Source organism: Malus domestica, chromosome 14 (genome assembly GCF_042453785.1).
Source record: "Malus domestica chromosome 14, GDT2T_hap1".
NCBI classification, from domain to species: domain Eukaryota; kingdom Viridiplantae; phylum Streptophyta; class Magnoliopsida; order Rosales; family Rosaceae; genus Malus; species Malus domestica.
The window spans coordinates 8,176,794-8,248,882 of NC_091674.1; the positions used below are offsets into that span (position 1 = coordinate 8,176,794).

The window sequence follows — 72,089 nt, forward strand, 5'->3', positions numbered from 1 at the left end:
CATTTGGATAAAAATAAATGTTCTTGCCGGAAACGAATTCCACACAATCATATAATCCTAGCAACCAAGAAATGAATATACATGTTAGACCTTGTATGGTTCAAGTCGATGCCCATGGAAAGACATTTCGAGTGGTTCTCATCAGTTTCTTAGAAGTTGCACGTTTGAGGTGGGCAACGGAGAGAGGGTGAGGTTTTGGGAGGATGGGTGGTTAACAGGGGGACCGATGAAGGAGCAATTCCCCAGACTATTCCTACTTTCGAGGAAGCACAATCAAAACATCTCGAGCTTCGTGGAAGTTTCATCAAATCCTTTGAGTTGGAACTTTGATTTTAGGAGAAACTTGAATGAGATGGAGATAGTAGAGGTGGCCACATTATTACAGAAACTGGAAGAGGTTCGTTTGTCTCCATTAAAGATGGATAACAGAAGGTGGAATCTGGAAGCTTCAGGTTTGTTCTCATGCAAATCTTATCGGTCACTACTGACAAACAATGGGAGTGTGCACTATTTTCCACCCTACCCTCAGATTTGGAAATCAAAAGTTCCTCCGAAGGTTAAAATACTTGTATGGCTTGTGGCCAATGGGAATCTAAACACATGCGACAGAATTCAAAGGAGAAACCCGCTTATGTGCTTATCACCACATTGGTGTAGCCTGTGCAAAGCCGAGGAGGAGAGTGTAGATCACATCTTTCTTCATTGCTTCTACTCGATTCAACTGTGGTGGAAATTGTTTCAGGAGGTTAAAGCGAGATGGGTCATTCCTAAAGGGTGTTTCGAACTACTAAGCACAAATTTTAAGGCACTTGGAAAAAGGAAAAAATCCAAAGTTTTGTGGGGTTGCCTGGTATCGGCAATTTTCTGGAATATATGGCTGGAACGCAACAAGAGGATTTTTGAAGACTATACTGGAGTGGGGGCAGAAGAACTTTGGGGGAGAGTAAAATATTGGGCAGCTTTTTGGGCTTCGGTCACTAAAGAGTTTAATAATGTTTCTCTATCTCAAATACTTTGGGATTTGTTAGCAGCAGTTAAGTGAGCTAGGTCTAAAAATGGCTGCTGTAGCCAAATCCTAATGGGTTTTTCCCTGTTATACAGTTAGTGGATTTCTTATCCACTTCTGTGTTGTTCTCTTTTCTTTAATAAAATTGTTTCTTCTCAAAAAAAAAAAATGTTAGACCTTGTATGGTTGAAAGTGAGTGAAAAGCTCTCTCGTGCCTAAGTGACTAGTGGACAGAATGAATACGAAAGCCCTAGTTCTTTTGGAGGACAAATTACCTTTTCATGGTTGAGGAGGGCCATATCTATATAGTGGCAAGTCTAAGTTTGAAGGTGATCCATTAGGCCAATTGTGGCATCCTATAATTGGCTTGTTTAAGACTTGTTATCACTCTTATTAAACCATTTAATCGTTTGACTTTAGAAAACGTGAAAGTCACCTATTAAGAGTCTCGTTTAAGGAGACCTCTTAACCGCATCAAATTTCATGACCTATGACCGAGCCATGATTGTAGGGATTTTTATCCACAGGCCACAATTGTAGGGATTTTTATCCCGTTGTTGGCACTGCAAGTTAATTCCTTGTCTAGCGAGAGTGACACACATGGACACGTTAAGAGCCACCTTACACCCGATTGTGGTGAGGATATGCGTTGACTCCAAAGGTTAACGCTTAGTGAAGTAAGGAAAGAATGGTATTGTATTTATTTTGTTTATTTATTTTTTTGGTACAATGATAGCATTAGTGAGTTAAATAACTAGAGAATCGGTGATAATGGAGACTATACCACAATAATTATTTTCTGCCACTGCGATAAAGCGTCATCTGCATATATATTTTAATATTAATAGGCCAATTGCGTGTAGCAAGAGGCTACTAGATATATAAAGTCGCCACCCTAAAATGGAGAAACTTTCATATGCCAATAATCCCCTTCCTTTCAACTCTTGAAAATGATGATAATTTAATTAAGAAGAGAAAATAGTAAAAATGCCCCATCCCACGTTTTTTTTTCTCCATTTATGGAAGTAGTTTTGCTGACCTTTTCTTTTGAATTTTTTGAATCACACATTTTAAATTTTAAAAAAAAATTAAAAAAAAATGAAAGGGCAAATTGCATGGCAATAGGCTAGTATATATTTAAAAAGGAAGTATCCCCGAGACTTATTCCGCTTAAACAGAAACAGCAAAACCCTAGGCGGTAGAAGCCTATTGGAGTTGCTCTCATGGATCCTCAGCCAAAGCCAGTCTACTACATTTGTGGAAGTATTGATTTTCCTTTTTCTTTCTTCCTCTTCTTCTTCTTGAGGAAATACAAAAGAATTTCCGATATTGAGTTATTGACTGTGTTGTTGTTGCAGAATGTGGGTTGGAGGTTCAGTTGAAGCCCAACGACTCGATGCAGTGCCGCGACTGCGGTTACCATATTTTATACAAGAAGCGTGCTCGTCGTAGTAAGTCCCTATACTTGTTCTCTACATATTTTACCAAATCCCATCCACTAATTGTTATAATATTTGATTTCCCAGTAACTTATTTTTATTAGGGTTTGCGTCTTCGTAGTATGACATTAGTTCTAGTTTGTTGCTAAAAGTGGACATGGTTTTGCGTCTGGAATCCGTGTTTGTTCACTGTCAGCATTTAGTTTGAAACTTGCTTTGTGATCGAACGTTAGCTTTAATATTGGCAGCTGAGCGAATTTATAAGTTAAGTGGTTACAAAGAACTTAGAACTCGAGGAGTATTTATCAATAATTGCTAAAATTTAACACCTAATTTCATAAATGTTATTTTTTTTATTATAAAATCTTTCAAATATATAAAAAAAACTCACTTAAATAGACGGAAATATTCTCAAAATGAAAAACAAATAAATATAGGTGGCAAAACCATCACTCCCATTGTTGAGTTTTGATTGGTTTGTGAGGTTTGGAATAATTCAGAACTTGCTAATTATAATTATAGATTAATTAGATTTGCGGGTAATAGAAGCAAGAATTAAATTGGAACGATCCTCTTGTGAAAACTATTATTGTTTTAAATCTTTGTTCTCCAGCAAATTTAAGAGAAATTCGTAAGCATAATTAAATTGAAATTTGATTTCAATGAGTTAAAAACCTCAACTAATATCATGTTTGCTAAGATTATTGTACAAAGCATATTCTACTGAGACAATATTGTGGTTTCAGACATGAGCGGCAAATTTTCAAGTATGTACTCAATTAGTTGATTGTTGAACAACACACGCAACTGCTCCACGATATTTACCAACTTCCCTCGCCGCCTCACACTTTTTACAACGGTCTAGAGTAGCTCTATTCAAGTGTTTTGGATTTCATGGGTATTTAGGTCTATTCACATGAATTTATTGCTATATTTGAAAGTTTTTATTAAATGTGACATTTATGAAATTGGGTGTTAAATTTTAGTTACTCAAACTCGAGTAGCTATATTGGTGAATCCTTCCAGTTATGTGCTTGACTACTCTGATCCAATATGCCCAATTTAGGTTCAATCAGGGGTCGTTGTCTTATCGTTATTTTCTCAATTTTCACTAGGTTTTTATTAAAACTTAAAAACTTGGTCCAATTCATTCTGTGTTCGTCTGTAGCTATCCTTTCGTTATAGGATGGTGAAATGCTTTACGTTTCATACGTCCTTTATCTTTAGTAATTAGTAGCTATTATCTTTGCAGTACTAATCAAAGGGCCTATTACACCACAGGAACGGAAATTACTTGTATGTAAAGTGATAGGCGGCACTGTAGGAAATATTTATACTGATGCCAGATGGTGATATTGACCATAGTGAAGAAAGCTTTCAGTTAGTTTTTAGAGTTCTGGCTTAATATGGGTTTATGTGCACTTAACAGATGGTGCTTAGCCCACACCAAGATGAACCAATATTACTATTTGATCACCGAACTTAATCAGCGAGAATACCAAATCAAAGTCCGGTAAAGCGTTGCACATTATTTGAATTTTGTTGAACTATCTGCTGTTCTCGGTAGCCTTTTGATAGCATGTAACTTGTGAGTCGGTCCAACGTTCCTACTGTTGGTGTTGTGTGTGTGCCGTTTGCCGTTTGCCTTCTCTCTTAATCTTACCTAATCTTTGGATCGTAGCCTTCTATTTGAATCCTGTGGTTGCAAAATAATTTTATTTATTTTTAATATTTTAAGCTAAACAAAATGATAAGAATTATGCCTTTATTGTGCTAAACTTTTTTGCCTCAATTTTCTATGATGACTTCTCCTTCTCCCTCTTATCCTTCTTCTCTCTTTTCATTCTCCTCGAACCCTACAAGGAAGAACAAGCCAAATGATATGTTGAGAAACCTTTGAATCTTGGCATATAAAGATAAGCTGTTGTTTGTATTAAATGGAAACACAAAATTGGTGGTTGAGGTCGCCCAATCATCTATTGTTCTCTCTATGGCAATATTCTGAGATTGATAACGAATCATGGTTGTTTCTGTAGTTATTCAGCTTGAGGCGCGCTGAAGAAACGCACACGGAGCTCTCGGCATGGCAGCAGATGACGTGAAACGAAGATGTCGCTTAATTAGGCCCCCTTTCTTCAATAACGAGACTTTACTCCGGCAGTGTAATCTGGTTTAACAAACGCAGCCTTAGTGGCATAACAAGCGCACATATTGATAGGTAAATATAACGTTTGACAACGATTTGAACATTGAGACGTCTCTTTGGAGCATTTAACTGAGATATGGTTTGACAAATATTCAATTTCTTTCAAAGATTCTCAATTTTGGTTTCTAATTCATTTTTTTCCGCCCCCATTTTCTCCCCCTATACATTCTCTTTAGGTTGAATAATTCAAAGTAGAATCGACCGTAGTGTACAAAAGATGAAAATGGGCTTGTGAAAATCATTTTCCGAATTCAATTTTGTTGGCCTTCACCAATCAAATGTATTCGGTGGTATGTTCAGCCGAAACCTTAGAGGGTCACTGAAAAACTGTCAAAAATTATTAGTCGCTCCACTATAAACACTGGAGTTTGGTATCAGACGCAAACTCAAGATGTGAAGCACCCTACACCATGCTACATCCTCGACGGTTGGGGAGTTGTGAGGTTGGGGATGGAAAGTTAAAAAGGTAACAGGCTTGTTTAAACCATCAACTATAAACAGACTTAAAACTACCAATAGCAGAGACTACTATATAAGTACAAACTCGCATAATCATGTTGATGGACTGGCCCTCTACCGGTTTTCACTTGTGTTCGTCATGATTTGATTGTTCTTGTTTGTATTCCTTTTAGACATGGATCGGAAGAGAAGGTGGAAGATTGTGATAACTCTAATTGCAATAGAGTTAGAAAGAAACTACATTTCTGTGCGTCAATGATATTGTTAGCTGTCATATATGCTATGACGACGTAGTACTGTGAAAATTTCTATCTTAAAAATCGTACTCTTTCTAGACAGATACTCGTTTGAGAGTGATAGATTGATTTATAAATCATAGTGATATGATGTGTGTGAACGAGCCTTGAATGTATAGAAGAACCTTCGGTATATTGTGTGAGTTGCTTCGCACTCGCGGAAGGTTGAGGATGTATGGTTCAGTATCTATAGAAGAGTAAGTTTGTATTTTTCTACACATTCTTCCCATCATGTAAATAATTATTGAGATTGCATTTTTAGGAGACTGTTATAATCTCTAGTTGGAATTTTAAGAATTTTAACTTTGTTAAGGTTGGCATTTTAATTTGGACTCATACTTTCCTGGATGACTTTGTGGATGCATCTTCATATGACTTTCTTATTATCAAATTTGTGGTTCTTTTATTTGTTTGGATTAATTACATGCAGTGTTGAATAAATGGAACTTTAAAAACATAAATAAATATTTTAAGTCCAAACCAGTCTTGTACTAAGCAATGGACTGGATTTAAGTCCAATTCAGCTCAGAGTTTCACCAAACAATGGACTCGAACTCAAAGCCTAACCAATCCTTTCCAAACTAATCTTATTCCTAAGATCCAATCTCATCTAGTCCACCAAACTGGCCTTTAATGTTTGTCCTAACTTGGGAGCCTGGTGGTTTTGCCTCGTCAAATCCTACATCCTTTGTGCACATTTGGTATGAGATGTGGATGTGAAGATTAAATTGAATTGGAGTTGGATTTTTAAGTTAGAGCCTATTCAACCCCCCTACTTTTTTCCCTCTCTCTCTATTCTCTTTTCCAGGTTGGATTGATACCATCCTAGAACTTTCACAGGTATTCAAGTAATCCGGTAAGAGATCATTGGAATGCTTGAATAAGGGTATTAAGATATCTTACTGGATTAGAAGGATATAGTGGTGCAAATTGGAATTTAGTGAGCACATATAGTAAGTCCACAAGTGGATATGTATTTACACTTGGTGGAGCAGCTATGTCATGGAAATCATCTAAGCAAACATGTATAACATGTTCAACAATGCAATTTGAGTTGATAGCCTTAGATACAGCTGCAAATGAAGCAGAATAACTTAAAACATTTTTTGGAAGACGAAGTATGGCCTAAGCCTGTAATTGCAGTACATATACATTGTGACAGCATGGCTGCACAAGGTCGAGCCAAAAATGTTGAATACAATAGCAAGTTGAGACATATAAGGTGACGACACATAATTATTAGACAGTTAATAAGAAGAGAAACTATTTCCATTAATTGACTGTATTAAATCTAAAGAGAACATTTTCGATCATTGGACTAAACGCCTACCAAAGGATCAAGTGACATTTACATCAAAGGGACTAGGTTTGAAGCCAATTCAATGAGTTAACACATGAGGGAAACCTAACCTAGCTAATTGGAGATCCCATGGTCTAGGTTCAATAGGCAAACTAGTTGGAGAAAAACAATATGTTGCATGTATGTCGAAGAGGGTGAATAATTATTCTTAATAATGTTAATATCTTATGGTTAAGATAAATAAAACAGGATATTCTTAATTACCATTATCTATATGAGAATGATGTGGGGTCGTATATTTGAGAATTGTTGTGGCTACAATCTTCAAATGTCTCATGAAATCATGATTTGCTCAAGATTCAAAAGAACACAACCATATGAATTTGAAGTGTGTTAAGATGTGATATGTGTGATACTTATTTTTCAAATTACTACTGAGAATGATTAGTTCAAGATGTTAAAATTCACTGCCTCATTTAAAAAATCAGATGAGTACTAAATAGAGAAGGTTCAAGTTTAAAAAACACATATTACGATGCATATCAAATTTAAGTTCTCTGAAGTGATGTTACGTTTGTAATTTATTTCGTATCTTATAATTTATTCAGATGTGGGGTATTACTAAGGTTTGAATAGGAAATTGGGGTTATTGTTGAAACTTATGGGGAACCCATGGACCTTGGGCTAAAAACCCGAATCCATTTCAGCCCATCGTTTACACTTCCAAATAAAAGGATTTATGTTTAAAGGAATCCCTTAACAAGAGATAAAAAGGATCTTCATTTTTCTAAAAAACATAGGAACATCATTTTAACTGTTAGATTGGTTTTTAATGAAATTATGTGGTTAAAATTGTGTGATGGTCTAATTTAATTTTAAGGAAAACTAATGAAAAGAGCTTAAAAACTTTGAAGTTTAATGATAAGGACAAAATAAAGGGTAAAGTGAATAGTACAAAAATTGACTTTTTAGTATAAAAATGTGATTTTTCGTTAAAGTAAACAGTACCGGAAACTTTTCGTTAAAGTTCCCTTAATTTTAACCATACAATTTTATTAAAACCAATCCAGAATATTCTATTTTTTTAGAAAAATGGAGATCTCTCTGACACAAGGGTCTGTAGATTTAAAAGGACGAATCCCCGCTATTATTTCCCTGAAATTGAAACAGCAAAACCCTTGAAATTAACAGCCCTATTCGAGCTGCTCCCATGGATCCGCCGCCGCCAGAGGCCGTCTACTACATCTGTGGAGGTATTGGTTTTCCATTTCTTCGTTCTTCTTCTTCTTGAGGAATTACGTACAGAAGAATTTCAATTTTTAAGATTAAATTAGGGTTTTTATGTTGTTGTAGATTGTGGGATGGAGGTTCAGTTGAAGTCCAATGACGTGATTCAGTGCCGCGAGTGCGGTTACCGTATCTTATACAAGAAGCGTACTCGCCGCAGTAAGTCCCTATATCCGTATATGCTTTAATTGTTGCGATATTGATTGATTTCTCCAAAAGGTGATTCTTTGAATTTATTTGGGGACTGGATAAACAATTCTCAGTAATCGATTTCGGATTGACAATTGTGGATACGGTAGAAGGAGTCGAATTTTTTAGCTTACTGATTTTTGTTTCTAGGGTTTGTGTCACTTTTCCAATTTCGGAGTGTGGCGTTAGTTCTAGTTTGTTGCAAATGGAGGACTTGGTTTTGGGTAGGGAATTTGTGTTTTCTGCACTGTCATTATTTAGTTTGTTTCGATTAAGATTATGTGACGGAATGTTTGGCAGTTGAGCAAATCCATAAGTCAAGTGTTACAGCTGAACTGAATCCTTACCATCCTTAAGAAGGGTTAATCATTGCATTTCCACCCAATTATTTGCTTGACTACTACTCTGATCCCATAGTCCCAATTTAGGTTTGATCAGGTGTCACGGGGGTCTGTGTGTCCTATCCTTTGGTTATTTTCTCAGTTCATATGATATCACTAGGTTCTTATTAGAACTTAAAATTGGGGTCCACTCTTTGTTCGTTCGGTTGCCAAGCTTTTAGTATAGGGTGTAGAAATGCGTTCTTCATCTTTTAATAATTAGTAGCTGTTACTTTGTAGTACTAATCAAAAGACTTATTACACCATAGCAACAGAAATTACTTGTAAGTAAAGGGGATAGGCAGCACCGGCACTGTAGAAAATAGTTATATTGATGCCAAATGGTGATGTTGACCGGAGTGAAATAAGCTTTCGGTTAGCTTTTTGGGTTATGGCTCTGAGGATTTAACAGATTGTGATTAGCCTACACCAAGATGCACCAATACTACTATTTGACTCAATCACTGAACTTAATCAGTGAGAATGCCAGACCAAAGTTTGGTAAAGAGTTGCAGCCAGTTATTTGACTTTTTTCAATTCCAAAACCGAAATCCAAAGAAATATGAAAAAAATTGGATGGGAATTGGAACGTATTTAATATTCCGAATCCGATAATTCTGAAACGTGCATAACTCTATTACATACACGTAATTATGTATTTCCGAAACTTTTTGGAATGGAATTGGAAGCATGTAGCAGTGTTGAATGCGTTCTTGCTAGCCTTACGATGGTGTATGACTTGTCGGTCCAAAGTTCCTTCTGCTGGTCTTGTGTGCGTGTATTTTTGTTTTTGTTGGTTAGGTAAATCATCTCTCTCTCTCTCTCTATGACGATATTCAAAGATTGATAATGACTAATGGTTGTTTCTGCAGTTGTTCAGTACGAGGCGCGCTGAAGAACCCAGGCGGGGCTCTCAGCATGGCTACAGATGACGTGAATGATAGATGGCGCTTGTTAAATAGCGCCATGTTTTATACAACTTGTACTGTACTAACGCGAAATAGCCCAATCGGGCAAGGTGTGTAATAAACGCAGCCTTTAGCGGCATTGAGATTCGGGTTGGCAAATATTCATTTCTTTCAAGATTTCTCAATTTTTGTTTCTTAATTCAGTATGTTAGCAACATATCCGTCGATTATGTATCGAGCATTATATTTGAAGGGAAATGAATGATTTGCACACCCCCTTCTCTTCACCTGTGCATCTCTACTCATGTATAGCCTTTTGATTGACCAAATTAAAGGACATGAATTAATGCGGGTGTGCAAAATGTGAAAATGAGTTTTTGGAAATTGTTTTCTTATTTCAGTTGAAGGTTTGAACCCAGAGTTCCTTTCGGTAGATAGTCATCCGAAAACCTCTGAAAAACCTCAATATTTATTTATCTTTGTATCATTTAGGATTAGTTTGGGGTTGCTGTGCAATGGAAAAAGAAGAAAAAACTTTGTTTTTAGAAGCATGGTAGAGCTGCTTTTGCTTCCTATTGATTTTGACTCATAATTTTGAGAAAAGTTTTTTTTTTTTTTTTTTTTTTTTTTTTTTTTTTTTTTACTTCACCAAACACAATTTTAGTCACTATCATTTTTTAAAAAGCTGCTTTTAAAAAAAAATTCAGCATAACCGATTTGTGGCTTGTAAAATCCTCATTTCAGTCAATTTTCCAATTATTTATCCCTTAACTAGAAACAGATGGCCTCGATGCCCTCAACAAGCTTAAGTGGATGGAGAACTCCCACATACCAGAGCTTGGATCTGATGCATTCGCAATTTACTAATTTAGGGTTTAAAAATGATGGTGATCTGCGTGATTTGAATCAGATTTGGGTTAGTTTTTCTTGCAAAAAGGTGTGAACTTGATTAAAGGAGAAGCCATAGACATGAACCTTCACATTTAAATCTCAAAAACCAGGAACTAGAGCATTATGATTTGGATCTAATATGCAACAGAAACTTAGACTAATCCTTTCCAATGGGAGGACTTTCCCTGCATTCATCCACCCCCTCTTCCTGTTTCAACTCAAATCAATTACTACCGCCTTTTCGCTTCATTTCTCGGACACCCGAGCAAGAATATGGATGATCTGATTGATGGGTTCGGGGCATAGAAGACTCAATGACTCACTATCCATCAGTGTTTCTTTATTTCTTGCAGCATTTCCACTACCTTCTTCATTTTTGGACGTTTGGCGGGTATGCTGTCAGTGCAGAGCAATGCAATCTTCAGTGCTGCAAGCATTTCTTTCCTCCAACCGAAGGACACTGTGCTGAGCCTTTCATCGAGAATCTGCTCTGGGGTTTCGCCTCTTGCGGGAGCATTATGCACCCACTTCACCAAATCTACCCCCTCATCAAAGGCTTCATCTACTGGTAATTTGGTTGTAAGGATCTCAAGCAAAACAACACCGTAGCTATAGACGTTCCCAGGAGCTGTAACTTGCATTGTATATGCATATTCTGATGACAGAAGAGAGGAAAAGCACTAAACTAGATTAGAACACTAACAAAACTACCAAGTGAAAGGAATGAAGAATGAACTGTACCAAAAAATATACCCGGAGGAATGTAGCCAAAGGAGCCTGCAACTGCACTGATACTGGCTGTGCCTCTGGTTGGATCCAAGAGCTTCGAGATCTCAATCTCTCCGACCAAAGGCTTGAAGTTAGCATCCAAAAGAACATTACCAGTAGAAATATCGAGGTGGATAATAGCCACATGGTGAAGGAAAGTCAATCCTTCTGCTACTCCAATGGCAATAGAGAGTCTTTTGGGCCAGTCAGGTTCATATTCGGGCAGCTTGGTGGATTCATGAAGAAGCTGACATAATGTCCCATAGGGTAAGTAATGATGCAGCAAAAGAGCAACATCCTCGTAAATAACAAATCCGATAGGACGCACTAGGTTGTCATGACAGAGTTTGCTCAACCTTTCGAGCTCTCGAATCATCTTGTTCTGGTGATGAATGATTGTCCTGTCCATAGATTTCAGTCTCTTCACTGATATAATCAGCCCCGATGGCATAACAGCCTTGTAAACTGTGCTAAAAGTCCCAGTACTGATCTTGTTTGAATCCTTCATGGTTGCTTTAACAGCACAATCAAGATCTATTGCTTGTTTGAGATTCTCAACAAAGATATTGCCTGCTGCTATCGCCGGTAGGTTGTTGGCTGCCTCGTCTTCAGTCCCTGCAGCTTTTTCTGCCTTCTCCTGTCTCTCTCTGAGCATAAACAGCAGGACAACAATGGTTACCGATATAAAAACTGCCAAACCAGAACCGATAACTGCCAGTACAATCCTGTAAGAAACCCTGTGATGGTAACTTGCACGGTCACCACCATTAGCATTTGCACATAAGGAGCTCAGTGGTTCTCCACAAAGCCCTTTATTCCCAATAAAACTTGTATTCGGACTCTTCTGGAATGGCACGAATGTTGGTATCTGGCCAGTGAACAGATTGTTTGAGAAATTAACCTCTATCAAGCTTAACATGCCCTTGAGTGCAGTTGGAATGACATCAGACAGCTGATTGTTGGAGACATCAAGAGAAACCAGCTTATCAAGTTTCCCTAAATCTGCAGGAATAGGTCCATGGAGATGATTGAAGCTTAAGTTTAAGGCAATCTGTAAGTTTTTGATATGACCAATTTCCGGAGGGATACTGCCAGTGAAATAGTTTCTTCCCATCTGCAACTCAAGCAGTTTAACACAGTTTGCAATCTCATGAGGTATTTCACCCCGTATCGAATTCTGACCCAACAGCAAGTATTGCAATCTCGACATGTTGCAGATATCACTTGGTATGGTACCATTGATTCTATTATTGGTCAGATCAAGCTTGTTAAGATTCTTGCAATCGAGAATTGATTTCGGAATATCTCCAAACAGACTGTTGTCGGAGAGAATTAATTCCTGCAGATTCATGAGCTGGCCAAGCTCCGGAGGAATTCTCCCGGTAAATCCATTTGAGGCTAAATTTAAGAGGGTGAGATTGGAACACTTAGAAAACTCTGGAGCAATCTCACCAGAAAGATTGTTATTGTCAGCCTCAAAGTATGTAAGGCTACTAACATTCCCAATTGCATGAGGAATGCTACCTACAAGATCATTGTTACCAATTCGAATACTCGAAAGGCTACTGCAGTTTCCAATTTCTTCAGGAATATCCCCACTTAGTCTGTTCTGGGTCAGAACCAAAAACTCCAGCTTCCCTGAAGCAAAAATGCTTTTGGGAATTGGGCCTTCTAGCTGGTTAGAATGCAGATTCAATGATTCGAGCTCAGAAAGCGACCCTAGATTATCTGGGATTTTACCCTCCAATGCATTCTCATAGGCAGTAAAAACTCTCAAGTTGGTGAAATTCCCCACCCACATAGGGATAACACCACTCAACTTATTACTTGAAATTTGAAAATTCTCTAACTTTTCTAGGCCCTGAATTTCATCAGGTATTTTTCCTACAAGAAAGTTATTGGAGAGGTTCAATGATCTAAGGTTTCTGAGTTTACCCAGCTCCGGCGGAATTGAACCTCCGAACTTATTCAAAGACAAATCAAGAAATTCAAGCTGTGACAAATTTCCAAAAGCTAAAGGAATTGATCCATGGAAATCATTGTAAGAGAGGTCAAGCCTCTTCAGAGCCTTGAGCTGAGAAACAAGAGTCACATTACCTCGGAGGTTGTGGTGCGAAAGATCAAGCTTTTCGACCATAGAGTGGTTTAAACCGCATCCAATGCCGGGCCAAGAGCAGTAATCTGAACTGTTGCCACCCCATCCGAGTACTCCGAGCTCTTCGGTAATGGCGAGCAATGTAGCTTGATCATAAAGCTGAGCAGCCACAAGATGGGACTCGGATAGAAACCCAACAAGAAGAACACAGAACAAGCACAAAAGCACCATTTTTTGGTTGTCTGGAACACTTCCCTGTGGAAAAGAACTCAACTTTCTTCTCCAAACTCCAAAACAGTGACAAGGGCATACATAAAACCCTTCAACCTCCAAAACCCAACTTTTTTTTCTTCAATGATTTAGTTTTCAGCTTCTGAACTTGCAACCAAATGTCAGTTTTTCTTCTTCTTGCTCAGAGAATCAAACCCAGAAAACCATTGAAGGCACTCGCATGAAAAACCATGACCCCAAATCAGCTGTCAACTTTTTTGAGAAAACCCATTTCAGCATTGCATCGGAGAGCAAACCCAATCCCTTAATTTGTAGGGGTATCCCTCAAGTTTAAGATGAACAAGTAAAAAGGAAAGCACACCAATCAAGGGGCCTTTTTTTTTTCAGGGTTGCAACTGATTGAATACCCAAATGAAAGGAAGAGCTACTGCTACAGTAGAGTGCAGAGAAAAAAACAAGAGGAAGCAAACAAAAGAGGTAAGAAGACGATTGAATTATATATGGAACATGGGTTGTGATTTTGTACATGGATAGTGCCCATATCATATCATTTTACTTACAGAAAGAGAAGCCATGATTGCACAACCAAACATGAAATGAGTCCAGACTCCAGAGACAAAGGCTTTTGTGAGAAATGGGAGAAAGAGTAAAGACTAAAGAATACAGAGTAGAGAGAGAGAGAGAGAGAGAGAGAGAGAGAGAGGTTTGAGGGTCTGAGACTCGGAACCGAAGGGAGTAGAGGAATAGGCAAGGAAGGGAGAGAGAGGGATGAAATTCTCTGTCACGTAGGCTTTCACGAGAAATGGGCAGTGATGAGTGAATGACCTGCCTGCATAAGGCTTACCTGGAAAGGGATTCTCTCCTGATCCCTCCTATCAATTCCATCCAATCATTTAATTCGAATTCTTAAAATTTAATCCAACGGTTATAATTATGAGACATTTTCAAAAGTTATAATAATTTTAGTCGGTTAATCAAATTTCAAGAGTCTGAATTGGATGATTTGGTGAATTTAGTAGAAGAGATTCGGAAATGATCTCTTTCCAGCGGATTTGGATTCTCTCCTGAACTTAGATGAAAATCCAACCGTTATAATTATTATAACTTTAAAGGAACCCTCTTGTTTGTAATAGTTGGATTCCAAGGGCAGGAGGATCCTTTTCATAACCTCTGGAGAGGATCCAAATCCCTTTCCGGCTTACCTGGCCACTACTGCGCATGTCATGCATACCATACCATACCATATTAATGAAGAACTTATATACATACATATAGTCACACATATACATATACACGCCTTGTAGCATATTAATATGAAGAAGATTAATATCTTCTAAATATTATGCATATTAAAGTGAGGATTATTATTTTCAATTGAAAAATATTACGAGCTAGAATTAGATTCTCATTTTGTTCCTTTTGTAAATAAGAAATTTTAGTTACAGAAAAATACTACCATGCACACTCACATATTTTATTTTTCTACATAATTGGTATCAATTTTTTATTTATCTTTTGATTATAAAATGCGAAAGAAAATAGAATAAGTGCGCGCATATAACAATCTAGCAAAATCTCGAATACTATATATTAACCTAAAGGTGCATCAATTTATAAATTCTTTTTTTGTCAAAACATCAATTTATAACTAAGCATAAGTCAAGTTGGTCATATATGTGTGGTCTATGATAGGAAAAGGAGATTGTATGTGTGTATCTGAGTGAGTAGTATGTGTATTTAGAATGATTAATTAAATTAATTTAGTACTCAAAACATGTAGGGCCAACTGCTCGACCATATTCTTTGTTTGCCAAATACATAAATTCAGGTTGTTACCTGTGCTTTTGAGAGCACACTAAACTTTCGAACTTTAGTTTGAGAAAACCTCTTACTAGTTACTACTACACTTGGCAGTGGCAGGCATCACTCATTGTCTTGACTCTTTTGTACAGTTTCCTTTCGGCTATTAATTTCATGTGATTGCATTCAAAACGCTTTTCAATTGTTAAAAGAAAAATGACATACAAAATTGTGGTCAATTCGGTAAGAAAAATTGCAAAATAAATAGTTATAAGTGACCCAGTAGAAACGAAGTGAACTGCGGTTCTTTAATAAAATAAAAAAAATGTGAGAGGTTCCGAAGGTAAGTCTGCATGACTGTAGTCACGAGCAGAGTGAAATTTCTCATAACCTCTCTGAAACCAAAAAAAGTAAATAACCGTAGTTTACCACCAATTATTCCCTTTTAGAAAGAAGAAAAAAAATCATAGTGTGATTTTTGCACTTCTATTTTCATCTTCGACACTCGCTCATTGCTTTTCAAAAGCTATTTTGTTGAATATTTTAGAGAAAATCCAACAAACAAAATAAAGAAAAAGAATTCGAAAATCATTTATCCAGAAAATAAAAATAATGTAATATGTTGAATTTAGAAGGAAACAAGTCCAAGCATAACCCACACAAGTAAACCTAGGATTCCTTCCATGTGGGTTATATATCTGTTTCACATGATGTGTATCCCTTCAAATAGACGTTTCAATGTCTATGAGTTTCAACTTTTGACCGTACCCAATGGTCGATCCATCACTAAATTTTCCCACTCTCTTTAGAAACCTCCAAACTAACTTGGTCTAAACAAGATGATTAGGGTGATTAAGAAGCATTTTAGGGAGTGTTTTTCTGCAGAAATTATGGGAAGATGACCCTACACTAATCAAATGGTCGTCATGGAGGAGTGTCTTTCTTCTGAAATAAGGTAGGGTGAAAGACCTAAACATCTTTTTTAATTTTTGGGTAACAACAATCAAGTTAAGTTGATGTTCTCTGAGATAGCATGAATTTTATGTCACCGATTCTCATCAAGTATATGACAAGCAAAATTATAGGGTTCCGGAGTATCGGATATTCTGAATTTTTTAATCCGTTAAATTTTTTATAACAAACTAAGATGGTATTAAGAGACCAGATTGACAATCTGATAGTTTAATTTGTGTGTAGACTAATATATTATTTCAAAGCGTAATTCAATACACTATTTTATCACGCTTTGCACACTTCTTGTTGGATCCTCCTGATCGGTGTTAATGGACTGCTGAATTTTTATTCAACGACTATAAATAGAGAGGCCCTCTAAAGATCCAAATCCCTTCTTGTTAACTTTAATTGTCAATTTTATTTTAATTGTTCAACCTTACAATTACCAAAATAGAAGAATGTGTATAAGGTAAGAATTTGTGTGTGAAAAACATTATTTATTTTGAATTTTATGCATATTTTCCAATGACAATACAATGCCCTTTGCATACTGAAGTGGGCTACAAAAGCACCTTTTGGTAAAAGACAATCTCTTGAAGGGAGAGTGGGAGTGGAGAGGGAAATCAGATGCATGGTCCGTTATGTCATATGGGATGAATGATATATCAAGTAACGTGTCATAGTGACAAAGCTGTCCAAAAGGAGATGGGACAACATGTAAGGACTACGACTGTGGAAGGCAGGCTCCTAGGTCTTGCAGCTTGTTGCAGTTAGTGCACTCTAAATCTTACAGAAATAAGTGTTGCTAATTAGTAGGGCACTATTTTTGCCCTTTAAATTTGGGATTCGGATTCCCTCCTCAGCTCAAAGTGAGGATCCTCTTGACCAAAGAGTGTGGATCATTAGATGAAAATTCAACGGTTATAATTATTATAATTTTAAAAGAACTTACCTATTTATAGCTGTTAAATTTTTATACAACGGCCTACATTTCTTGATCAGGAATATCCTCACCTTGGATTTAGGAGATGATCCAAATCCTTAAATTTAAGCATACTTGCAATTTTATATATTATTTTTTTAAATATTATAATATCATACATAAACTTATATTTTAATTATAATTTTATACATAATTTTCGCATTAGTAAAATTTTGTATAGTCACGATTAACCGTGACCACACAAACAGAAGGACACCGAAAGTAGGAGGGTAGACAATCATTGTCCCATTTCCAAACTTTGGAAAGCACAATTTGTCTTTTTAATTATTTTTAATTATGTTTGTCTTAGGAGAGGAATTTATATAAAATGAGTTTACTATCATGAGACATTCAATTCAATAATGCATCGCTATGTGAAAATAAACTTACAAATGACCTTATATTTTTGAACTAGAACATCAAAGTGACAATAAACACGTTTTATGTAAGTTCTCTTCCTGTATCGGTGTCGTCATCCCTCACTCACATTATCTAATTTAATATAATATGGGTCCTAATTATGTCATATTTCCTTTTGCACCAAGAGTTCTAAAGCAATGGAGGGAAAACAGATGTTGCTGGAAATTTTATTGATTAGGATTCGATTCATTTGGCTATCAAATGAAAGATGGTTGGTCGTTTTTTTTTTATAAGCCAAAGTGGCTAGCAAAAAGTTGGGAGGGAACTCGCCGAACATGATTAGTAGACTCTTTTTGCCTAATTGTTTATATCTAATGGGATCCACAACAAAATCAAAGAGTTATAACACATGCATCATACATCGTTGAATCGGATAAATATAAGAATGAGAACTTAAAATATCAAAAGCTTATCGGTGTTAAAGTACATATTTTTTTTTTAGTATATTTAGACTGTTTTCGGCATTTATGGGATCAAACAAACGTGCGTTTGACACATTAGGCGGTCCATGACATTATTTGTAAGAGTAAATTGTAGCAATGATCTCTTACCTTAACTCAATTGGAGCAATAATCCTTAAACTAAAAATCCATTAACATTGGTTTCTCAACTCATCACAATGTGCAGTTATGGTCCATCAACTAAAAATTCATTACCATTGGTCCCTCAACTTTAATCCAACTAGAGAAATGATCCATGAACTTTAACACAATTGGAGCAATAATCCCTCAACTTTAACCCAATTGTAGCAATGGTCCTTCCAACATAACTCATTTTGACAAAATTGTGACGAAGTTGATGAAAATGACCATAGCTACACGTTTTGATGAGAGGGATCCCAATTGTAGCAATGGTTATTCCAACATAACTTATTTTGACAAAATTTTGACCAAGTTGACAAAAATGACCATAACTACACATTTTGATGAGTAGAGGAACCAATAGTAATGAATTTTTAGTTGAGAGATCATTGCTCTAATTTGATTAAAGTTAAGAAACCATTACTCTAATTTAATTAAAGTTAAGAGACTATTTCTACAATTTACTTTATTTGTAAATGACGTTCTTTTAGTGTGTGTGTATATATATATATATAAATACATAAAGGCCACACAAAAAGTAACTTATATAAAGTGGGGTGTTATGATTTTATATAGATTGCTTTTTTGTTTTTGTTTTTGTTTTTTTGGAGACTCATGATCGAACGGACCGTGTGATTTGCTCAGAAGGTTTAGCCTCCTAAGCTCAGGAGAGGATCCTGATCCCTTTCCTTCGACCTCTCCGACAATAAGTTGCATCCTTCTTGTCCAAATTCAATCATTCTACACAAAACAAAAACTACGACAGGCCAACTTGAATAATGTCATCAATCGAACATAAACATCGGACAAGATTAAATAAGAGTATGTAAGAGGCTAGATGGTGAAATCATATCTTCAGCATCACTTTTTCTCAGCCGTAGAAATTTGTGTGATCTAAGAATTATTGAATTTGTAACTTTTATTCAACCTCTTGGACAATAAGTTGCATGCTCTTGTCCAAATTCAATCGTTCTGCAAAGACAAAAACAAGTAGGTGGCCAACGTGAATAATGTCTTATGGTGCATGGGACCGCCCCACTAATTGCTAAGGGACTCACTCAGGGTGACAAGTAGGGACGGACGTAGCATGTCTTTAATTAGGACTATTGGCTGAACTCAACAACTACATATTATATCATATGAAGGCGATAAGCTAGATGGAAAGGTCAGAAAAGTCGCATTGGAAAACATTTCTTCTAACATTAAGTACTTTCTTTTGGTTTTTTATTCATTCAGTACAACTACCAGCACAAATTAGGGAAAAAAAAATAAAATAAAGCAACAATCATCCCATCTCATGATGAACACTCATGCGACGGGGCCCTAATTACGTTGAATTTTTGGCATAAAGTTTACATTGTTCTCCAAAAAGTTTACATTGTTTTTTAGTTGATTCCGTTTTCTACAAGCTAATAACATGTTAATTATATATTTTGTAAGCCGTTTAAGTCTTTGATCAATGGTAGAAGCGTTCGTCGAGCATGAAATGTTTTTCAACATTATGAAATTTTTTTACAATATCATTTTGATCATTAAATTAAGAATCAAAATCTACAAATTTCTTTTATAAAATGAGATATAATCACTTTATCAGAGTCTGTTGATGCACAAAACCGGAGGTCTTGGAACAACGTAAATTTGACCGTGAATCTGCATGAAATGTAAATAACACAAGCTGTATCGTGGTTCACCCCAAGGTTTGGGCTACGTCCACACTGATTGTATTTCTCTGAGAGTATTTGTGAGGGAGAGAGTGTGAGAGCTTTGCTCTAGATAGGAGAGGCTTCGGGTTTGTGAGGGTGAGGATGCCCTTTTATAGAATAAGGGCTCCTCCCCTTTTTACATATTTGCCCTTTCCTTTATTACATAATTACATTTGAGTTCCCTGAATATTTGTACAAGATCTAAATACGGATGCCCTAAATATGGAATAAACAGTAGTCCCCCAAGTTTTCAGTCAAGAGAGTCTTTTGGCTGGAGACTTGAAATTCAGTCCATGTGTGGGCCGAAGTAACTAGATGTTGTCTTGAACTGATGCTCGGTATGAGGTAGTGCTCGATCTGAAATGATGCTCAACTAGAAGTAGCACACGTTGCTCGGCTGCTCGGCTCGTGGCTTATGTTGCCTTGGTTAACTCGGCTTGTGGCGTTGAAGGTGAGGGAGTCCCTTTTATAGAATAAGGGCTCGCTCATCAATACATGAATGATGGGTTAGAGTTGATGCTCTCTAATTATGGTGAGGGAGTCCCTTTTATAGAATAAGGGCTCGCTCCTCAATACATAAGTGATGGGTTAGGAGTGATGCTCACGGCGAGACGGTTGCTCAGCTGGCGGTGTTGCTCTCTAATGAAGGTGAGAGAGTCCCTTTTATAGAATAAGAGCTCGCTCCTCAATACATAAATAATGGGTGCTCTCTAATGAAAGTAAGGGAGTCCATTTTATAGAATAAGGGCTCGCTCCTTAATACATAAATAATGGGTTAAGTCCCCCAAGTATTTTTCATAAGGCCCAGTTGAGGCCCAATATATGGTACATAATGTAGTCCCTCAAGTCTTCGATCAATAGAGTCAGTTGGCTGTAAACTTCAAATTGAATCCATGTATGGGCCAAAGTGGCGGTTGTTCAGATGCGGTATTTGTATACCCTTCACTGAAGCTTTGTAGGTGAAGCTTTGTAAGTGAAGCTTTGAAGTTAGAGCTCTGTAAATGAAGCTTTCGAAGCTGGAGCTTTTGTAAATAAAGTTTTTGAAGCTAGAGCTCTGTAAATGAAGCTTTTGAAGCTAGAACTCTGTAAACGAAGCTTTTGAAGCTGATTGACATGAGTGATGCTCATGAATGTTTATGTTGATTAACATGAGTAATGCTCATGGATATTGCCATGAGTAATGCTCATGGATATTGCCATGAGTGATGCTCAGGAATGTTAACATAAATGATGCTCATAAATGTTAACATGAGTAATGCTCATGAATGTTGACATGAATGATGGTCATGAATGTTTATGTATGATTGTTATAAGTGATGCACATGAATATTTATGTATGAATGACATGAGTAATGCTCATGTATAATTTGGAGTACTTGGCGTACTTTTGATCACCTGGTTGATGGCATGAAGGAGAGTACGGATTGTACATTTCATCATCTGGTTGGTGGCATGAATGGCTAGTTGCCAAATGATATTAGAGTATGGGTTGTACATTTCATCACCTGGTTAGTGGCATGAATGGCTAGTTTCCAAATGATATTAGAGTACAGGTTGTATATTTCATCACCTAGTTGGTGGTAATAGCGGCAGATTGTCGAATAATTGTGGAGTACTGGGCGTACTTTTGATCACCTGGTTGGTGCCAATAGCGGTAGGTTGCCGAATAATTTTGGAGTACTGGGCGTACTTTTGGTCACCTGATTGGAGCTATTTTGGGCTTATGGGCCTTCGCCCTCTACACAACATTTCATCCCATTTATTTTGGGTTTTGCCTTATTTTTTATTTTTTATTTTTTTTTATTATTTTTATTACCCTCTGATGAGGTTTATATAGATATCTCCGAAAGATACGAAAAATAAATTACATCATTCTGGTGGGGTGTTTTTTCCTTGCTTTTGCAGTGTCCCAATGTGCCTCCCTTTTGTTTTCGCTTTCGTTTTCTCTTTTCTTTTCTGCTTTTGTTTCTGTCTCTCCACCTAGCAGACAAAAGGAATCGTGATAGATAGAAATAATAGGAAGCTTATCTTTTGTTTTTCTTGATCTCCCCGCTCCTTGCTTTTGCTTGCTGTATTTCTTTTCTCTTTTCTCTTTTGGAGATTTCAGACAAGGATTGATAATAGAGTTAATAATGAGAAAAGAATCTTATCTTCTTCCTGTTTTCCACCAGTGCTCGTGGTATTCACAGGAGATGGGATCCTGTATCTGGAACTGAGCCAATGCCTCTTCAGTGACGGACGGTGGAGAACAGAGATGGACAGTGTAGGCAAAGTTTTGGTAGCTTTTTGAAAGATCACTGGTTCCATCGTACGTTCAATAACTTTAGCATGAACCAAATTATCTTGATGGCCTGTGGATCTGCGACCTGCCCTGAAATTGGGTCCACTGCGCTCGCCATTTCCCACTTCATCTGATCGTTTATTCACACCTCGTTTCTGCGGTTAAATGATTTTTCTTAGCCGAACATACAGAGTGAGAATGCCGAGCTGTCAATCATTCCGATCTTGGATGAGACCTTTGAACCACCAACAATGGAAGCAAATGGCTTTTTGGGGCTTGATACTGCCCCAACGAGATAGTCGAGTTCCTTCTGCAAAAGGAAACCGGCTACAGATGGCCTCAAGAATTTTATAACTCCCTCAGTTGAGGCATGAGCTCTATGTGCAGTCCAAATGCATCGTTAACATAAAGATCTGCTAAGGCAGCAAGCTTCTTTGCATGCTCAGGAAGAAGAAGAAAACCACCTTCAGGAAGTGAAGCCACCAGCTTCTCTATTTTTAGACCAATAGAATCATCAGCGTCGCATTCGTCGTCCTCGTCGTTATCGTTGAGAAGCTGTTTCTCTAACTCTTGTAGCTTATTGCTAAACATCTTCTCAGAGTCCACACCTCGAGTCTGAACCAGGTTATTCTGAACCGGATTGTTATGAACCAGATTATGAACATACGACATCACAGGTGGTTCTGGCTGGTTAATGGGCTGAGGGCGAAGCTGCTGAGGCATAGGCAAACCGAATTGTTGATGAGGCAAAATCGAGGTGGACGAAAACAAAGACTCGGAGCCTGAAATTGATGACCCAGATAAGAAGTCTATCGGGGATAACGGCGAAATAAGAGAGGTGTGCTGGAAAGTTTTGGGCTTGAGGGAGCGGAGGGAGAGATTTTGGCTTGGATTCTGGTGGAGGTCATAATGGTTATGCTACTGGGCTTGGAACTCATGACCCACATCCTACCATCCACCATCGGCTCCACCGTCACCATGTAGAGGTTCAACGCTGCCCTCAACAGCCGCGACGTAGAGACCGAAGTTCTATCGCTTTCTTCGATGCTCTGTGAGTACGAACGCACACTTTCTTTTGACTCTAATTTCTCATTGGTCACTGCGGGTGAACTCAGACGGCGAAGAACGAACCAAAGCTCAGAGCTAGGTCGACCCGGTGGAGGCGTAAAGGCCGTGGCCTGAGATCGAGACTGAATCGCCCACAACGTCCAGTTTTTTTATTTTTTATTTCCGATCGATCAAACCTTAGCTGAACCAGATTGAATCATCGGACATCGTAAGGCCACCTCAGACAATTACTCATACCCCTAAATGTCAAGCCTGGGTACAGCAATGGCATTGTTCACCAACGGTCTAATCTTCTCTTGCAACGTCAGCCGTCCGATCAAGTCATGAAGATTCTTCTGATGAGAGAGAAAGTGAGAGCTTTGGTTTGAAGGTTGTGAAACAAACTAGACAGAGAGAGGGATTTTTCAGAGGGGGCCGGTGTCCCTTGGGTTTTGCAGTGACTTTGGTTCCTGGGTTTCTACAGATTCACGGCGGTGAGATGAAAAAATGAAAGATAACCGACATGATTTTTTGTGTCGTTTCCCACAGACAACGCCAAATGTTGATGCACAAAACCAGAGGTCTTGGAACAACGTAAATCCGACCGTGAATCTGCATGAAATGTAAATAACACAAGATGTATCGTGGTTCACCCCAAGGTTTGGGCTACGTCTACACTGATTGTATTTCTCTGAGAGTATTTGTGAGGGAGAGAGTGTGAGAGCTTTGCTCTAGATAGGAGAGGCTTCGGGTTTGTGAGGGTGAGGAGGCCCTTTTATAGAATAAGGGCTCCTCCTCTTTTTACATATTTGCCCCTTCCTTTATTCATAATTACATTTGAGTCCCCTGAGTATTTGTACGAGATCTAAATATGGATGCCCTAAATATGGTATAAACAGAGTCAATAATAGTTTTTATTATAATTTTAAAGCATTTTATGTACTATACTGTAGTCTGTATTAAGACTAAAGACCTTTCTTTAAAGTAGGGGTGGGCACGGTTTGGTTTGGTGCGGTTTTGAGTGAAACCAAAACCAAAACCAAAACCAAAATTTTTTGCGGTTTGATTCGGTGCGGTTTTGAAGCCAAAACCGAAATGAAACCAAACCGTTTGGTTCGGTTCGGTGCGGTTTGAAATGGTTTTGGTTTGGTTTTTAAGAAAAAATGTACAATTTGCAATTAAACGTATTAATAAGCATTTCCCAGTAGCAATAGGAAAAAGACGTTTGTTATATAAACAATTAGCATGTTACATGCAGTTGTGATGTTAAAATATGTTTGTGCAACAAAAGGGTGTCCCATACAAGGTATAACATAAAACAAGTTAAATAACTTTGAATTCATTAAACATGAGTGAAACTTTCATACTAGAATATATGATATCATGCTTCAAATGAGTGGACTTCATTAGATCATTGTTCGACTCTTGATAACAAGATTAGTCCACCCTTGTACATATATGTGTGTGTGTGTGTGATGCTATAAAATAACAAAGGTCATTGAAGTTAATGAATGAAAGAAAGTGATGAACGATGATATTCTAGTGTGGTTGTGTCCATACTAAGTGCATGAATTCTAACAAACAACCAATTAAAACATGAAATTTAATATGGACATTTAATTAAATGTTTATTAATATTTGCGGTGCGGTTCGGTTTCGGTGCAGTTTTCAAAAGCCAAAACCGAAACCAAACCGTTTTCTATTTTGCGGTTCGGTTTCAAAACCAAAACCGTTCTAAAACCACAAAACCAAACCATTCGGTGCGGTTCGATTTGGTTCATGTTTCGGTTTCGGTTTTCAGTTCCAAGTGCCCACCCCTACTTTAAAGCGGCATGATGCTTTGGTGGGAATTTGGTGTATATCAATCGGGTAAATAGTTTCAAGTACCATTACACCCCTCATCAACAGGATATAAAATTGTGCTTTATGTATTTTTTTTCTTCTTTATTTGTTTCTCCTATGTTGTGTGCATAAACGATGACAAACCACAACCAATAAAGAAGAGAAATAACTCGACCTTAAATCAAACAAGAATTCTGCAGGCATTAAAGGACTACATACTAGGATTTGAAATACAAGCATACTGTGGTTGGTTTCTTGCTTTGAATGCAAATATTGGTTTTGTTAAGTTGATTAGTACAATATGCTTCTATCCTATGCATTTAAGTTTGAATCTCTTTCTTCTTAATTTAGAATAATTTAATATAATTATCTTCTTGCTTGTAAGAGAAAAAACAAGGTTCTCGCTTTCACTAAACTTTGTTGTGTAAAACTACTCTACTAAATATTTGGGTACATGCTTATTTATTTATTTACAAAAGAAGATTAGCATAAAGTTCAAATACTATAGGTATTTCAACAAAGTGTTTAATCTTTTGATGATTGGTTAAAAATCTAACCGTTCATAAAATAAAAGTTTGGACTAAGTAAGTAAATGACATGTACAGTCTTACTCAAATTAATTACATACCTATTTGCAGACCTAAGCATCTAGAGTTGGTTAAAGTAATGTGCTATGTCATTTATACTCAAAATTAAATCTTCTTCTACGTTATTTATATTAAATTAGAATATTACTCAAATAAAAATTTCATATTATGTTGTTAACCCTAGCTAGATTCCAAAGTATACCACATTTTGGTATCCCATAGGTGAGACCATATGATAGGTGACGTTTTTTTCATTAAGGAATTCCGTTTCATGGTTGATTAGGCTATTAGGGTGTGAAGGGATAGAAAATAAGAGATTCACACACTTATTTTAATTTTTGACATTTTTTTTAATTGTCGAATTAAATAAATCAACTGAAATAACATACATAATTAAGTAAAAGCGTGTGAGAGATTAGAAAAATGTATGTTTTATCATTTTTCAAAATAGAAAGATTAGCATTAGGCTAAGATATCGATAGCACCTATGGCTGTAGTAATTGGGTATAGCTCATCCAAAATCAAGAGTGATAATGATAACATCATGAGTAGCGCACCCACCACCTCATGGAAATGCTTTTTTATGAAACTTGGATTACATTCCAAATTGCATTTATATTAACATTGCCTTTTGTTTTGGTAAGTAAATGGCACTTAATATTACACTAAAGCAAAAATGCTCCTTATATGAAGGGGACTCTTTTGAAACTAATGATTAAAGTAATAAACCTCTTTATTAATAAAGTTTTTTTTTTTTTATTTAATTTTTTTTTTATGTAAACTGGAAATAGTATTCCAAGGCAAAGGTCAACAAAGTACAAAGAGCAAAATATGCAATGAAAGATTCAACCTCGAGTACAATATATCGAGTATAATGTCTTGACCAATTGGCCTCTACATATATTTGATAAACCTTTTGGACCCAGCGTGATTCACTACCAACAACACCTATATTGTCCTAACTTAACAATTTATTGCTAGGGGTTAAGTTTAGAGAAAATTAGAATTAGATGCCTCATTTTAGACTTTTGTAGACTAAACATTTATGCTTTTTGAGTTTTTGATTAAGCTTTTGAAACATTTGATTAAGATACTCAGACTTGAACTACTTCAGATTAATTGAAATTAATTTACATTTAAATATCTGCTATATATTTTAAATAATTTAAACTATATTTAAGTCTAAAAATTTAAACTTTTCAAATCTAAATGTACATCCACGCCAAATGGAAACATACCAATATTAAATGAAAATGTACCAACATCAAACGAAAACGTACCAACCCCAAATTAAAATGTACCCAATTATAAACTATCTTAAAATGAATATTCATTTTTTGGAATGTTTAAAAATATGTTTGATTCATACACAATCTTGTTTTTTGGTAGATAAGTTTCTGGAACAACTTTTAGTTGATTAGAGATAAATCCTTATTATTGTAGATAATGGTAAATAATAACGATAAATCATATAATTTTGAATTAACAAAAAGGTTATTATCCGTTGATTAATGACTCTTTCTAGAAAAAAAATTAATTAAAGTAATTTAAACTTTTACATTGTTAACGACTATTTCTATAAAAAAAAATAATTAATTAAAGTAATTCCTCATTATTAGGACAAAAAGTAATAAAACTTATGTTTTGAAAACAAACATACCAAAAATTCAAATGTACCAAAAACTAAATGTACCAAAAATTTAAATGTACTAAGAAGCCAAATGGACCAAAAATTCAAATGTACCAACTAACTAAATGTACCATTATAATCAAACGTACCGATGTAATTAAACGTACCTAACAACGAGTTTTGTTACATTATGTTTAATTTACTAAAATAAATATTTTAGTAAAAAATAAAAAAATCTTAAATCATCATAATAAGAGATGCATAAAAATAGGAGGAAAAAAGGGAATGCTAACATGAATAGACTTCTAATGAAATAAAATTAAAGTACCAAAATTGTAGGGAAAATGTTTAATCAAATTTGCAAAAGGAATAGATGTTTAGTCTATGACATTTAAAAACGAGGCGTCTAATTCAAAACGTCTCTTAAGTTTATTACAAAAAAACTCAATGATATTAGAACTAAAACTCTCACATAAATTTCATATTATTTTTTGTATTCTTTAGCAATACTCAGTGTCTTTTATTTGAATGGGTCCTTAAATCGAAGCACAATCAAAACGAAATCGTAGTTGCTTAAAAAATCCTATTTGTGGTACTATGGATGTTGGGAAACAAGTAAAATAGAGGCAAAGAAATGAAGAGTTAGATAGAGGCCGGCCATCCCACCTTGCCCTAATCACCTTTTTTTTTTCACTTTCAAAGGAAATGACTCCACTTCCCCACCTTCTTCCAATGGCATGTGCATGAGTGATGGCGTGGGCAGACCACTTTAGTGTGGTTGTCATCCGTACGAGTGACCTTTAGAAAGAGAAAAATAAGACTGAAAAAGCAAATGGTATTTCACTGTAGAATCTGTATTGATCGAGAATTTGAGATTGGGATCTCTCTTTACCAGACATGCATCATGACCCTTGTATCATGGATTGTCTCACCTATTTAGGGCACAAATGTACTTTTCCTCTCTGTCTCTCTCCCCGCCTGTCTTGCATTCATGTATTTTCCAGTCTCCCTCTTGTCACTCATGTTCTTTGTAACCTAGCTAACAGAGCCGGCGCTGTGGGTAGCCGGAGTAGACGTCCGCCTAAGATCCTCAATTTTTAGGCGGAGCTAGACATGTCTGGACAAAGATTGGGGGGGGGGAGATCTATGCAAGCTTATATGTAAACGCTGAAATTTGAAAATCTTTTGTTGCAGGTTAGCCTCGCGAGGAAGAAGACAATCATATTCCCAATACCATTTTAATTCCAGGATTTTACTTAAGATGGTCCCACCATCTTTTTTTATAGCTTTTTAAATAGTCTCCACCATCTTAGTTTAACTTTTTTGCTTCTTTCTTAAATATCATCTTTATGTTTATTTTTATGAAGTTTTATTACCCTATTTTAATCACACCACATATATCTTTATTATGTACTTAAAAGGCTAAAACTCTCATCTTTTTGAAAAATGACATTATTTAATGTTCAAATTAATTAGTTTATATAATATATAATAAATTATTCAAATCCGCCTTGTCCGCCCAGGCACATATACGAAAATTACTATCCTCTTCACTCTAGTATTTTCCCTACCTGTAAGATGTTGTCTCTGTAATCCAACAATTCATTCATTTATTGAATGTAATAAGTAACATTGTAACAATAGAAAAATGATTGGAATTTGGCGTACTGGGTAGAGACTTCTCTTTTGGTTTGAATTGGTTGAAAAATTAGATTATGTAAACTTAATAAGTGCATTTGCATCTAAAAACGCGAGACATGTAATATTTGAGAAATGTTTGTATATTTTTATTTTTTTATATATTAATTTTTAATGATATTTGATTAGAGATAGACTTTTTATGTATTTAGTGAAATTTTTTTACAAATGTCAATGTACAAAATGTTTGGAGTCAGAGAACTCTAGGGCCCCAAAGCTCGCCTAGGACTCCCAGATTTGGAGGGCCGGCCCTGCTAGCTAATTTCCAATCCATGCACAAATGTATTTTATACCCAAGAATTTCACCTGTTTATAATCAGATGAATCTCATTGTAAGTTTCATGTATATAGGTTTTTTAAAGAAAAATGTTTTCGGCCTAAACTGCAAACCACTATTAATTTTCATTGTGAACTTTTATTTTGCCTACTAGAATTTTAGCCTATTCGGATGCTTAAATTTCACTTCATACTACGATAAAGAAAATTATCTCACCCTTATATAAATTTATGGCTCCACCTTTGATTATAGTTAATAGAACATCGTCCGGACGTTGCCATTAGGATAACAAAGTTAATGTTCTCGTTGTGAACATTTTATTACGTAGTCAAAATATGTTATACGGTTGTGATTACATTATAAAAATATCGTTGAAATTATAAGGCATCGTAAACTAACCTTTTGCAAACCTATTTCGCAAATTTCAGTTTCGAAAATCGTTCTCGGTTAAACTACCATATGCATTCTTATAATCTTAGAAATGCAATTTTATTTGTAGCCTTCGTTTTTACGTTTTCTAAGGGTTTTGTGAAAGTTACTGTCAGGCCCTTATATAATTCATGAGCGAGTTTCTTATGGGCAGCCAATCTAAGGGTTTTGTGACAGTTCGATTAACTATTTCATGTAGACACGGAACTCAGGATCCCATCAGTAGTTTAACTATCAATATGATACTAACTAATGTGAATTTAGTTAAATATGGACGACGCAGATGAAAACGTAGAACTGAATAACATCGTTCTACACACCGGCGAAGACGTAGGGTGGGATAACAACGATCAACAGACCGACCAAAATGGTGGCGTGGCGGTGAGGAGGATAATAATGGTGAGGTGGATAACAACACACAACCACCCCTTCTTGTGATTCTGGTGGTGGATAACAGGTATGTCCCAAAGATTAACATGGAGTTCGACTCCGTTGAGAAAGTTGAAGAATTCTACGAAATGTATGCGAAGAAGGCAGGATTTGGCACGAGGAATGCCAGCACAAATTACAACACAGCATGAGAGTTGTCGAGGAAAGTATTTGTATGCTGTAGATGTGTGACATGAGCTAATAATAATATAGTTAATTAATTAATTTATTTTTTTGGTTGTTGGAAGAATTAGTAAAGAGAAATTTCTTAAATACTATGTTACATTGTGAATGTTACGAGAATAAATATCTAAGATTGAAAATAGAAGATTTAAACCGTTGTGAAAATTAAATCAAATGGTTAAAACACCTATAGAATTAAATGTTTAGTAGCATTGAAGCCACACATGAGCACAAACTAAATAGGCGAAACTGAAGCATGATATAATGTGACAAAAAAAAAAACAAAGCATGATACAATCCAAACTAGGAAAATAAGGAAAATATAAGACAACACTGATAGAGAAGTCACCAACCAGAGATGATGAAATCATCCGAGCATTTCTCCCATTTGAGAAGTGAAGTCATACATACATGTCCACCGGATTTGGACCAAAGAAGAGCTCAATCAATGTAAAAAGAGAAAGAAACATGTGGAACATGAGAAATCTTTTCACAATCTTCACCAATGTCACGCTGGCATCTGCTCTCTAGGTGAGGACAATCTGCAATCTGAACTTCTCTCAAGGCAGTAAGATGATGCATTCCCTCTGGCAGGGATAACAATTTCGGACAACTTTTGAGCACAAGTTTTCTAAGAGATGTGAAACTTGTCAACCACCAAGGTAATGTATCCAAGTTCTCACAATACCAAATACACAAGACTTGAAGGGTGTTAGCAGCTCCTCGAAACCATTCAGGCAATGCCACCATTGTTGAAAAGTAAATTGCTTACTAATTTCAAGTTAGTAAATGATTTACTTATCTATTTTATCTTTGTTCTATTGAGTAGCTGTTTTATGTTGTGATAACTTGTGCTCATATGCCAAGTTTATAATCTTAGATCAGGTATCTTTTCAATGGCTCATATGCTCTGTTCTGCCATGTGTCAAAATCACATTGGCTCATGTAATTGAACGGTTATGATGGCTGATGTAAAAGGAAGGAATTAATATGAATGAAATGTTGCTCTCTGTTGTGGAGTAGAGTTGCAGTTTGTGAAAACTTTGTCTCTCACTCTCTCTGTCTTTTCAGCTTCCTCTAAAAAATCCAATTCACATATACATTAGATTTCTAAGAAAACTTAACATGGTATCAGAGCTCAGGTTCTATCTGGAATCGGGGCGTAAGATCTGTGAGTGCTGTGCTCGGAAATCCAACGTGAAATTTCCAACTCAGTTTGTCGATTCAAGTCTCAAATGGCTGGATCTGGTGGTAGTGATCTTCGGGCTCCAATATTCAATGGTGACAACTATGAATTTTGGAAGATCCGAATGAGAACTATTTTCAAATCACATGGAATCTGGGATTTAGTTGAAAAAGGGTTTGAAATTTCAGAATCGAAGGATAAGAAGATTGGAGATGAAGGCTCATCGGAGTCGGAGAGAGTTTCTCTGAGCGACAAGCTAATGAAGGATGCTAAGGCACTGGGTATAATCCAAGGAGCTGTCTCGGATGACATCTTTCCCAGAATCTCAAACGAAGAGACCTCAAAGGGTGCTTGGGACATACTACATCAGGAATTTCATGGTGATAAGCAAGTGAGATCCATCAAGTTGCAGGGTCTATGCCGTGATTTCGAGTACACAAGGATGAGGGATGATGAAACTCTGTCTGTGTATCTCACTCGTCTTCTCGAGTTGGTAAATCAGATGAAAGGTTATGGGGAAGATTTACCCAGAGAACGATTAGTTCAGAAATTACTCATAAGCTTAACTAAGGAATTTGATCCTGTTTGTTATGTAATTGAACAAACTAAGGATATTGAAACTATAGAGGTACAAGAGGTGATTGCAGCTTTGAGAGGGTTTGCACAACGCCTTGATAGGCATGCTGAAAGTACCATTGAAAGAGCTTTCAGTACTCTGAATCTGAATTCGAAAGGAACCCAACCAAATCTCTCGTTTGGTAATTCTAAACCAAAGAAGGATTGGAAATCAAAGGGAAAGAAATGGGATCCTAAACCTCAGAATCTTGCTAATCGAGGTGGCAAATATGATCAAGGAGGAAAATCTGATCAGTCTAAGGGAAAATGCAAGCATTGTGATAAACTGCACTATGGTGAGTGCTGGTTTAAAGGGAAGCCGAAATGTCATGGATGCAATCGCTTCGGTCATTTCATCAAGGATTGTGATCAACCAAACAAGTCTGGAAAACTTGTAAACTATGCGAATCAGGTAACAGAATCTGCAACCATGTTTTATGCCTGCCCTTCTGCTACTATTGGAAGAAGTATGAATATATGGTATGTAGATAGTGCATGTAGCAATCATATGACCTCTCATGAATCCTTGCTCATTGATGTTGATAAGAATGTGAGGTGTAGAGTTAAAATGGGCACTGGAGATTTAGTGCAGTCAATAGGCAAAGGCACATTGGTGATTGAGATGAAAGGTGTGACTAGGTATATTAAAGAAGTTATGATTGTACCTGGTTTGGATGAAAACTTATTGAGTGTAGGGCAGATGGTAGAACATGGATATTGGCTTGTGTTTGGTGATTACATGGTTGATATTTATGGAGATAGGCAGATGGAAGATCTAATTGCAAGTGTTCCCATGAAAAGAAACAGATGTTTTCCATTAAGTTTGGAATATGTTAATCCTCATATGGCTAATAGAGCAACTGTTGAAGAATCAGCTCAGTTGTGGCATAGAAGATATGGACATCTAAACTACTCTAGTTTGATGCTTCTACAAGAGAAGGAAATGGTGCAGGGCCTACCTAGACTACAAGTCTCTGAGCATGTTTGCTCTGGATGTGCTACAGGGAAGGGTCACAGGGAATCATTTGACAAGGGAAAAGTTTGGAGGGCATCACAACCTCTAGAACTTATTCATTCTGATATATGCGGCCCAATGCAGATAACTACTCTAGGAGGCAACAAATTCTTTCTCACATTTATTGATGACCACACTAGGATGTGTTGGACATTTTTCTTGCAACACAAGTCTCAAGTCTTCAACATTTTCAAAAGGTTTAAATCCATGGTTGAGCTGCAGAGTGGTTATCAAATCAAGAAACTCAGAAGTGATAGGGGTGGAGAATATACCTCTCTAGAGTTTTCAAGGTTCTGTGAAGATATGGGATTAGAAAGGCAATTGACTGTTGCCTACTCTCCGCAACAAAATGCTGTTGCAGAGAGAAAGAATAGGACAATAATTGAAATGACAAGAACTATGATGATTGAAAAGAAGATTCCCTTTAAGTTTTGGGCTGAAGCTGTCAACACAGCTGTGTATCTGCAAAACCGATGTCCAACAAGTGCTCTGAACAACATAACTCCATTTGAGGCATTTAGTGGGAGGAAGCCGGGTGTCAAACATTTGAAGATATTTGGTTCCATGTGTTATATACACATTCCTTCACAGAAAAGACACAAACTGGAGCAAACTGGTGAGAAGGGAGTATTTGTTGGATATGGAAACTGTGAAAAAGGATATAGAATCTTCAACTTGAGAACTCAAAAGATTGAACTATCAAGAAGTGTAATCTTCGATGAGAAAGTAATATGGGACTGGGAAACAAATGAATCAGTTCAAGTTCCTAGTCCTTGGAATGATGAAATAAGTCCAAGGATATCTGAGTGTGATCCAGATTCAAGTGATTCATCTCAGTCAATGCAGTCTCCTCTGAGATCACAATCAACTGGAGACCTGCAAGCATCTCAAGAACCTGGTTCACTTGATTCTCTAGTTCCAATCTCTGAAAGTTATGATCATACTCCACAGAAATGGAAGAGATTGAGTGAAGTATATGCTCAATGCAACATGAGCATCATTGAACCTGAAGATTTCAATGAGGCAGTCAAGGATGATGCTTGGAAAAAGGCTATGACAGAAGAAATATTGATGATTGAAAAGAATTCCACATGGGAATTAGTTGACAGACCTAGTAGTAAACCTGTTGTGGGTGTGAAGTGGATATACAAAACAAAGTTGAATCTTGATGGCTCCATTCAAAAACACAAGGCAAGACTTGTAGCCAAAGGTTACACACAGAAACCAGGGATTGATTTTAATGAAACCTTTGCTCCAGTGGCAAGGTTAGATACTATTAGAACACTCATTGCACTAGCTGCACAGAAAGGTTGGAAACTGTGGCAATTAGATGTTAAATCAGCCTTCCTGAATGGTGTTCTTGAGGAGGAGGTATATGTTGATCAACCTGATGGTTTTGTGATTAAAGGGGCAGAAGACAAGGTTTATAGACTGAGAAAGGCTCTCTATGGTCTAAAACAGGCACCAAGGGCCTGGTACAGTGAAATTGATACATATTTAATTCACTGTGGATTTCACAAAAGCTCAAGTGAAGCAACTTTATATGTGAGAAGAAAGGAAGGTGTTGGCATCTTGATCGTGTCAATCTATGTTGATGACATTGTGTACACAGGGAGCAATGCAGAAATGATGGAAGAATTCAAAGCTGAAATGATGTGCAAATATGAGATGTCAGATTTGGGTTTACTTCATCACTTCCTTGGAATGGGGGTAACTCAAACTGAAGGGAGTATATTTATACATCAGAAAAAATATGCTCTAACACTTTTGGATAAATTTGGGCTCAAAGATTGCAAACCAGTGAGCACTCCATTGGTTGCAACTGATAAACTGAGAAGAGAAGATGGAAGTGAACCTGCAGATGAGTGTGAATATAGGAAAATAGTTGGAAATCTTCTGTATTTAACAGCAACTAGACCAGATATTATGTTCTCTGCTAGTGTACTTGCACGATTTATGCACAAGCCTACCAAGAAACATTATGGAGCTGCTAAACGAGTCCTAAGGTACATTCAAGGAACAATTGACTTTGGAATTGAATATTTGAATGGAAAATCTGTCTTGCTGATTGGATATTGCGATAGTGACTGGAGTGGATCTGAGGAGGATATGAAAAGCACCTCAGGGTATGCTTTTTCATTTGGAAGTGGGGCATTCTCATGGGCTTCAGTCAAGCAGCACAGTGTAGCTCTTTCAACTGCAGAAGCAGAGTATGTTAGTGCAGCTGAAGCAACATCTCAGGCCATTTGGCTTAGGTTTGTGCTCAAGGACTTTGGAGAAGAGCAAGCTGCAGCAACATCACTATTCTGTGATAACACTTCAGCTATAGCTATGTCCAAGAATCCTGTGTTTCATCAAAGAACCAAGCACATTGGCAGGAAGTTTCACTTTATTCGAGATGCAATTCAAGAAGGTACCATTGATCTGATTTACTGCAAGAGTGAAGAGCAAATTGCAGACATCTTTACCAAGGCTCTTCCCAAAGACAGATTCAACAACTTGAGAAGTTTACTGGGTGTGAAATCAGTTAACAATTTAGAAGGGAGTGTTGAAAAGTAAATTGCTTACTAATTTCAAGTTAGTAAATGATTTACTTATCTATTTTATCTTTGTTCTATTGAGTAGTTGTTTTATGTTGTGATAACTTGTGCTCATATGCCAAGTTTATAATCTTAGATCAGGTATCTTTTCAATGGCTCATATGCTCTGTTCTGCCATGTGTCAAAATCACATTGGCTCATGTAATTGAACGGTTATGATGGCTGATGTAAAAGGAAGGAATGAATATGAATGAAATGTTGCTCTCTGTTGTGGAGTAGAGTTGCAGTTTGTGAAAACTTTGTCTCTCACTCTCTCTGTCTTTTCAGCTTCCTCTAAAAAATCCAATTCACATATACATTAGATTTCTAAGAAAACTTAACAACCATTCCTGGTACAAGTACAATAAACAGTTTTTGGAGCCTCAGTGGAATTACTTGAAAGTTTCCATTCGCCAAATCAAGTACAATAAACAGTTTTTGGAGCCTGATTAGCTTTAAGCTCATTTAACCTATCTCCTGAATTTCAAGACCTACTCTAAAGCGAAATGCAATTGGATTAGAACGTGAAAAGAAATGGCGTACCTTTCTGCTTGTTCCGTGAGATGTTTCCATGGCTTTATGTCTCAAAGCTTCGCAGTCAAACTCATCCAACAAATCCTCAGCATCAAGAAACACATCTTTAAGTTGTCTTACCCAATTTTATATCTTCTTGCTATGTGCTTGTTTCTCTTCAGCATCCAAGACCACGTCTTTGATGGTGAACATGGTGTGCTCAAGCTTTTGTAGGTCTGATTTGACGCCCCATGCCAAGGAAATCTCATTGTAAACAATAGAGCCTAGCTGATTTATCAGTTTAGAAACCAATTCAAAGACTAGTTCTGCCATTCTCTTGTTGAGGAAGTGAACTGGTTTATTGGTTGCTGTCCAAAGGTATGGATAAACTGATTGTGAATATGCCTTCACCTGTCCACTGTTCTTTTTTTTTTTTTTTTCCAAAGGAAATAGTCAACCGCGTGAAAGTTTCGCATATAATTTTTTCCGCCCATGTCATGAAGCAAACGTGATCCCCAAAGTTAGAGAAGGTCTTATTATATGCATTGTACCATTGGTAATAACAGAATGGCCGGCAGAAATAACAGTAGCTGACGAATGAAGTGGAGAATGGTGTTGTACAAGATAAATTAAACAATGGTGGGAAAAGAAGTACAAAACAATGCCATCTTTTGGATATGTACGATAATGGTGATGTACCAATATACAAAATGCTTCTATGGTAATTATTGGCAAGAAAAAGAAAACAACTAGCAGTCTAGCACCCGCTAAAACAAAAGTACAATTGGAGGTGAGAAAATAATTAGTTATCAGCTTTGTATTTGGCTGGTGAGAACATGTAAAGAGAGAAAGCAATGGATGTTTTGTAAAATTAATGGGATTGGAGGCCGGGAACTGGTTTATCTTGGTTCCATATTTCTTGGCTGGGTTCTATTTACTCAGGTAACCGGTTTGTACTTTGTGTTTGTTCAATTTTTGCTGTAACGATTCATCCTTTTTCCTTTAGCAATTGCCTAATTTGTGAATGGAGAGGGTAATATTGTGAAGCAACAGATCAAAGGTAGTATTCCAAGAAAGAGAGAGATGTAAAATCTGTTATAATTTGAAATACAGATCAATGGTAGTTCCAAACTCAACCATGCTAAATTTAGTTTCACAGATCTGCATGGGGATGTTCGAGAACCAACTCAAACTATAATTAAAGACACTTCAAATTAAAGTATCAAATAATTAAGAATTTCTTATCAAAGAAAAATAATTCCGAGCAAATCTATACGCCAGTACCACAAGATCTTGAGAATATAAACAAATCGCAACAACAACAACAACAACAATTAATTAGAGAAAAGCAAGCAATCTAATGATTATCAGTTGGAGTGGTACTACTTTTCTCATCAGCTTTTGTGCTCTGCGACGCAGGGTTAATGTGAGGCATCGAGCTGAGTGGCAATACATCTGGCATGCCATAAAGAACTCCTTCACCGATAGCATCGAACAAGAAATCAAAGTCTGTAAGTGGCTCATTGAGCCAATACTGATCCATTGTATCAACTGAAATTATGCTAGATGGATAGCCGTTATTGTTGAGTTGTGATGCATTGTTGTACATTGGCACAGATTGATCTCCAAAACCATATTGAGTGGACTGATTGTAGTACGTTGTGATTCCATTGAATGCATGAGCATCTTGATTGTTGACATCCGTGCTATGAACCAAAGGAATTGGCTGCATTTGTTGACCAGGCAAGTGTAACATTGGAGCTAAATGTCTCACCTGATCTTGATGAGCTCCATAGCCATTAGTTGACCCCAATGGTGACATCAATCCGTTGTTCAATGCATAAGCACTGTGATTATTATTGATCATGTTGTAATGTCCCGCTTGATAAGAAGTCGAAGGCCCATCATGGTTCATGTTATTCCTAGGTGGCGATAGAGGTTTATGAAGCAATGGATGGTCTTGACTTTCTTGACCTTGCAATACCAGAGCTGATGATGAATTTATCTCCTCTTCATCATCGTCAGAAACACTCCCATTTTTTCTGTTCTTCTTGCTTTTCTTGTGCTCATAGATCTTGCATAGAACCCACTTATCCAACTGCAAGCACACAATTAAGAAAAAAACCCATGTTAGAAACGCACGAGTACAATAATCTCGCAGGTCTCACAGTAAAGGTGATTGATTAGTCGAGAAAAATAAAATTTGAGGAATGGTACTTATCTAATAGCTTCAAATCTAATATGTTGTTAAGAAATATGAATAAAAAAACTCAATTTTCATCTAAGTAACATGTAGATGTTGTGTGGCGGATCAAAATTTCTTACCCCAACGATAGTACATTTAACTGAAGTCAAGTTCTACTTAGAATATGAAGGATTATACTTTTTTTTTTATATTTTTTTTTATCAAAAACTGTCTTTTATATTTTACCAATCCATCAGTTTGGTCATTCAGGTTTCAAAGTTCAAATGCATTAATTTAGTCATCTATATATTGACTTAGTCATCAATTTCGTCATTGTTGTTAGATTCAGTTAAAAATGACATGAGATTGGCTCCTTTGGGTTTTGTTTCCTCCTACTAATCAATTCACCATGATAATAAACATCCATTTGAACTAAACTGAAATGAAATGGCATGAAATTGTTTTTTCAAATAAGAGTGGATGGAATTTTTTTCTTTTCTTTTGAGTTCACACATTTTTAGGGGAATCTAACGGCAAAGACAAAATTGATGACCAAGCCAATAGATGAAGGACTAAGTTGATGAGTTTAAAAGACCAGACTTATGAGTTGATAATACACAAACGACCATTGGGATAACTCCCCAAGGATTATATGAGAGGAAATGAAAATATGGGAGTACATACCTTGGTGTCACAATGACCTGCTGGAGCTGGCCTATTTGATGGCTTGTATTGTCTAATCGTGTATTCTTGCATAATCCAATCAGTCTTTGTTCCCTTCTTTTGTGTTCCTAGAAAAAAGACCAATGTGTTCTTGTACCCAATAGTTTTGCCCCTTTCTTTGATATTTTTATTCCCACCAGTTGCTTTCCAAAACCCATCAGCAGCTGTACGGCTGGGACGACAACCATTTGGGTACTTTTTGTCCCTTGGGGTAAAGAAGTACATTTCAGGGTCTTCTGGTAATTGATACTTTTCTGCATGGCAACAACAAATCAAGAAGCGCATAAATTAGTATAAACTATATACACTGTAATTACCATTAAAAAAAAAAACTGGAGATATATAGATGGAGAAATTATGAATAAGAATTACTAGTAATTCTAAAAACTAAATAATGAAAAAAAAAAAAATCTCAAAACCAGATGTATATTTTCGCCTGCATGAAAATTTTTCACACTTAAAAGAATATATTAAGGTTTAGGGTTTAATTAATCTCAACAACATTTATACCCTAATGAATCTCATAAAAAACCCTGCTAAATGATTTATATCTATTAATTTTACATTAACCTTGTAATTTGCTACTCACATGCATGGGACTTACATGGCACGGTATAGACCACCATTGTGTCTTGCCGATGATACATTGTCATGCAAAGAGACACTTATACATGTCGTTGTACCATTGACACATCATGATAGCAGTGCACCCATGCCATGTAAGTTGAGAGAGAGAGAGAGAGAGAGAGAGAGAGAGAGAGAGAGAGAGAGAGAGAGATAAACCTGCAAGTTTCTTGGGGTTGAAGTCATAGATATGAAGGTCAGTGATTCTGCTGTTGACGGGCTGAGGGTGGTAAATGTTATTCATGAGTTTCCTGGTCAAGTAAAAAGAAATCAACTCTTGATCAGTAGGACAAAACCTCCATCCTGGTGGAATCCCCAACACAAGACGCTCATTCCTCATCATCTGCTTCGGGTCCTCCTTATCATGTCGACCATGATGATGTTCATGTTGATAACCGTGATATTGTTGTCCTCCCTCCTGGCCATCTAAGGCTGCTGCTGCAGGAGGAGCACTGTGACTGTAAGTAGGGTTAGTACTAGTACTAGCCATAATTCACAAGTCGCTTTTAGTGTTTGATTGCTGTTATTATTCTTATTATATTAATTTTTCGTAGGAGACACCATTGATCTTATATATAGAATATATATTGGAGGAGTGACAACTCCTAATCTCCTTCGGTCTTGGAAATCCATTTAAGAAATTAATTTCATTATAGGGTTCGTATTACCAAGAAAATATTAAACATATTCATAGTTCTTATTGAACACTGTTTTTTGAAATTCTGGGCGAAGAGGATTTATACATATTATTTAATAAATCCGACGGCTATTATTAATTAGATTTATACGTGTTATATGATAAATTTAATAAAAATATATATTTATGGTCGGTTCGGTACTACTGAATATATGGTGAGGAGATCCTGACCACGTATCAAATAATCGGTATATATTCGGTATCGGTTATCGAACAATTCGGAGGTTTTTTGGTTTTGCGGTTTTCGATATTTTGTTAGGAACTTTTCGGGTCGAATTCGGAATTTCGTTACAAAAATCCCAACCCTTTAAAATAAGATTTTTCTATTTTCTTTCTGATCAAGATACCGTCTCTTGAGAATCCTAATCCTAACCCTTTTCGGACTACTATTGCTATCCTGCTCTTTTTAGGTTATTACAACCCCTATTCTTACGGCTCCGCGCGGACGGAAATGTTATTACTATGTGTATTTCATTTGGTGCATCACGAGCCCTTTTTTTTTCTTGTGAACATCACGAGCCCTTTTGCTCACCATCAAACTGCAAAATTCGATTGCAACACAGTAGAAGTGCTTACATTTGATGCATCAAGTGTGAGCCCTTTTGGTCGCCTTTTTTGGTTTGTTTTGGGTTTACTTTAACTCGTCTTCTTTTGCTGTTTAGTTTTCTAACTTAGTTATAACACTTCGAAAAATCTACGATTCTCCGGACAATGTCACAAGACTGCAAAAGAAAAAGAAGAAAAGATTTTGTGGTAGAGCGTAGGATTCATCAAAATTACAGAGAGAGAGAGAGGAGAGTTAAGTACCTTGAGAGAGAGGAGAGTTGCAGCGCGAGGAGAAAGAAGGGAACTCGGGACTTTAAAACATCAGAACCGGTTTTGCCCGACAAACTAATCCATCGGGCAAACTAAGTTGATTCGTTGGACAAAGCTTGCATGGAAATGCCACGCGGTTCAAATGTTGGCAAAAAAATAAAAAAAAATAAAAAATAAAAAAAAAGGTCAGAATGTCGTAGCTTTGCCTGACGAACCATTTCGTTAGGAAAACTAAGTTGGTTCGTCGGCCAAAGATTGCATAGAAATACCGCGTAGTTCAAATTTTGGCTAAAAAAATTGCTGGGAATGTAGTACCTTTGGCCGACGAATCTAATACTTTGCCCTATGAACTATTTCGTAGGGCAAACACCAAAAATTCAAAATTTCCCTAATATTATTGTTTATTTTTGAACGGTTAAAAGATCATCAAATGTAATATCAGTGTGTGGTTTTACCATCAATTAGTGTATTTGTAAAAAATCATCCAAATTGGAGCAAAAATAGCCATTAAATCATGATGGTACATTTCTAACCATTGAAAGATTTTATCCCGTTACCTAATCCCCAAACATTTATTTTTGGTGATTTTTAGCATATATGATCCCGTACTATATTCAAACAAGTTTTACAGTTAGATATTTGAAATTAATTTCTTAGACTACATATCTCGTCAAAACGATGGATTCATCAAACACATAAGAATTTATTTTATACTTCTATTAAGTAGAACATAAGATTTTGTGGTAATCACTAGCGTAAATATTTTAAATTAATGATCGGGTGAGTTCATTGTGTTCTTTTAGGGTCAATGAGTGTATTTGTAAAAAATCATCTAAATCGGAGTTAAAATTATTGAGTCTTATCTTCCAGAGAGTACAGAGATAAAAAATATCTTCTTCTTATTTCACTTTCTTACTCAACAAGACATTTACATCAGTATATATAGATACAATTCTATTGACATAATTGACCTCAACATTCAGAAACTAATTACACATTAACCCTTGTCTAACTGACTCCAACTATACAATTACTACTAGAGTCTTTACACCCCCTCAAGCTGAGACTTGGGACAGGAAAATGGCCAAGAGGAAGCTTGGATTGCAGAAAACAGAATCTGTGTTTTGAAAGGGATTTGGTGTGAATATCAGCCAATTGATCTTGGCTGCAGACATAAAGCACTTTAATCAAATGCGCCAATACTAACTCCCGAATGTAATGATAATCCACTTCTACATGCTTTGTCCGAGCATGAAACACGGGATTGGAGGCAAGAGAAATGGCGGAAATGTTATCACACCAAAGAGTTGGAACAGTAGACAGAGGAAAGCGGATATCAGAAAAAACTTTGCAAATCCAGGTGATTTCAGCTGCAGTATGTGCTAAAGCACGATATTCAGCTTCGGTGGAGGACCGGGCAACAGTGGGTTGCTTTTTAGCATTCCAACTGATCAGATTGGGACCCAAAAACACACAGAAGCCAGTAGTAGAACGTCTATCAAAAGTACAACCGGCCCAGTCAGCATCAGAATAAGCAGTGAGGGCAAGAGAACCCTTTTTAAACCAAAGACCTTGAGTAAGAGTGCCTTTGAGAAACCGGAGAATGCGTTTAACAGCTTGCAGGTGTTGTTCCCGTGGGGAATGCATGAACTGACAAACTTGGTTGACAGCAAAGGAAAGATCAGGCCTGGTCCAAGTGAGATACTGCAAACCACCCACTAGAGATCTGTATTCAGTGGGATTAGAGAGTAAAGGGCCACTGTGATCAAGTTTAGTGGTTCCAAGAGGAGTGACACAAGGCTTGGCACCTGCCATATTTGCCTTGTGAAGAAGATCAAGAGAGTATTTACTTTGATGCATGAAGAGACCTTCAGAATTGCGCTGCACCTCCAAACCCAAAAAATAATGAAGAGGGCCCATATCCTTAACAGGAAATGCTTGGCTAAGTTTGTGAATGAATTGTTGGCAGAGAATGGTATTCGGACCGGTGACAAGAATGTCATCGACATAGATCAAAACAAGAACAGGAGCTGAAGCTTGAAGAACAAATAGAGAAGCATCAGAGGAGGACTGCTTAAACCCAAGAGTGCACAGGACTTGGAACAGTTTATCAAACCAAGCCCTGGGGGCTTGTTTTAAACCATACAAAGATTTCTTGAGGTGGCAGACATGAGTAGGAAGATTGGAATCAATGAAACCAGGTGGCTGAGTCATAAAAACAGCTTCCTTGAGATCTCCATGTAAAAAGGCATTGCTAATGTCCAATTGATGGAGAAACCAGTCATGTTGAACAGCCAAGGTTAATAAAATACGAATGGTGACTGGCTTAGCTACCGGACTGAAAGTATCTTGATAGTCAACACCCTCTTTTTGATGAAATCCTTTGGCTACTAACCGAGCCTTATACCTGTCCACCGTACCATCAGGTTTCCTCTTAATCCGGAACACCCATTTACAGCCAACAATGTTCTGAGACGGAGAGTGGGGTACCAAATGCCAAGTACCAGTGAGTTGAAGAGCATTAAACTCTTCCTGCATAGCTTGTCTCCAGTGGGCATACTTGGAGGCTTGTAAGTATGTGGAAGGGACAAAATCAACATCAACAGGTAAAGGATGTTTGGTGGCAGAATATGCTTTTGGTTTAAAGATACCAGCCTTTGAACGAGTAAGCATAGGATGGGTATTAGGAGCTGTAGAATGGGATACAGGAGGATGAGTAGGAGGAGCGGCAGAATGTGAGACAGAATGGGAAGATGATGGTGAAGAAGAAACATGCTCAGTGGAAGGGACAGTGGATTGAACTGGAGAAGGTCGCTGGGGAATAGAGAATTGTAAATCAAAAGGGGAAGGGGAAGAAGGAGATCCCGGAGAAACCACCACAGATGAAGAAGAAAGAAATGGAAACCTGTTTTCATTGAATTGAACATGGCGGGAGATATAGATTCTCTGAGTAGTAGGATCAAGACATCTATAGCCCTTGTGCTGCAAACTATAGCCCAAAAATACACATTCTGTACTCTTCCCATCTAACTTGGAGTGAACATATGGCTTTAACCAGGGATAACATGAGCAACCAAAAACCTTCAACTTGGAATAATCAGGGACAGAGTGAAATAAAAGTTCCCATGGAGACTGATGCAAGCTGGAAATAGGCAGGCGATTGATCAAGTAGACTGCAGTAGAGAAGGATTCAACCCAATACAAATGAGGAACTTTCGAGGCAACTAATAGAGTCCGTGCTGTCTCAACTAAATGGCGGTGCTTACGTTCAACACAACCATTCTGTTCAGGTGTGTGAGGACAGCTGAGCTGATGAGAGATACCATGATCTTGAAGAAAAGATTTAAACTTGTTACTAGTAAATTCACCCCCTGAATCGGACCTCAAACATTTGATTTTATTACCAACAGAATTCTCAACATAGGTCTTGAATACAACAAAAGTAGAATATACATCAGATTTGGCCTTTAAAGGAAAGAACCAAGAGTACTTGCTGTAATCATCCACTATTAAAAGATAGTATTGGTAACCACAGACAGAAATGACAGGAGCAGGACCCCAAACATCACAATGTAACAAACTTAAACTAGTAGTAGAAATAGAACTAGAGGGATGAAACGGGAGCTTGTGATTCTTAGCAACTGCACAGTCCGAGCAGAAGAAATCAACAGAGTGTTTGCCCTGCAGTGCAAGCTTATTTGCAGATAAAACGCGCCTGAAGATGGCAGAAGAAGGATGCCCCAAGCGACTGTGCCAAATATTCACAAGGGCTTTAGTACCGACTAAAGCATGAGAGGATGAACAAGATGAAGAGAAAGAAACAGGGGTACCTTGAAAAGTATAGAAACCATTGTTAACCGTTCCCTGCAAAAGCATCTTCCCCGTAGAACGATCCTTAACAACAGAACCATTGGAATGCAAAGTCAAAGAGCAGGAATTATCCTTGAGAAATTGATATGCAGAGAGTAAATTGTGCTTCATTTGCGGAACATGTAACACATTGTTCAACTTAAAAGAGGCATGAGCAATATTTAACAATGTACTGCCAGTATGATGAATGGACAAACCTTTTCCATCGCCGATATACACCTTATCTTCACCAGTATAGGGAGTAGGAGAAGAGATATTGGAGATGTCATGGGTGATATGAGATGTAGCACCAGAATCTAAAATCCATGAAGGAGACGGTTTGGAAGCATAATGAGTATATATGGCAGCAAGTTTAGTAGGGGGTACTCTACCAAAGATATCGGGATTCATTCGATCATAGCAATCAATAGCTTCATGACTGGAGGATCCACAAATTTGACAGTTGTTACGAACGCCAGGAGTACTAGAAGAACGAAAACCAGGATTGTTGGACCTTTGGAAACCAGAATTAGAGTGAGAGCCCCTATTATTGTTGCCCTGATAGTTTCGATTGCCTCTGTTGTTGTTGGGAAAGCGATTATTGTTCCGTCCACGATTAGAGTTGTAGCGAGAAGAATTCTGCATAGGGTGATGTTGAGCAGCATAAGCTTGAGAAGAATGTGGTGTAGGAAGGAGAGGTGGTTGATTCTGAGCAACATAAGCATGAACCGGTTCAGCCACAACTAATTTCTTACGACGAGCCATTGACAATTCTTTAGTAAGAAGAAGACCATGCAGTTCATCCAAATTAGTAGATGAGAGACAAAGAGTAATAGAATCAACAAATGAGTCAAATTCCTCTGGTAAACCATGCAATGTAGCAGCAATCAAGTCACGATCGGACACAGAGGCACCAGCAGCTGTTAAAGAATCAGAAATTGCTTTAATTTGCTGGAGATACTCAGAGATCGATTGAGAGCCTTTCTGAAGAGATTGAAGACGAGAGCGAAGCTGATGAATATGAGCATCGGAGATGCCACCAAACCGCTGTTCCAATTTGAGCCATAAATCACGAGAAGAAGAAACGCCAACTGTGAAAGGAATAATCTCCTCCGAGAGTGTAGAGTTCAACCAAATCAAGAGATTTTGATCTTTTTCGTACCACTGTTCAAACGCAGGATTGACAGAGCGATCAGACAAGAGAGGAGAGGGACAAGGTTCAGAACCATCAAGAACACCGAGAAGCTTGTAGCGACGAAGAATTGGGGCAAAGAGCGCTCGCCAAGGAAGATAATTCGAACTCTTAAGCTTGATCGGAACCATACTGCCAATGTTCTGAATCGTGAGAGAGGTATAGCTTTGCACCAAATTAGGGTTTTGAGAAGAGGAATTTGGGAGAGAAGATGACGAATCAGACGCCATGGTGGAAGATACAGGCAAGATTCAACCAAATAACCACACTAATGACAGAAAAGAAGCACCAGAGATCAGATCGAACCAGAGACCGTAGCAGAGAAGCCGTGAGATCAGAGATCGGAACGGACCAGAGATCGGAGCGGAGAAGCCATGTGATCAGATCTGAGCAGAAAATCCGTGAGACTGTGAGATCAGATCGAACCAGAGATCAGATCGAAGATGCCGAGAGGATCGAAGAGTCACCAAGCAGGAAGACGATGACGAGAGGGATCGAAGATTCACCAAGGCCGTGAGGCGGTGGCGATTGATACCATATTGAGTCTTATCTTCCAGAGAGTACAGAGATAAAAAATATCTTCTTCTTATTTCACTTTCTTACTCAACAAGACATTTACATCAGTATATATAGATACAATTCTATTGACATAATTGACCTCAACATTCAGAAACTAATTACACATTAACCCTTGTCTAACTGACTCCAACTATACAATTACTACTAGAGTCTTTAAAAATAACCACTAAATCGTAAATACATTTCTAACCGTTAAAAGATTTTGTCCTATATATATATATATTTTGTGATTTTTGGCATATGAGATCTCGTACCATATTCAAACAAGTTTAACAGCTGCATCATTGAAATTAGTTTGGTAGATTGTGTATCTCGTCAAAGCAATAGATTCATAAAACACTTAGAGTTTATTCTATACTTTTTTGTTGTAAAATAATAATCCAAATTGAAGCTAAAATAGCTTTAAATTGTGATGATACATTTTTAACCGTTGAAAGATTTCGTGCCGTTACCTAATCCTCGAAATAAAATTTGGTGATTTTTTGCATATGCAATCTTGCACTATATATACTCAAACAAGTTTGATGTTTGGATCGTTAAAATTAATTTCCTAGACTATGTATCTCATTAAAACAATAAGGGTAAATTACATTTTACCCCCTCAAGTTTGGGGTCGATTGCAACTTCTCACAACATCTTTAAAACATTTTAGTTTCATATATTTATTTATCATTTTATTTCAATTTCATATATCAATTAGAAAATCAGTTAAGTAAACCGTTATGTGATGACATGGCAAATATGAGATCCACATTTGTACTGACGTGGCTGCCAAATTTGTGCCACATGGTGACACGCCCCGATCCCGATGGTCGGGGGACATCGGGATGGCCACGTGGTAGCCGACACCCGAGGGTGACGCAAGCTATTTAATGAATGCATATGCTGAGAACATGTGAACCATGCATGTAAATTTCGTGTGAACTACGCAATGTAATATTCCAACATAAACCTTATAAAATAATATAATAATATTCAACTGCCAACAATGATAATGATAGTGATAATGCATGACATGTTCAGAGCATACATTTAATTCAGAATACAAGTGGAATGTGCTATTACAATGATGTCAAAGTCGAAGGGATGGCATGAGGTCACTGGTAGGGGAATGCCTCGTAGCTCGGATCGTAAGCCTCGTTCCTATGCCCTGAGGGGGCGCAAAACAAACATGAGTGGACCAAGTTGATATATAAGTAGTACAAACATAGTTATTCAACAAGTACTAACCCCCAAAGTTTATGAAAACTAACAACATAATATGTAATAGGTTTCTGAAACCTTAGTATGCCATAAAATCTTTCATAAAATATATATCATATCTAGTGTGCTAACTAGTGGTATTGTTGATGCACAAAACCGAAGGGGTCTTGGAACAACGTAAATTCGACCGTGAATCTGCAAGAAAGTAAATAACACAAGATGTATCGTGGTTCACCCCAATGTTTGGGCTACGTCCACACTGATATTGTATTTCTTTGAGATGCTGAAGAGATTTAGAGAGGGAGAGCAGAGGGAGCTTTTCTATCAAAGTGTGATCTTTGAAAGGGTGAGGGTGTGGCCTAAGAAATGGCCTCTTCTAATTGTGAAGGTGAGAAGTCCTTTTATAGAATAAGGGTTTATCACTTATTACATATTTGCCCATTCCTTTATTACATAATTACATTTAAGTCCCTCGAGTATTTGTACGAGATCTAAATACGGAGGCCCTAAGTATGGTATAAATAGTAGTCCCCCAAGTTTTCAGTCAAGAGAGTCTTTTGGCTGGAAACTTGAAATTCAGTCTATGTGAGGGTCGAAGTAACTAGATGTCGTCTAGAGCTTAATACTCGATATGAGGCGGCGCTCAATGTGAAATGAGGCTCAACTAGATGTAGCACATGTTGCGAGGCTGCTCGGCTTGTGGCTTATGTTGCCTTGGTTGGCTCGGCTTGTGGCGGTTGAAGGTGAGGGAGTCATTTTTATAGAATAAGGGTTTTCTCCTTAATACATAAATGATGGGCTGGAACAGGCGACAATGCTCTCTAATGATGGTGAGGGAGTCCCTTTTATAAACTAAGGGCTCGCTCCTCAATACATAAGTGATGAGTTAGGAGTGATGCTCGCGGCGAGGCGGCTGCTCAGCAGGCGGCGATGCTCTCTAATGATGGTGAGGGAATCCCTTTTATAAACTCAGGGCTCGCTCCTCAATACATAAGTGATGGGTGCTCTCTAATGAAAGTGAGGGAGTCCCTTTTATAAAATGAGGGTTCGCTCCTCAATACATAAATAATGGGTTAAGTCCCCCAAGTATTTTTCATGAGGCCCAGTTGAGGCCCAATATATGGTACATAATGTAGTCCCCCAAGTCTTCGGTTAATAGAGTCTGTTGGCTGGAGACTTCAAATTGAATCCATGTATGGGCCGAAGTGGCGGTTATTCGGAGGCGGTATTTGTATACCCTACACTGAAGCTTTGTAGGTGAAGCTTTGCAAGTGAAGTTTTGAAGCTAGAGCTCTGTAATTGAAGCTTTTTGAAGCTAGAGCTATGTAAATGAAGCTTTTGAAGCTAATTAACATGAGTGATGCTCATGAATGTTTATGTTGATTGACATGAGTGATGCTCATGGATGTTGACATGAGTGATGCTCATGAATGTTTATGTATGATTAATATGAGTGATGCTTATGAATGTTTATGTATGATTGACATGAGTAATGCTCATGTATAATTTGAAGTACTGGGCGTACTTTTGATCACCTGGTTGGTGGTAATAGCGGCAGGCCGAATAATTTTGGAGTACTGGGCGTACTTTTGATCACCTGGTTGGTGATAGTAGCGGCAGGTTGCCGAATAATTTTGGAGTACTGGGTGTACTTTTGATCTTCTGGTTGGTGCTATTTTTGGCTTATGGGCCTTCGCCTTCTACAACATGTCAGCTCATTTATTTTGGTCTTTGCCCTTATTTTTTTAATTTTTTTAATTTTTTTAATTTTTTTTTACCCTCTGATGGAGTTTATACAGATGTCTCCGAAAAAATAAGAAAAATAAATTACATTATTCAAAAATAAATAAAGCAGTCGTTGGTTCTTTAGAAAAATGGGAACATACATAATGAAAGTTTTCTTTTTCAAAAGTTGATGGCATATTCTGCTTTGGTGGTCGACAAAAGCAAAATATAATCCTAGCTTTTCCTTTATGTATTCCCTTTTTCTTTTTCTGCTGTCTGAACATCAGCTGGTGTACTCCATTTGTAAAACCCCATCAGAGTACTTTTCTTTCTGCTTTTCTACTTTTGCCTTCGGTCAGTTCAACCAAAAGCAAAAAAATCGCGAATTGTGCCCCTGCTTCACTTGCTTGTCTAGCAGCTTGTTCATCTCATTCCCTGCCAAAGATCTTTCTGGTGGAATCTCCGGCATCGTTGCTCAGGACCCATCACACAAAACAAATTGTCCCTTCAATTGGCAAACCTTGACTGATACAGATCAAAGTTACTCCTAAACTTGACTTTCCTCATCAGCTCCCTACTATAATACTCGGCCTTCACCTCCCTTGTCGTAACATCTTCGGACACCGATTGGATTAACGTTACCCTCAGTGGGTTTCAACATGTGGGTGCTGCAGAGGATCGCCGTACATCTCGCTGGTGCTCGTCAGCAAGAACCATCAATCAGACGGTCCACAAGATGCGATTCGACAAACCCGACCCCGCCAGTCACGACGATGTAGTGGACGGTGTCAAAGAGCTGAGAGATCCCATCTTCCTGAGCTGAATTCATGACCATTTCGAGCTGCTCGAGCTTCTCCGCCACGTCGGTTATGTCGTCGGACCGAACCTTGTACCCCAAAACGGCAAGCAGCTCATCCATGTCGTCGCCGACGTTGTACCCGTCTTGGTCATCTTCCTAAATCTAGGCTTTGCCGTTCAGGGCGGAAGACAGTGGTGATGAGTGAACCACCTGAGCAGAGATCGAAAGAGAGAGATCTGATTTTTTAGCTGTTTCTCACTCCTGTGAGCTTTTAGAGAGAGAGATCTGGTCTTGAACGGCGAAAAGGAGGTGTGAACGGCGAAAATGACCTTGTCGTCATTGTTGCGGAAGTTTGGCCTCGCGGTTCTGATTACTCCCATCACTGACTTGTCGTTCGCCATGGTTGTGTGAATCAATGTTAATGCTTTCGATGAACTTTTCTTATTGTTTTTTTTTGTTTTTTAAAGAGAGAGGCTGGATTTTTAGAGAGAGAGAGAGAGAGTTTGTGGTCTTTTTCTGAAGAGGTGAAAAAGATCAGAAGCAAGAGAGAGGCATAGAGAGTTTTGGGGTCTACGAAGGTTTTCTGGAAAAGCCCAAGGAGGGAGGTTCTGGTTCCTAGGTTGTGCAGATTTTGCAGATTCACGGTGGAGATGAAAAATTTGAAAGAGAACCGACATAACTTTTCGTATCGATTCCCACAGACGGCGCTAAATGTTGATGCACAAAACCGGAGGGGTCTCGGAACAACGTAAATCCGACCGTGAATCTGCAAGAAAGTAAATAACACAAGATGTATCATGGTTCACCCCAATGTTTGGGCTACGTTCACATTGATATTGTATTTCTCTGAGATGTTGAAAAGATTGAGAGGGGGAGAGCAGATGGAGCTTCTCTACCAGAGTGAGAGCTTTGGAAGGGTGAAGGTGTGGCCTAAGAAATGGCCTTTTCTAATTGTGAGGGTGAGGAGTCTTTTTATAGAATAAGGGATTCTCACTTATTACATATTTGCCCCTTCCTTTATTACATAATTACATTTAAGTTCCCCGAGTATTTGTACGAGATCTAAATACGGAGGCCTTAAGTATGGTATAAACAGGTATCATATACGCCCGTAGAAAGAACCGTTACACACCCGTAGGTAGAACATATGCCCGTAGGCAGAACATAGCCCGTAGGCAGGACCGTCACGCTCCCGTAGGCAGAACATACACTCGTAGGAAGGACATACGCATGTAGGCAGAACAATGACCACTAGATAAGCACAAAAACATTGTATAATATTTTTCCAACATAAATACATATATCTCAACGGAGCTCAGTAGCTCAAACATCATATCTCAAAACATCTTCATAGTATATAGTCATCCATCATATATAGTACAAAGCACGTAAAAATCGATAAAGTATGGTATTCCAAAATATTCTCAATAAAGCATGATATCTCATAAAGTGTAAATATAATTTTACTCATAAAACTTAACCATTAAATCATGCTTTTCATGTATGCATTTCTAATAGTAAAATATACATTTTATAAAGGTCCACTCACATACTCCGTCATCGATCAGCCGTGCGAAATAGGAAGGACGAAATTGCCGCTAAGTAACACCTAAGCACATAAAGAGTCCAATTAATAAAACTTTATCATAACAATTGAATTTCGAGAAATGGACGTCATAAACATATTCAGGACATCGAAAAACATAAAAGGGTACCTTGGGTACCCCCACGTGTCGCCGCACGCACTCTCACTAACCGCCACAAGATTGCGGCTCCGGCTGCTATGCGCCGCCACGCACGGGCATCAGCTCGACTTTACGTGCGGCCTAGGTTCCTGAGATCCGATTGGACTGGGGCAGATTCAGGCCTGGGCTTGGTTCTTGGGCTTGGGCCTATTTGGTTTGGGCTTTGGGTATTGGGCTGGTAACCCGGCTTAAGGGAAAATGGGTTTTAGGTTCAACGGGCTAAAGGCCCTGGGTTTGCACAATTGGGTTTAGGCCTGAAAGCCCGACCCAAGGGTTTTTGGGTTGGGTTTATATAAATGGGTTTGGGTTTGGGGTTTAACGAGTCGTAGGCCCGAGCTGGTATGGCCCAATGGCCTAGGTTAATTAGGTTAAGGGTTTCGGGTTTGGGTCAACTAACCCGTTTCTTGTCGAGGAAAAAGGCCAGAGTCTCCCGAGTTCTGGTCGACATCAATTCACCACCTAACCTTACGATCTACCTATTAAACTGAAGGTAGGAATGAGAAGGAGAGATTCGTACCTTCGTGGTCCCTCGTCGTGGCTGGGAAGTGGCCGAAGTTTGGGCTTGAAGTTGTTGGACTCGCTAGAGATCCTCTGTGCTCCACATAGATGAAAAGAGAGAGGGAGAGAGAGATAACTAATGCGATGATGATGGTGGTGCTGCCGTCGTTGTCGGGGTTTTAAGATTTGGGGTGTGGGTGTTTAGGTGTCGCCAGGAAGGGGGATGGGGAGAAAGGTCCGAGAGAGAATTTGTGAGCTGAGGGAGATAAAATGACTCAAGGAAGAGGGGAGAAGAAGAGAGAAGGAGATAGGGGCTGCCACGTGGTAGGCAGGGAGATGAGAGAAATTTGGAGAAAATCCAAAAAGGGAACCGGATTGGGTAAAGGATAGGGGACACAAAGGTAATTTTATAATTTTGTTAAAATGAGCTTACATAGTTTCGGACAAGGTTTTACACATGAAATTTTTTTTTTATGTATTTAACATATAATAATCTAACCTCTATTGTATTAAAAAGAAAAACCGAAACCATCCATCTTCCCCGACACATTCTCTCTCTCCTCTTCACCTCTCATCCCATCCAAAAAACCCACCCTATCCCACCCTATGCCCACCTCCCCCGCAAACCCCCACCCTACCTCCACTGAAAATCGACCTATTTCGCTCCCCATCCTCCTCCCCTTCCATTTTCGGATGAAAACGACGACGTCTCAAACCCTAACCCTGAATTTGACCCCAAAATCCAGCCCATTCACATCTCCCCGGAGCCCTACATTGCCTCTCCACCCTCATCGAGATCCGCACTGCCACGCCTCGCCCCTCCCTGTCCTCAAGTCCTGGCGCACCGTTTGGAAGGAAAGGGAGAAAGGTGCAGAAGTGATGGGGGAATGGGTTGGAGCTGTGGAAGGGATGAAGGGGTGGCTCGAGTAGGGGAATGGAAGAAGAGGGTGGGTGATAGGGGATGGGAGAAGGGGTGGGGAAGATTTTTGGGTTTTTTTTATTTTTCTTTAATTAATTATTTTAATATTTTAAAATTTTTATTAAGTGTTTGGCCGCATGACACAAATGTGGCAGCCACGTCATCACAAATGGGGACCCCATATTTGCCACACTTAACGGTTAACTTAATAGATTTTTTAACGGTTGTATGAAATTGAAAAAAAAAAATTAAATGTATAAGATTGAAATGTTTTAAAGATGTTGTATGAGATTATAATTGCACTGAAATCTGATGGGGTAAAATGTAATTTACCCAAATAATAAATATTTCAAACACTTCGAGCTTATATTCTGTTTGTACCATACTTAGGGTCTCCGTATTTAGATCTCGTATAAATACTAGGGGGACTCAAATGTAATTATGTAATAAATGAAGAGGCAAATATGTAATAAGTGAGGAGCCCTTATTCTATAAAATGACTCATCACTCTCCTCATTAGGGGAGGCCAATTCTTAGGCCATGGGAATAGCTCTCTCACCCTCAGAAGCTCTCACCCTCTCATCCTCAATCCTCTCAGAGAAATACAATATCAGTGTGGACGTAGCCCAAACATTGGGGTGAACCACGATACATCTTGTGTTATTTACTTTCTTGCAGATTTACGGTCGGATTTACGTTGTTCCAGGACCCCTCCAGTTTTGTGCATCAACATTTGGCGCTGTCTGTGGGAAAAGATACAAAAAGTTGTGTCGGTTCTCTTTCATTTTTTCACCTCTGCCGTGAATCTGCAAAATCTGCAAAAAACACAACAACCCAAAGCTTCTCCAGAAAACTTTCGCAAACCTCTAACCATCTCTTTCTCCTCTCTCAGTTAGTCACACACGGAAACCAAAACAAAAAAAGAAAATTTCCCATCTCTGTAACTAAACACAAATCAATGCTTTAAACCCATGACCAAACAATAGTCCTCCTTCTCTCTAACAAGTCTGCGTAGACCTTCATAGCTGGTCACGGTGACCTTGTCGGTTCTGCCATCATCTTCCAGATACAAGCCATTGACTTCACTTTACCAATCTTGTCCTCAGCCACGCCGAGCTCGATCTCACTCGCCAAGATGAAGTCGGGTCCTTCACCAGCCTTACCGCTGACAAACCCACATAGCTGCAGATTTCGTAGCTGTCATTCGCATTGCAGCAATTGAATCAACGGTTGGAAGAGGGACTAGGGCGGTGATGGGATCAGTTGAGGAGAGAAGATAGAGGAGAAAAGGTCTTTCAGCTTGAAGAATCTCTCTCTGTCTTTGTGGAATTGTATTTCTGCAAATCTCAGGTGGATTTATGGATACAAATGAGGGACACGGAGGCCGTGCAGCATACAACGAGACCACAACTTACTCTAGTGAAGGGTGTCTTACCGACGGAGGTTGCTACGGCAGGACCAGTAACACTGATAGTTACTAGAAAGAAGGACACAGAGGGCGTTGCGGGTACAAAAAATCTGATGAGGATAACTCGAAAAAAGGACACGGAAGGCGTGGCGGAGAAGGGTGCAGCAAGAAAAGTGACTATTGAGGAACTTAGTGTAGCTGCTGCTACTGGCGCTTATGCCTTGGAGTGATAGGAGGGAGCTTTACGCTATAGAGATCGGATGGCCAACCAATGTGCGGCACGCTGCGCATGTCACCTTTGATAGGTTCAATGGTTTCTTGGGTGCGCACCAGCGTAGAGGAGCAAGACGGAGTCCTCACCTCATCCTCAAGCATGAACAATCACCACAGCAGCAACCCTCTTCTTAACAGCTGGGCCTACTACCGACGAGGCCACCCACTCTAACTCCATCAGAGCCACTTTAGCTGAATTCGTTGCCACTTTCATGCTTGTCTTTGCCGGGAAGACTCTGCTTTTGCTCTTAGGAAGATCAGCAAGGATTTTCTATTATTAACTATGTTATTATTGTCTGCCATTTTTCTAAAAGAAAGCAAAAGCAAAGTAGAAAGTGAAAAGAAAAAAAGCAAAAGTAAGAAAAAGAAAAAGGAGGAGGATAAAAAGAAATCATGACCAGGCTGCACACGTTTGTGGATGAACTTCTTGGAAAAAAACGGGTGCAGTAAAGGCAAGCAGAAGATGCCTACCAACAATGAAACTATCATCATAAAATGGAATGCATGTTCTGTAACGCCCCGGCCCCAAAATATTTATTTTCGGGAAAAACAATTTCTATGGTAGGCCCACAATTGATATATTTGTCTTATCCACGATCATTCACCACAATTTTCTCTAAAAAGCCTTGAAACCATTGAACCTATCAAAAGGTGACATGAATAGGGATCAAGCCATTCATAGTTCATAATTCAATATTTTCCAATTTCCGAACATAATCTCTAATCCACCATATTCATATCAACCATTACAACCCAGTTCATCTCAAATGGGTACCAATAAAGATTCAAAATATCGAAAATTACATGAAAAATGGCAACGTCAGCTACCTGGCCGTGAGCCGCTGCACCCGCCGCCGCCAGTGGCGGTCGGTCGCCCCGAATCACCGGAAAATTCTACTATTTCTAAAAATTCTAAAAAAATACAAAAATAAAGATCTCAAAGAGTAGAGAAAACTTTATACCTGTGGCCAAGTCCAATTTGGCCTGGAAAGGCTCCAATTTGACTCAAACCCGCCGAAAACCCTTGAATTTGGGTGTTCTTGATTCGACTCCAAAGCTACTCTGATGCCTCAACCATTACTTGGGCTTTGTTCCAGGCTTCAAGAGGAGTCTAATGGTGGTGGTAATTTAATGAAATCGTTTCGGATTTGGGTGATTCGAACACAACACCGCCGCACCTACCGTGCGGATTCACTCATTTTCAAGGCCAAAACCCTTGATTTTTGAGGTGTAAGAGGAAGAGGGAAGGTTGTTGGGAGGTTTTTCAATTGACTTTTTGGTGGAATTCACCGGAAAAACCTTCGGAAAAGCCGAATGGGTGGCCGGGGTTCACGGGTCCGTTCGACTCGACCCCTTTTCCTCTTCTTCCTGTTTCTATCCTTTCCTTCCTTTCTTTCTCCTCCCGTTGGTCCCCCTCTCCTTTCTCTCCTTTCCCTCATTTCTCTTCTTTTCTTTTCATTCCAGCCGTCCATCTCATTTTTATTTATTTTTTCTTATTTTCTTTTCATCTCAGCCACCCAAGTGGCACACCACAGATTCCAGAAAATCTGGAATCTTCCCACTAGATGTGAAAATGACTAGTTTACCCTCAACTTCTATCGTTAATATCTTCCTCGTTATAACTTCATTTCATGAACTGTTCGCGCCTACGCGTTCATAAGATTGAGCTCTATCCAAAAATATAAATTGTGACCTCAAAAGGTCTATGGTTTTTTTTTTAAATAATTAATTTCCAAACTTCAACTTCATAACTAGTTTAATATAGAACTCAAATGAATATAATTTCTTGAAGAACAACATAAAATCTCTATAATACAACCCGTAAATTATCATCATTTTTGGGAACAAAACTTTAAAAGTTCTCGATTAAATCCTTCATAACCATAAATTGATTCATTTTCGATTTTCCTCACCTATTCATAATTATTAATATATAATTCATATATTTAAATTTGGGGTTTCTCCATTTTAATCCTTGATAAAGATTGAAATTCAATTAAAACCTTATGTTAGATTATATATTCATTATAGTCCTTTGACTAAATTTCCATGTCAGCATAAATATTAAAATTTATATTTTCTTGTTTTGAAATATTTAATGCGTTTTTTGGGTTCCTATAATACCCCTATTAAATATTTGATTGTAATTTGCTCCATATTTTTTTGGCATTGATTATTGTTTGACTTTCTAAAATGATAAACATAATTCAAAAAAATATTAGTGATACGTTACAAGAATTAACAAATACCTAATTCAAATTATTCATTATCACCATTCAAAGCATAGAGGAAATATAAATAGCCAAATCATATATTTTACATAATCGAATGCACTTAAACCATGTCCTAATGTGCTTAAATCATATAACCTAGTCGAATGCACATAAATCATAGTACCAAGTCAAATGCACCTAAACCATGGTACTTATATGAATGCACCTAAACCATGGTACCTATATGAATGCACCTAAATCATGGTACCTATATGAATGCACCTGAATGCACCTAAATCATGGTACCTATATGAATGCACCTAAATCATAGTACTTATATGAATGTACCTTAATCATTTAGGTACTATCAATTAGGTCTTATCCATTCGGTATGGTCGGTTAGGTACTATATAGTGTATGTCCGATTAATTTGGTACGGTCAATTAAGTTGTGATTTCACATTCTATTTTCTCAATTAGTATTTTTTTTTCATTTATCTCTGGATTCACCTTCAATTTGGCATCTAAAAGCCCATTTTTCAAGGTATTACATACATCCCCCCCCCCCCCGGTTAAAATAAATCTTGTCCTCGAGATTTCAACCACCAAGTTATAAAAAGAAATTAAAACTAATTCCACCATTTCTTTCATGGAAAATATAATTATAATCTCAGTCTACAATTTTTATTCAAGCTTTGTAAATAATTAAACCAACGAATAGTAATCGTGATACTTACTCACAGTCTCAGATTTCCGTTCACATCTATTGGCATAATAAATATCAAAAATTTAGCCATTCCCATGGGCAAAATAAGAACCCACATCAAGCCACAGTTCTCATAACTTAAAAAAATTACTAAATTATCAAACCACATTTACTATTGGTTAGACAGATCCTAACATAATAATTACAATCATCGATAAACCATCCACCATCATTGGCTATACATAGCCGTAACTACAATTCTTTCTCAAAATTCTAACCACATTCATTGGCAAAATAAATATCAGAAATTCCAGTAACAGTATTTGGAATTTCAAATGTTCGTATGGCAGATGGTTTAACACGAACAATTAAACCCCAACTAGCCTTAACTTATTGTGTTACTCTTTTTACTAGTTAATTACTTGCATAGTTAGCAATGTTTAATATATAGCATTTGAACTACTGAAAAAGTCACTCTACCTCTGAAAATTTGATTTCCTTTACGCTAAAATCTTCCAACTAAGCAAAAACATTAAACTTTGCACAATTTGTACTTTTGGGTACCTAAAATACCCATAATCACATTTGACTTCAAGTTGTTTACTTGTTACCACGTCTATTTTACCAAGTTAGCTATACACATTAAGTTTGTGTATGCTTCAATATCATATACTGACTTAGCCCACATGAGTGCTCAGTCAGCTGCCTTTATCAGTAATGTCACTTATCACTACGATCGGCCGAAAAAATTTCAGACTTTCAAACCATAACTATCGGTGGCTAAATAATTATCACAATTTCAAGCCAACCCATCAGAATTGGTAAACCAAATGGCAAAATTTCTAGCTAAAATCCTTGGATCTTCTAATCATTATCACGGTATAAAATTTTGAAATATAAAACAAGTTCGCAATTTCCGTTTATACTAGACAAACTCAAATCCCATCCTATAGTTTTATTCAAATACACCAATTGCCCAAACGGACATACATGGTGCCAACCATTATAAGAATTGGATTCATATTCATGACATACTTAACTAAAGCATGATATTTAATGTACTTGCATGCTCGACAATAATCAACACATCAATTACGCAAGCATATCTTAATCTTATCACCAATTTAAGCCTTCAAGGTCCCAATTAAACATATGCACCAACCAAAATACAATCTCATAAGCCAACATGAAAAATATCGAATTCAATGAGACGAACCGTTGTGCTTTAGTAAATGACTTTGTTTTGCTCACTAAGTGAAGGGAACCTTGTTCCATTTCACAATGTAGGGTCAGAACAAATATAACTTGCTCACATAAATTTATGAACAATATCCATAGCAAGTATGATTTGTTGACTTCCAACGTTTGCCCAACTATTAATTACTGATTAAGCTATTTGCTTTCAATTTCTAAAATCAACTTTTCTTAATAGGTTTTAAATGAAGAATTCCATAATTCTTCCACCATTCCATATATAGTGGACAATCAAATAGCAAGATTTCAACCAAAATCATTGGAATTTCCGATCACATCACTAGGTAATGGAAAGAAGAATACCAAGTGATCACAAATGAACCGAATTATAAGTTATTAATCAATTTTGATTCAATTTAATTCCATAATTTCATTCATATCCACCCACCATCTCATTATAATGGCAAACCATAATCACAGTTTATAAACCTCAAATATAAACCATTTTAGAGTGATGCAGTTCCGCCGAAGCCTACATAAGTAACCAAACAGGAAGTGGCCCCCCAAAGCGGATTAACCAAGCAGAGCCACCCCTAAGAAAGTAACCAAGTAGGCAGTGACCCCCCAATGGGGATTAACCAAGCAGAGTCACTCCTACAACTGTTAGGAAATGATCACCCAATGCGGATTAACCAAGCATGATCACTCCTAAGCATACATGGCCATAAGAATCGCCCAACGCAGATTAACCAAGCGCGATCCATATATAGTATGGTCCCCCAATGCGGATTAACCAAGCAGGACTACGAGTGACCCCCAATGCGGATTAACCAAGCAGAGTCACGCCTACATAACTGTTAGGCAGTGATCACCCAACGCGGATTAACCAAGCATGATCACCCCTAAGTATAAATAGCCATAAGGATCGTCCAATGTGGATTAACCAAGCGCGATCCATAAATAGTATGGTCCCCCAACGCGGATTAACCAAGCAGGACCATCCATGTACCACTGCTACATGGTGCAGACTCAGTGTCACCTAACCCTGTAACACTAGGGTAACGATCTTCTACTATCATTCCCTTTCAACAAATCACCATATCTTCCATAAATATTAACATTTCCAACAACTTTTTTTTTTTTCATTCTCGTAGCCCACATAAGGAGCTTTTCTTCCAGAACACTGGGTCTTTGTGCCCATTCATTTCTCACATCCACAAGGATAATACAACTCTTCCATCTACATGTCACAATTCCATTATCATTTTAACATTCAATATTTTCATAACTCATCACATAATATCAATCCAATTTAAGATTTATCCGAAACTTGAGTCAAATGCTCATATTCAAATAACTTAGGAAGTAATGCAATATCAATGCGAACCATAATTTCCATTAATGAAATTTTCATAATCACCATGCATATCATAATATCAACTCCGTTCAAGATTAATTCAAAACCTTAATCAAATGCTTATCTTCAAAGCTCTAACATAAATATGATATTTTAAAATTTTATTACTCCCATTAAATTCAATTCAATGCATAACGTTTCACAATATATGCATTTCACATAATTTTCGTCATACTCATAGAGCTCATAATTCACATCCTAAACTCAATAATAATATCTCACACTATAATATAGGATCATTTGCTCTGATACCATTTTGTAACACCCCGACCCCAAAATATTTACTTTCGGGAAAAACAATTTCTATGGTGGGCCCACAATTGATATATCTGTCTTATCCACGATCATTCACCACAATTCTCTCTAAAAAGCCTTGATTCCACCAATGGCTCTTAATTAATAATTCCTTATCAAATGTACAATTAAATTTCTATTTTATCACCAAGTCCTTTACATGGACAAATTTCTAGATTCCAACACTAATTCTCAAATTTTTAACCTTACTTGATTAATGGCTGCATCTAACATCTTATTAGACTGCCTACGTACCCTAAACAGGGATCAAACCATTCGTAGTTCATAATTCAATATTTTCCAATTTCCGAACATAATCTCTAATCCACCATATTCATATCAACCATTACAACCCAGTTCATCTCAAATGGGTACCAATAAAGATTCAAAATATCAAAACTTACATGAAAAATGGCAACGTCGGCTACCTGGCCGTGAGCTGCCGCACCCGCCGCCACCAGTGGCGGTCGGCCGCTCCGAATTGCCGAAAAATTCCACTATTTCTAAAAATTATAAAACAAATACAGAAATAAAGATCTCAAAGAGTAGAGAAAACTTATACCTGTGGCCAAGTCCAATTTGGCCTGGAAAGGCTCCAATTTGACTCAAACTCGCCGGAAACCCTTGAATTTGGGTGTTCTTGATTCGACTCCAAAGCTACTCCGATGCCTCAACCATTACTTGGGATTTTTCCAGGCTTCAAGAGGAGTCTAATGGTGGTGGTAATTTAATGAAATCGTACCGTTGGAAAAGCTGAATGGGTGGCCGAGGTTCACGGGTCAGTTCGACCCGACCCCTTTTCCCCTTCTTCCTGTTTCTATCCTTTCCTTCCTTTCTTTCTCCTCCCATTGGTCCCCCTTTCCTTTCTTTCCTTTCCCTCATTTCTCTTCTTTTCTTTTCATTCCAGCCGTCCATCTCATTTTTATTTATTTTTTCTTATTTTCTTTTCATCTCAGCCACACAAGTGGCAGATTCCAGAAAATTTGGAATCTTCCCACTAGATGTCAAAATGACTAGTTTACCCTCAACTTCTATCGTTAATATCTTCCTCGTTATAACTTCATTTCACGAACTGTTCGCGCCTATGCGTTCATGAGATTGAGCTCTATCCAAAAATATAAATTGTGACCTCAAAAGGTCTATGGTTTTTGTTTTAAATAATTAATTTCCAAACTTCAACTTCATAACTAGTTTAATATAGAATTCAAATGAATTAATATAATTTCTCGAAGAACAACATAAAATCTCTATAATACAACCCGTAAATTATCATCATTTTTTGGAACAAAACTTTAAAAGTTCTCGATTAAATCCTTCATAACCATAAATCGATTCATTTTCGATTTTCCTCACCTATTCATAATTATTAATATATAATTCATATATTTAAATTTTCAGGGTATTACATGTTCCCTGCCCATTCTCTGAGAAAGCTACGGGAAGACCCAGGAGGAAGATAAGAGTTTCTTACTTTAAATGATGTAATTTATTTTTCTTACCTTTCGGAGACATCTGTATAACCCCATCAGAGGGTAATTAAAAAAAAAAAAGGGCAAGCCCAAAGTAATGGGCTGGAATGTTATGTGGAGGGCGAAGGTCCATATGCCCAAAAGAGCCAGTCCCTCTTTTATCACTAACCAGGTGATCAAAAGTATGCCTAGTACTCCAAAATTATTCGGCAGCCTGCCGCTATTACCACCAACCAGGTGATCAAAAGTACGCCCAGTACTCCAAAATTATTCGGCAGCCTGCCGTTATTATCACCAACCAGATGATCAAAAGTACGCCTAGTACTCTAAAATTATACGGCAGCCTGCCGCTATTATCACCAACCAGGTGATCAAAAGTACGCCTAGTACTCCAAAATTATTCGGCAGTCTGCCACTATTATCACCAACCAGGTGATCAAAAGTACGTCCAGTACTCCAAAATTATGCATGAGCATCACTCATGTCAATCATACATAAACATTCATGAGCATCACTCATGTCAATCATACATAAACATTCATAAGCATCATTCATGTCAACATTCATGAGCATCACTCATGTCAACATTCATGAGCATCACTCATGTCAATCAGCTTCAAAAGCTTCACTTACAAAGCTTCAATGCAGGGTATACAAATACTGCCTCCGAACAACCGCCACTTCGGCCCATACATAGATTCAATTTCAAGTCTCCAGCCAACAACCTCTATTGACTGAAGACTTGGGGGACTACACTATGTACCATATATTAGGCCTCATAAAAATTACTTGGGGGACTTAGCCCATTATTTATGTATTGAGGAACGAACCCTTATTTTATAAAAGGGACTCCCTCATTTTCATTAGAGAGCACCCATTATTCATGTATTGAGGAGCGAGCCCTTATTCTATAAAAGAGACCCCCTCACCATCATTAGAGAGCATCGCTGCCAGCTGAACAACCGCCTCGTCGCGAGCATCAACTCTAGCCCATCATTTATGTATTGAGGAGCGAGCCCTTATTCTATAAAAGGGACTCCTTCACCTTCAACGCCACAAGCCGAACCAACCAAGGCAACATAAGCCACAAGCCGAGCAGCCTCGCAACATGTGCTACTTCTAGTTGAGCATCATTACACATTGAGCACCGCCTCGCATCGAGTATTTAGTTCTGACATCTAGTTACTTCGGCCTTAACATGGACTGAATTTCAAGTCTCCAGCCAAAATACTCTCTTGACTGAAGACTTGGGGGACTACTGTTTGTACCATACTTAGGGCATTCGTATTTAGATATCGTATAAATACTCGCGGGACTCAAATGTAATTATGTAATAAATGAAGAGACAAATATGTAATAGGTGAGGAGCCCTTATTCTATAAAAAGACTCCTCGCTCTCCTCATTAGGGGAGGCCAATTCTTAGGCCATGGGAAAAGCTCTCTCACCCTTTCATCCTCAATCCTCTTAGAGAAATACAATATCAGTGTGGACGTAGCCCAAACTTTGGGGTGAACCACGATACATCTTGTGTTATTTACTTTATTGCAGATTCACGGTCGGATTTACGTTGTTTCAAGACCCCTCCGGTTTTGTGCATCAACATATTCTATACTTAACTTGATTGTATTATTTTAATTTTTATAATTTAATTGTATTACTTTAATTTTTATAATTTTATTGTATTAATTTTATTATTTTAATTTAAATGTATTACCTTAATTTTTTTTTAAATTTAGGTGTATTACTTTAATTTTTTAAATTAATCGTTTTTCTGTCTAAGAATTTCATCGATTTAGTTTTTTAATTTAATTGTATACATTTAATAGTTTTATAATTTTTTGGTAAAATAGTTTTTTAATTTAATTGTATAAGAAATATTTTTTTTAATTTAATATTGCCTAACAAACAATTTCGTTGCCTAATGTTTGGTTTTTTTTTTAATTTAATTGTATAAATTTAGTTTTTTTTATTGAATAGTTTTTCATTTTTATTTTTTTGGTAAAAATAGTTTTTTAATTTAACTGTATAAGAATTAATTTTTAATTTAATAGTTTTGCTCGACGAACAAGTTTTGTTGGGTAATATTTTGTTTTTTATTTTAACTGTATTATTTTTATTTTTTAATTAAATAATTTCGCCAGATTTTGCCTAATTTTGCCGTCAAAAGTTTTGGTTTTTGTTGGACAAAATTTCTTCGTGCAAATTGTAATTTTTGGTAATGTTTGTTGGGTGAGTTGGCAACTAAGGCCATCTTTAACCGAAGGCTGGCCAAATGCCTCGTTTTAGCTCTCTGGCTCTCCAATAAATTAATATTTTAATGAACAATGCAAGGTCATATTCCTTATCATCTCCAATCGAGGGCCATATGGCTCGTTTTAGCCTTGTCACAAAAAACCGGCTCCAACCAAAGGCCAAAGGGCTATAGTATGGAATGTGAAGAATTGAAATAAAATGAGGTAACATAGTATGGAATAGTGAAAAATATGTGAGAAATGGTGTAGGAAAAAAATTAGAAATTAAAAAAAAAAGTCCAAAAAAAAAGGCTAATGGGCATAAAAACAAAAAGTGGGTTAGGATTGAAAAAAAAAACTAAGCCCTAAACCCTAAAGTGGGTTGGGCAATGGAAAAGAACAATAAAAAAAAATTGAAATTAGGCTAGCCAGAGAGCTGGTTGGTTGGCTGAAAGTGGTCAACCTGTTGGCCCTTTAAGATTCCGTAGGGCCCACGAACCCTTTTGCCTAGCCCTCAATTGGAGACGGTTTTCGAGCGTTTTTCGGCCCTCTGGACTATTCAGTTGGAGACGGCCTAATAGTTCACCATGATGAGAAAACCGTTCATCAACCTTTGTCCTTCTTCACTTAATAACCAATGATATTGTAGCTAGCTAGGTTACTTCATCAGTAGATAATTGATAATTTCTAAAACAGATGGCAATTAAAAAGTGAACGGAAATATGGAAAGTCACCTAATGAAACCATGGTGATTCATGTCAGCAGCAAGCAGGTTCTGGATAGTATTATCCCTATGCAAAACCCAATTCATAACAATTAGTTAATCATGGAATCACAAAAAATAAGATTAAGAAAAAATGAACACAATTAGATCAAAAAATCCAAACAGTGTTGTGCTTTCCACTCACCTTTAAAATGAAAGTTGTGTTGCAACAAGTGAAGTAACTTAGAAAATTAATTGATTATGTTCGGGCCAGATTTGTCCCTCGCATAGCTCCCCAGGGTTCTTGCCTATCCGGCAAGGTTTGTTGCTTGGTGTGCTACAATATGAGTTTGTTGTTAGTTTGAATGGTACCCTTGTGGGGCCTTTGTTAGGCCTTGAGACTCACAATCAAAACTAACAGAGATCTGAACGTGCCATTGTTATCTTTGTATAACAGATTGTTCTTTTTTAGTTATGAACTGGGTTGATTACTTGCACCACAAGTTACTTAGACTTCTTGATCTCATTGGATTATCACAAATGGGTTAAGTCTGTATAAATTTCCTTTACTTGCCTTGTAAACAAGGACTTGTGCTCATGATATTATATGTCCAAAATGAAGGGGGTTCAATGCCCTTCCAACCATTCCTTTGATTATAGTTAACACTTAAAGAGGTAAAGTTAATTAGTTTGGTCAAATTGATCATAGATGAGACTTTGAACAAAAGACAGTTGAAAGTGATTTAAAAACATAATGGCATATGCATCAAACAACAGATCTATTTTATATAAACACAAACAAAAGAGACTCAGGCAAGATTATAACCTTGTCAAGCAAGGTTCAACTTCTTGCAACCACTTATCTTTGTGTTTATAGAGGTTTGTAGATTCTGGAAAATGAAATATAAAACAGGTTTACTAAAGGGATTTGATACTACAATACGAGGAGAAGGTAGTAGAGCTTCTAAAATTGAAAAAATGTGGCTTTCTATGGGGGATCTACGACTAAAAGGGCATAGTCTATGTAATAACCTGAAAATTTAAATATATGAATATGTGGAGAAAAATCGGAAATAAATCAATTTATGGTTATGGAAATTTAATTGAGAACTTTTAAAGTTTTGTATCCGGAAAATATTATAATTTACGTTGTAAAATTTATCGATAAGTGGAAAAGATAAAATTGCCCCTAGTTGGCTTAACGTAATTTTTAAGAGTATGTATTTTATCCTCATACATTTTATTGTATTTCTTGGTATATTTGGATAAAGCTCGATCTCACTAGTGCGTAGGCGAAAATTGTTCGTGAAATGGAATTATAATGAATGAAATAGAAACGAAGGAAAATATGGGTAAAATAGTCATTTTGCCATGAATCTGGAAGGCTCCAGATTTTGTTTTAGTGGAAATATGCCACGGGAAGAAAGGAGGAAGAAATGAGAAAAGAAAGGAGGATTGGGATGACAAATGAGAAGGGGAAAGCATGAAGGAAAAGAGAGAGAAAGATAGACAACAGGGTCTCTCGACCTGTTTCCCCTTTTCGTGACCCAACCGACGGAAACCATAGTTTCCTATGCATTTTCCGACCAAATCTAAACGACTTACCCCGATTTATCACTTGGAAATAGATTCCCAACCTTCCCTCTCTCATTTACAACAAAAAATTTCTGGAAATTGGCTTTGGATTTGGGTAAAATACCCTGAAAGGTGTCGTTGGGGGTGTGGCAGCGATCGACAAAATCTGTAGGTACCACCATCATTCAACTCGTTTTGGTCCCAGGAACAAACCCCAAACATATCTTGGGGCGATGGAACACCATAATGATCGAATTGAAAAGAACCCATTTCTAGGGATCCGATAGATCAAGGTGTTTTCAGGCCACTTTCCGGCCGAATTGGACTTCGGCTTAGGTATAAAAGTTGTTCCCCTTGACTTGTTGTACATTACTGTAAAAATTGAGAATTTTTAGAAATAGTGAAATTTTCCTACGAGTTGGGACGGTCGACCGCCACCCAAGACGGCGCATGGCCAATGAGCCGACGTTGTTATTTGTATGTGAATTTTGATATTTCAATTACGTATTTGGTATCCTTTAGTGTATTTCGATTATTAACTCGAATGTTGGATTTTTCAGTTAATAGAATATTTTCGGAAATGGTTTAAAAATGAATGGTGAACTACGAAATACTTGATCCCACTCAAGGGTACGTAGGCAGTCAAACAGGGTTAGATGCAGCCTTAAATAATCGAGAATTAATCTTTTGTTAAGAAGTTGTTTTAATAGAAAAAATTTGTGGATTTAATTGATAATTTAATCGTATGTTTTGATAATTAAAATACGGATATAGTTTTGTGAGGAATTGAAGTAAAGAATAATGATTAATGGTAGTAAATTAAACAAGAGTTTAAATTGGGCCTATCATCGAAATTATTTCCCGAAAATAAGTATTTCGGGAGGGGGGCGTTACAGTCTAGACAAAATGCAGCTTTCTGGTTTCTTGCTTGTTTGAGAGCAAAGTTTAGATGTCATTTGATTGATTGGTTGAGTGCCCTAGTTCCTTGTGTCCTTTGCTGCTTTTATAGACTTTTTGGCCCAATTGCAACCTTGCCTTTTGGTGAGGGCTTTTGGAATATGGTGAGTCACCAGCTTATTTGCTTGCCCATGCCCTCGAACAATGTTTTTTGCTGAGGTGGGCTGCCCTCTATCGCCCATCACTTCTCTCATAGGCGTGTTGCCTATGCCTTGCTGAAATGGTTTTTAAATTCTTCCTGGGCCATTGACTTTGTCCAAGCCCAATCCTCTCTTTGCTTTTGTGTTCTTCGACCTTTATCGTCATAAAGCCTAATATTAAATATTAACCTAAACAGATTCTTTAGGAAAAAATTAACCCAATGAAAATTTCGATCACCAACCAATTTGTGTAGTTGACTGGGTTACTTGATGTTGGTCTTCTTTGCTAAACCCACCCAATGAAAATTTCGATCTCCGACTAATTTGTGTAGACTGGGCTACCTGGTGTTGGTCCTCTTTGCTAAACACCCAAAAAAACCAAGTGAAGGTAAATAACTCCTAACAATTAAAAAAGATAGCATAAAAGGAGAAAATAACGAAAATTGAAACCATGAATTACTAACCTACTGAAATTTTTTATTGCATGCTCATAAAGAGAAAGTAAAGAAAGGGGAATCAAAACCCTATAAGTTCTCACACTACACCTAATTTGTTCAGCCTAGTACACATTCGATTTTAAAGTTTAGTTCATCATCAACTAATTCACCAACTTAATTCCCTTTTTCTTAAACTTATTCCTTTGTTCAGGTAGATTTTCATTGTTTTGGGTTTAGAGGCAGCTTACCTATGGATCAAAAGAGAGTTTTAATAAATCAATAAAAGCAATATAGCATCAAGGCATTTTATCAGAGGGAGTAACATTTGGTTCTTTGTACCTTGAAGGAAGATCATCCAGGAAAACATTTTTGTTCCTATACACTTTGCAAGTTTGCATAAGTGCCATATATAAGCCGGCCTACGAAAAATGAAGACAACATCATGAAAGAGAAAAATGACATACATTGGGAGCAAGAACGGGAAGAACATGTAGCCTCTAATATTATTATAAATTTATAAAATATTATCCGTAAATGTAAAATGGGATGTAAATATGGTTTCTGCATCTCAAATTAGCATTTTTCCGTTGGAGATGCCCTCAGAGTATTGATAATAAACAGTCCTGCATAATTCATCTAAATTAACTTTATTGTTGCAGTCCTATTAGATTAGGAATGTGATTGTGTAAATCCTAGTGTATCTTGGAATATCTTTTATATTCCTATTAGGAGTAGATTACCTATTAAATGTTGTAACCCTAAAGGGAAAGGTTTTTACCTATCCTACTACTATAAATAAAGGCACAATAAGGTGAAATAACACACATACACAATTACACATCTATCTTATTCTCTCTCTATGCCGCACCTTCCTTCTCTCTATGGCCTCCATAATTGTTCAGTAAATTATGCCTACAACACGTTATCAGCACGTTCTTGACGCTGCGCTAACAAGAGAGTTTGATCTTCAATCAGGAGAGTATTACGTTTTAATCATTCTTTTTGTGATTAATTTAATTATTTTATTGAATTGATCTACATGCTATTGATTCAATTTAATTTTTCTGTGTTGAACGTGATACAACGCATTGGAAATGCAATTCCGACTTTCCAAGATGGATTTTCTACAAATTCAAAGGCTTTTGTTGTTTTTTGCTAATCAGGTACGCTTAAAATAAAGTAAGATATTTGAAACGACCATGAAGTATGAAAAGCATTCCCCATGATGCATGAACCCCCCTATGTTTATATTTTCCTTCCGATATATATATATACACACACACACACATATATACATTTCATGCATTACGCAATTTTTGCTATGTGGAATATGTGAGTCAAAATGAATTAGAAGCAAATCTAGGGTTTGTAAAACCCAACCTATGTCGAAAAAAAAATTGCATAGGGCACTATGTGGCACCATCGCCGCAGCACCCAACGTGGCACCATGGACCATCGCTGGCCTGAAGCCCAGTCAAGTGGATCACACAGCAGCACCCTTTGGGTTTGCTGCACTAACATCCCAAAGCCCTAAGGCTTGACCTGATTGATGGACCTACAGTCCATTCACCCAAACCAAAAGCCTGCAACTTTGGCCCGATGTCATGCACGTTCTTAGCTCATTGGGCTTATGCCATGTCGCCCTGGCCCGTTACCCACATCCCATTCTGCTGGGTTTTGCCCCTGCCACGGTTTACTAAACTCGGCCCTAGCCTCGGCTAGGCCTCATGTGACTTAAACCCGCAAGCCAGCTTAGTTGGGCTTGGTTCCCACGCGAACCCACATGCCAGCAATCTGCTGGGCTTGAACTCAAGCCCCCCATTAGGCCTAACACTCTAGCCTTCATGGCTGTGCTTATTTACCTGGAATCGTGGGTTGCCTTTTGTAGACTTACCCCTGTGCTTTTTACTCACAAAACCCAGCTTAAATTTTTGGGCTACGGTATTTTTGACCCAATGCACTTATTTAGCATTTTTAAATAATTTTAACGCAAATGTTATTATTATTTTTGCTTCTACAATCGACCTTGTATGACCCGATTTATTGAATTAATTAAAAGTGACATGCAGTTCATTAATCTGATAATGAATCCAAAATTATTGACCTGAATATCACTTTTGGACATTAACGATTCGATAATTTATTTTTATATTTTGAACCGTTGACATACTTTCGTAGTCCCGAAGCACTCACAGTTGAGTTCCTGAAGAAACTCAAATCCACTACACTTAGTTGTATGTTGCATTATGTGTTCTTCGAGGAACCTTTCTTTTATGAACTAAACGTTCATAAAATAAATTGAACTTGTAGTTTCAAATTTAGTGCCTTTGAAACCCAAAGTTTTCATAAAACAATACATCCGTGAAAAATCAACGTTTTTTTCATGAAAATCATGTCTTAGAACTCAAATGTTCTAACTTTGATGCTTATGGATAATTCCTTCCCATAGCAACAATCACAATCTTGTTCCCACCAATTCAATGGATTGTCGAATCGTCACAAGTTCGATTTTCCTGCTTTGGACGTTTCTAATAGAAACCACTTTCTATGGGGTACAAGACATGAATCTTCACTTGACTATCAAGAAATTGAGACACCATTGAAGCCAACAATGGCATGGAAGAGCTGAATAAGCCTTCGCCATGATCTTCATTCGAAGACTTATGCTCAAAGCATTACAAATGGAAATACCTCCTGATCGAGGATTCCATGACTCTTTGGCTCGCTCCTACGGACTATCTAATCATGAAAGACATTGCCTGAAGCACACCATGATTACATCCATGAATGGGTACAATTATGAAGTTTATAAATTCGATCGAATTTTGACTGGAGAATTTTTTTCTAGTCCTTCCATGTTTCTTACTTGCCCCTGAAGCAGCAGTGTAGAAAACGGAAGTTTACCAAATTCTCGAATCTGATTGCTACCACAAACGTGAGAGAAAGGTATGAACCCAGTTCTACTAGAGTCTACTTAATTGCTTGACCCAGTTTGGTCAACCTACCGAATGGTGATGCACTGCTTTGGCTGGGATACACTGAATGACATATTCTCTCACAATCCAATTTCGAGTTTGTTTTTACAACATATGGTAGAATCAGGGCCTGCCAAGGTGTGGCATCATGCCCGAAGCATGATCCTTGGTACCTAAGACGTAAAACTTCAAGAATAAGGAAAACATTCCTAAACCTTAACTCTGCAGAATCTATTTCCGTCTCGATGGAATAGACCATTGGTTATGCACCTATTCGTGCCCCAACCAATGTTGTTAAAGAGTACCATTCTAGTAGTCAATACATGAGACTAATTTT

General features: G+C 37.5%; 2 protein-coding genes and 1 long non-coding RNA gene across 3 annotated transcripts; 2 read left to right on the forward strand and 1 right to left on the reverse strand.

Moving 5' to 3' along the window:
• The first annotated feature begins 2,156 nt into the window (after nucleotides 1-2,156).
• Nucleotides 2,157-4,767, forward strand: LOC114821125 (uncharacterized). The gene is made up of 3 exons (XR_003768547.2): nucleotides 2,157-2,269; nucleotides 2,365-2,457; nucleotides 4,482-4,767. It is a non-coding gene; the product is annotated as an uncharacterized lncRNA (long non-coding RNA).
• Nucleotides 4,768-7,760: 2,993 nt separating this feature from the next.
• On the forward strand, nucleotides 7,761-9,655 carry LOC103449746 (DNA-directed RNA polymerases II, IV and V subunit 12). The gene is made up of 3 exons (XM_029093026.2): nucleotides 7,761-7,959; nucleotides 8,060-8,152; nucleotides 9,435-9,655. Exons 1-3 carry the CDS (start codon nucleotides 7,917-7,919, stop codon nucleotides 9,455-9,457), a joined length of 159 nt encoding a protein of 52 aa, XP_028948859.1. The 5' UTR covers nucleotides 7,761-7,916; the 3' UTR covers nucleotides 9,458-9,655.
• A 764-nt stretch (nucleotides 9,656-10,419) lies between these two features.
• LOC103454412 (leucine-rich repeat receptor-like tyrosine-protein kinase PXC3) lies at nucleotides 10,420-14,332 on the reverse strand. Its single transcript, XM_008394007.4, has 2 exons — nucleotides 11,115-14,332; nucleotides 10,420-11,016 (listed from the first exon to the last, which is right to left on the reverse strand). The coding sequence occupies exons 1-2, from the start codon at nucleotides 13,453-13,455 to the stop codon at nucleotides 10,691-10,693; spliced, it is 2,667 nt and encodes an 888-aa protein (XP_008392229.1). The 5' UTR covers nucleotides 13,456-14,332; the 3' UTR covers nucleotides 10,420-10,690.
• Between the last annotated feature and the right edge of the window lie 57,757 nt (nucleotides 14,333-72,089).

Excerpts from the sequence above, each read along its gene's own strand:
- LOC103449746 (XM_029093026.2), top strand. The coding sequence starts at position 7,917 with ATGGATCCGCCGCCGCCAGAGGCCGTCTACTACATCTGTGGAG. Across the intron at positions 7,960-8,059 it reads CGTCTACTACATCTGTGGAG|ATTGTGGGATGGAGGTTCAG; the intron begins GTATTGGTTTTC and ends ATGTTGTTGTAG. Across the intron at positions 8,153-9,434 it reads CAAGAAGCGTACTCGCCGCA|TTGTTCAGTACGAGGCGCGC; the intron begins GTAAGTCCCTAT and ends TTGTTTCTGCAG.
- LOC103454412 (XM_008394007.4), bottom strand. The coding sequence starts at position 13,455 with ATGGTGCTTTTGTGCTTGTTCTGTGTTCTTCTTGTTGGGTTTCTATCC. Across the intron at positions 11,017-11,114 it reads CTTTGGCTACATTCCTCCGG|AATATGCATATACAATGCAA; the intron begins GTATATTTTTTG and ends TTCTGTCATCAG.